The sequence below is a fragment of the Panthera onca genome, chromosome B2 (assembly GCF_046562875.1).
Source record: "Panthera onca isolate mPanOnc1 chromosome B2, mPanOnc1 haplotype 2, whole genome shotgun sequence".
Lineage (NCBI taxonomy): Eukaryota > Metazoa > Chordata > Mammalia > Carnivora > Felidae > Panthera > Panthera onca.
Window position 1 is genome coordinate 38,905,335 of NC_138343.1, and position 72,089 is coordinate 38,977,423.

The following is a 72,089-nucleotide window of genomic DNA, read 5'->3' on the forward strand; positions in this document are numbered from 1 at the left end:
AGATTCTGTGTCTCCCTCTCTCTCTCTGCCCCTCCCCCACTCATGCTCTGTCTCTCTCTGACTCAAAAAATGAATAAATGTTTAAAAAATTAAAAAAAAAAAACAACAAAGAAGATATGATCCCTGACTTTGAGAGCTTATAACCTAGATCATTCATTCAAAAACTGTTATTTGGGTACCTACTATGCGAGGTGCTGGGTTAGGTCCTGGGAATTACAGCTGAGTTAGACCAAGTCACTACCTTCGAGGGACTCACCTTCTCCTATGCAGCTTGAATAGCCCTTGCTGGGTTCTGAGGTGGGACTTTGGTATCCTGGAACCCTAGAGGTCATCTGGTCTACTCTTCCATTCATTGTGGGGCTGGAGGTGGCCATGGGCATCTTCTGGCCAATGAGGTAAAATTGGAAGCTGGAGGGTACCTCCCTGGGAAAGCTTGTGTGAAAGGCTTGGGCCCAGCAGGCATGCCCCTGTCTGGCTTTAGGCCCTCTTTCTGCTTAGTATGCAGATGTGACATCTGGATACACAGCAGCTATCTTGTAACCATGAGGATGAAGGCCTCATGCTACGGAGGGAGAATAGACAGACAGAGGGGCCTGGGTCCCTGATGGCAACACTGAGACACCGCACAAACCCCAGATGGCCTTTCTAATGAGTTATCTATGGCTGCATAATAAAGTACCCCAACTTTACATTTTTTAATGTCTATTTATTTTTGAGAGAGAGACAGACAGACAGAGCATGAGTGGGGGAGGGACAGAGACAGAGGGAGACACAGAATCCAAAGCAGGCTCCAGGCTCTGAGCTGTCAGCACAGAGCCCGACGTGGGGCTCGAACCCACGGACCGTGAGATCATGACCTGAGCCAAAGTTGGATGCTCAACCCACTGAGCCACCCAGGTGCCCCAGCACCCCCAGCTTTACAAAAACAAACACTCATGGTTTCTGTGGTTTATAAATCAGAGCACAGTTTATCTGGGTGCTTTGGGTCAGGGTCTCTCACGAGGCTGTAGTCAATCTGTCAGGGCTGCAGCCACCTTAAGGCTCCGCCAAGCTGAAGAAGCAGCTTCCCAACTCACTCGTGTGGGGTCTTTCTGGAAACCTGTTCCTCATGATGTGGGCCTCTCTCAGGCTGCCTGGGTGTCCTCACAGCTGGTGGCAGCTGGTGATTTGAAGGTGGGCCGGAGAGCACCCAGGAAGGAAGTCACAGCCCTTTCCTAGCTTAACCCCAGAATGACGTCGTGGCGTGAATCAGGAGTGGGGTCACCGGAAGCTGAGAGGTTTCCAGTCCCAGAGTACAAATAACCGGCCCCCTTACTCCTGTATGTCACTATTAGTTGGGTTTTCTGTATTTACAGTTAAACCTTCCACCTGAGGCAGCAAGCACAGCAGATGGGGAGGTGCTGTCCACCTTGAGCCCCAGGACACGCCAGCAGAGACTTTAGGGGCGGTGGGGGGGAGGAGGGGAGGAGCAGGTTGCATGCGCTGGGGTGGCCCAGGGGCCTGATGTGTCACTGCGTGGCCCCCGTGCAGGCTGTGGAGGAGACGATCTGTGGTTCTCTTGAGGCCCCCTGAGTGCAGAAATGTTTAAAGGCCTTAAATAAATTCCCATCTAATTTCAACTCGCTCCCGTCTCCAGCTTCAGCCCTCAGCCAGAGCATGAAATGAGAAGGCGGGCTTTCTCCTGCAGCCACATCTTCCCCATGGGCCCCGGGGGACCCGCTCCATGCCCTAGTTGGTCTTTTCTATATCAAGTTATCCGGGGCTGCAGCCTATCTCCCTGCCTCTCGCCCCACTGCTGGCCTCCTTACGAGGGGGAGGGGGGGTCTCAGCTCTCTGTCCCAGCCTCCTCCTCCATCCACAAGTGTTGAAGAAGAGTGAGGCAGTTTTCAAAACTGTACCCTGTTTCCTAAGGCAGATGACCTCCCAGAAGTAGACTAAGGCTGGCTTTTCATCCTTCCTGGGCTCAGCTCTTGTCTGACTCATGCAGACGCCTCTCCACCACTCCTCTCCAGCCAGGCCTTTAGCTCTGTCTATCCCCTAAGGGAATGGCCCTTCCCCTGGGCTCTCCCCCATTGCAAACCACAGACTAGTCCCCATACGCACCAGCCTCGGGGTGTTCCGGGGTTTCCTCACACTCCATGTGTGCCAGCTCCTGGGCCTTGGCACTTAGTGTCCCCTCTACCTGCCAGGCTCCCTCCCAAATCTCAGGGCCTCCCTGCCTCATTTCACGCAAATTCCCACTCACTTATCACCTCCTCAGACGGGCCTTCCCTGGCCATCATGGACACTCGCCATCTCCTCCAGCTGCCTTATCTCTAATTTCACTTCTAACATCTTGACATAATTCAGCTTTCATTGAACACATACCACATATAACACATAGTATGTGTAATGTGTTTATTGTTGTCTGTCTACCTTACCAAAATATAATCCCCTAGGGCATGAACGCGTCCACTCCCTCAGCACCCAGAGCACTGACAGGTGCATGAGTAAATGAAAGTGTGGACAGATGTGTGAGTGAGCCCAGGGAGACTGAGCCACGTGACAGGGAAAGCTGTTTAGGGACCATCTAGCTTAGAGCTGGTTCTCTGAGCCAGACAGGTTCTTGGAGATCAGCATAGTATAGCGTAAGTAAAGCCAGAATGCAGAATCCAGATGGCCTGGCTGCCAGTCCCCACTCTGCCACCTACTGGCTCTGTGTCCATGGGCAAGTCACTGAACCTCTCTGTGCCTCAGTTTCCTCATCTGCACCATGGGGAGGAGAGCACTCCTCATGTAGGTGGTGGTGAGATGAAATGAGGAATATTTGTAAAGTGCTTACAACAGTGCCCGGCATGTGGTAAGGACTCTAAAAGTGTTCAATACATACCATAGCCCTGTCTAAAAGAGGCAGGTGAGACCCAGGGGCAAGTGAGTTGCTCCAAGGTGGGGGTCACAGCATGGCTCGGTGCTGTAGCAGACTTTAAGGTTTTCGGTGTCAGGGGCAGCGGGAAGGTGGATGCTGGTGATGGGTGAAAATGTTGGCTGAGGGCCACAGTGCCCACCCAGGAGAAACAGTGCAGAAGCTTGTCTTGGGCTCCCCATCCCCACCAGCCTCCACCACCTCAAGGCTACATCCCCTCATCCATGATGCCATCAGAACAAACGTCCCCACCCCTGGGGCCACACTCCTTGCTTCATGCTTCTGCCACCTGCCCCCCCCCCCCACGCTTCACTCTCCACGTTTCCCACTCTCTGCAAGAAGACAAGCTGTTTGTCTAGCAAAGGAAACCCCCGGGCGTGTCTGTGGCACTAAGGCAATGTATTTGCATTTTCGGAGGCAATGAAGGCTCTGACTGATGGTTTAACAATGTCGTCAATGAATGTGTCGTCAATAACATGTGGGCTTGTACTCTAGGCACGGGGTGCAATGGAGCCACAGATGTTCAGGAGCCCCCAGTGGAGGTGGCAGGGAACAGCAGCACTCCATGCACTTGGCATCAAACCAGGCAGAAGGTTCCTACCCTCCGGGTGAGACACAGAGGTGGCAACATGCGGAGCAAGATTGATGTGTACAGAGTCCAGGGCTTTATGAGGCAGGGAAAGGAGGCTTGTGAAGCTTTGGATCCCTGAAAGACAGACTCCTGGGGACCTGGGGTTGAGTGGCGAGGGTGGGGGGCGGGGAGGGGCGTCTGGATGGGTCGCAGGTCGATGACCAGGCTTGGGAATGAGAAGCGGGGCTCTGACAGCAGGCTGTCCAGGCAGAACACATCTGCTCAAGAGATCAATATGTAATTCAAACCAGTGTCCCTTCCTTCCTGCCTCCCTCCCACTTCCCTTTGGAGAATTTGAAGAGGGGGAAAAGCAAAAAATCTTCAATGTGAAGGATAGAAAGGTCAGGATTGTGCTGTTTCTCTGAAGATGTTCCTGGAGAAGAAAGACAAGAGCAAGGGGGTGTGGAGGCAGCAGAGTCCAGAGAGGTGAGCCCAGGGCCTGGGGAAGAGGGAGAGGAACACACTCCCTGACCCTTGGTGCCCTGTGCAGAGACAGGTCAGGGACAGAAACCATTGTCATAAGTGTTAGGAACCCACAGGGGTGTTTTACAGGGTCAATTATTGATGGGCTTGCAGGGCATTTATAAAGAAGTACAGCTGTGGACGAAGACAAGCTAAACCCACATTTATCTAAGGGTGAAAGTAGAGGAATAAAAACCTGGAACTGGTTGAATTCTTTGCAAAGGCAGCAGGAAGCTTGCTGGAAAGGCAAGAGAGCCAGGAGGACTAGAAGAATCTAGGAAGCACCTACATTCCTGTGTGGGACATCCTCCACTCTGGCTACAAGTGCAAAAGGAAATCAGACATGGGTCCCTGGCCTTGGAGAGACTTCACACTAGTGGGACACCACTAGACCCTACAATGGGTCCTTTTAATCCCACCAAGAGGGTTGATCCAGAGACAAAAGACCAAAACGTGAACAGCTAACTTGAGGGAGTCAGGGGAGTTTCAAATGGAAAGTGACCACTGACCTCAGTCCTCAAGGATGGATGGATTGGAGTGAAAATGGTTTACTTGGGAAGTGGTCCCCAAAATGAGTAGGGAATGGGGAAGTGAGACAGGGAAGGGAAGGCAGTCAATAAAACGTGTGTTCTCAAAAAGCGTAGGAGAATCATACTCAGTCCTGTGGAAGAACACTGGCCCCAGAATTACCCCCCAAAGGGCAGATATTGGGGCTACTCATTAATCAACTCCTATCAATCACCAAAGAGAGCAATTCCTTCCCCATCGTGGCAATGCAGACACCAACAGTGACAGAGGAGATTAAGCGACAGCCCTGAGGCACAGAGGCACAAGTGTCACAGTGCTTTGTACTGTGTGCACAGAAAGGCTAGGATTGGAGGCAGGCGGGCAGACACCAGCAGCCTCTGCTACCGAATCCAGCAGAGCAAGGAAGGGTGGGTGTTGAGGACAAAGGGACCAGCAGGTACAAAAAAAAGGGGAGATCTGACAGGGGACAGGGACAGAAAACCAGGAGAGAGAACATCCTGGAAAAGGACCCAGAGGGAGATGTCACCTAAATTAGAAGAGATGATGGCAGAGACCCAGATTTATGGGAAATCCCCAAGTCTGATTTATTTCCTGATCTGTTCAAATCTGGGTTCTGTAGTCAAGTTGTAGACCAATAGAATCATAAACTATTAGGGCTTGAAGGTCCCTAAGAAATGCAGAAACCAAGACCCAGAGAAGGAAATGATTTGTCCAAAGCCACATAGATGGTTCATGGACAGGCCATTAGAACCCAGGATTCTAACTCATTAGGATATGAGTGGCCTGAGCTGAAACCATGCAGAGAAGCCTGTATCAGGATTTAACCTTCCTATAGATGGTATACTTTCTGCAGGTGACCCCCGCACCCAAAGTGGGTTGGCATTCTCAATGTCTGTGAAGCTTCTGTGGCTATAGAAGGAAAAGACTAGCCTGGGTCCCTGACCATCAGAGAAAGTGGGAGCTTTCCGCAGTGGTTCCTAGGGTTCCTCACAGGGGGTGAGATCTTTCTTAACAGGTATTAGACATTTGTGCCTGGCTTGGGGACACAACTGTAGCTCCTAGAGCAGAAGCACAAAGTAGGGCTAAATAAGGCACTTACAGAGATTAAACATCCCGCAAAGCCCCTCAGTTCCCAAGGCTTCCTGAGACATACAGGGACAGGGACAGGGGTGCAGGGGTGGGGTGGGCAGGAAGAAAAGCCTGTGTCTGGCTGTAAGCACAGCTCTGGCTGAAGCCACCTGAAGTGGCTGACACATACAGGTCACCCGTCATGCCATGCTGACCCTGGAAGGGGACAGTTGTGTCCTGAATGCTGGTGGATGTTCGGGACAGCCGTCTTGTGCAATTCTGACTTCCCAAGGTGACCATAAGAGAACATTCGTTCATTCACTAAACAAAACTTCAGTGAGTGCCTTCTCGGTGCTGGGGATACAGTGACGAGCAAAACAGACGCAAAGCCTGCCCTGTGGAGTTTATAAACAGCTAAGGTATCTGTTGGTGTTGAGGTCTGTTAACATAAACACGGCAGGGGGGGAGAGGGCTATGTTATCTAGGATAGTCAGGACAATGGGATGAAGGTGATATGTGACCAGAGATCTGAAGGCAGGGAGGGGTAGACAAGCCCTCTGGGTATCCAGAGTCAACCAGAGGGAAGGGAAGACATGTACCTGGTGTTAAAGAAATAGCAGGGAGGAGCCAGCATGGCTGGAGCCAGGGACAGAGAGGTGTGATGGACTGGTCAACAGTCCCGGGGGCGTCCCTACTCCAAGACCTTCCAGAGGGTCTCACTTTCAGAAAGAGTAAGGCACAGAGGGTGGATAACTCTAGCATCCGCTGCCAGTGCCCCCTCAGCCGGGACAGGACACACAGGTCACAGTGAGGGGAAGAGAGCACATTGTCGACTGAAACACCCTCCCAGTGTGGGCCTTCCTGCCAAGCTGTGGCCCCTTCTCTGCTTGCAGAGTGGGAGGAGACAAATGTTTAGAAATGAAATTAGCTCCCACAGCTTCTCAAGTCCTCAAGTGCACGTGGGGAGTGAAGAAAACGAAAATGGAATCACTGAAAATTCAGAATCAAACAGGTGATTGCAGGAAGGGAAGGGGGGGGCAGCGACCTACCTCAGTTTGTTTCCTTCCAGTCTTTTCTCAGGCGCGCTAAATAAGCTTGAGATCAGATGGCTCATGCAAACTGGGTGATTTGAAGAGTAAGGCCCTGTTTAAAAAGGTGCAGGCAGGGCTTAAGGACAGAACCCAGGCAAGGCAACCGACCCCCTGGGCTGGCCACAGCAGGCGCTGCTTATACCCCCAGACAGGAAGGAGGGGGCTGGGCAGGGGCAGCTACCAGAACCTGGAAAGAAAAGGTCTGTTGGGGGGCCACCCTGGGAGAGCATGAGCCCATGTCATTGTCCCACTGCTCTCCTATCCCTTACTGGGGCTTCCCGTTGGCTGGATCCCCCAGAAACCAGAGGCAGGGAGCTGGGTGATCCCATCCAGACAGGGCAGCCCCCTGGGCTGGTAGAGAAGGGTGCAGTGTGGGTCTGAAGCGGTAAAGGGAAGGGGTCTGCACACAGATTATAGAGCTTTTATAGAGGAACATTGTAAATGCTGTTTCATGGCCTGGTTTCCTTTGTGAATAAACACCAGACCGGATGAAAAGGGAGCTTCTAACTCTAAGGAGGGCTCCCCATTAGCCAGCCCACCCTGTCTCACAAGGGAGGCTCTTTCAGGGAGCTGTTGTGGCTCATTACGCTAACAACCTTCTTACTTTTCCAGAATCCCCAGCCCTTTCCTTCTCCTGCCTCCTAATGAGTAAATAGATGGTCCCTGCAGATGATGCAGAGATGGGCAGACATAGAGCTGGGCTGCCAGTGGTGTCCTTCTTGGGGACCAAGGGGGGATTGCAGCCCAGTGGTCCTCAGACCCTGGGTGCATGCAATCACTGGGGATCCTGTCCAGCTGAAGAATCTGGTTCTGCAGCTCTGGGAGGGGCTGAGACCCTGCATTTCTAACAAGTTTCTAGATGGTGCTGATGCAGTGGCTTCTGACTGCACCTTGAATGGCAAGGTTCTCGAGAGGCTTTGACACCAGTGTGCTTAGACCCCAGGACAGGAGAGGCTGGAGTCATCACCGGCAACTGACTCTAGGAGGCAAGACTTCCTACCTTTTCTCCCCAAACCTAACTTGTCAGTGGCCCAAAATTCTACCATTAGGGTTACTTCTGTGGGACTTTTGTGGCAAGTAAATTCAACTTCTTATTTGGGGAAGGTAAGTCATAAGTTCCTTAACCTTCTTGGTTCTGCTTTCTCTACTGATATTAATCCCACAACACAAAAGCAAGGCACTGAAGGGAAGGAATACAGAGTCAGTATGTTCTCATGAGATGGGCAGATGGGGTAAGACAGGCTTCCAGGCTGGGGCAGAACTGGAGAGAACATGGACAGACCAGGCTGGATTTCCCAGGAACCAGGCCCAAACAGCCACAACAGGGGTGCTGAAACTCTGGTTCACACAGTCCATTATTTTTACTAGAGCCGGTACCTTCTCTGGAGGCGCTATTCCCATAGATAGGCCCCGTCTTCCTATTATTAGAAGTCTTCTTGTTTGATGACTCTGAGCCTAGATAATTTTCTTCCTCTAGAACATGGCCGTTCCCACCTTTAGGACTGAAGAGAGAAGACCCAGGATGTCTTACCTTTGCCCACTAAACTGTGAAGGCCAAGCAAGGCCAGCATATGCTCTGGGCTCGGCCTGCACCATACTCTCAGCACTGAGAGTTGAGCCTCATGCAAAGTTCTTCCTTCCAGGAATGTTCGTTCAATGAATCCATGCTTGCCTGCCAAGGTCTTCCTCCATCAGTTTGCAGCTGGTCCTTGAGGGGCAAATAAACCATGATAGGGGAGCGATTGAATTGATCGAATCCTGGGACTTGAGATCTGTGAGGGGAGGATTTACTGTCTGGAGTCTCTAAGACACTTGATCATGGAACCCAAACATCTCATTTTAAGGGTGAGGGAAGCACAGCCCAGAGAGGGGAAGAGGTTTCCCCAAAATCACACAGCATGTTTGGGGCAGAGACGGAGAGACCTTAGATCTCTGATTTCCGGTCTAGGGCTTTGTCTACATTACCATTCATGTATACATTCATTCAGCAGCTATTTATTGAGCAACCACTATATTCCAGGGAGTGTTCTAAACCAAGGACTCAGAATTAACAAGAAAACAGAGTCCGTGCCCTCGTGAGCATACATTCCAGGAGGTAGAGGCAGAAATGAGCAATAGCAGCTGTGAAGAAAATAAACAGGGGGTGCCTGGGGGGACTCAGCAGGTTAAGCAGCCAACTTCGGCTCAGGTCATAATCTCATGGTTCACGAGTTCAAGCCCTGTGTCGGGCTCTGTGCTAACAGCTCAGAGCCTGGAGCCTGCTTTGGATTCTGTGTCTCCCTCTCTCTCTGCCCCTCCTTGCTCACGCTCTGTCTCTGTCTCTCTCTCTCTCAAAAATAAATAAATATTAAAAAAATTTAAGATAATAAACAGGCTGACAAGGTATGAACTGTGTAATTGGGGAGAGTCTGGAGGGGGGCACAAAGAAAAGATGTCTCAGCTAGAGCTTTCAACTGAGAATTATGCCCAGGGAGACACCTATAAATGTCTGATTCTTTGCCCCCCACATTCTGTTCTGTATCTTCCAACATCCTCTTGTCCCCTCCTCACCCAGCTCTGAAACCATCAGTTAGACCACTGCTGTCCAGTCCTCCTGGACCACCTGTGACCCTCTCCCCAGCCTCCAGCTTTGCGGGAACCAGAGTCTGAGCCACAGATGGCTTCAGCTCCCAAAGTGCCTCCTTCAATGAGAGAACTGGAAGACTGCAATATTGTGCTTTAGACCCAAACCCCCATCTTACAGCGGAGGAGCCTGAGGCCCAGAGAGGACAAGAAACTGGCCTATGGTCACACAGTAATTGGCAGAATTTCCATATTCTTGTTTCCTCCTGCGTTTTCTCCTTTACTCCCTGCCAACCTTTCAGGAGCCACCCTCGGTCCCAAGGTATGTTAAGCAAACTTTCAACCTTGGTCCCCTTCCCCCAGCCCCCAAGGAAACCAGAGAGGAGCTGTGTGCAGTCCCTCTGCCATCTTGTGGCTGCTCCTAAGAACGTCGTCTGTCCCACTGCTTTGGAAAAGCTGCCACAGAATTCTCACTGGGATCTTTGTGCCCCTCCCTGTACCCATTTACCTTCTGACAGCAGAGCTTCAAGCTTCACTCATGCAAATGCTCATCCCTGAGAAAGACGCCTGGGGGTCAGGGTCAGGCCCGCCTCTAGGCGGTGGGGGATGGGCCCTGGCAAAGTCCCCTCTCCTTCCACATGCTTTCCTCATCTCTAAAATGAGGGCAATGGGTTCCTCCCACCCACCTCCCTGAACAGTTACCAGGTGGGAACAGAGATGCTCAGAGAGTGCTCTGAGAGGTGCAGCCTGTGCAAATGGCCTTCATCATCTGCCCAACGTCCCCTCTGTCATTTAGCAGAGATCTTAACCCACCTGGGGTGTCACCCGGAACAAGTGGGAGTGACAGGTGGGCTCTCCTGACCTGATTCCCAGCACAGGTACCAGACCCTCTTTGCCGCTGGAGGTGGGATTCATCCTTCAGTCTTCACCATGGCCGTCGGTCTGGCCTCTGTCAGGATGTCTGTCTGTGGTATGGTACAGTGTCTGGGTAATTCTTGCAGTGCCCAGGGCCAGATTCTGTGGGGGTAACAGGTGTCTCTGGTGTGCCGGGTGCTGTCTGTGCTCTGCTCGTGTTCCCTGACTTTACCCCCCAGAGCATATCCTTCACCTGAGGGCCTTTTCTGCCTGCTGGAGCCCACTTTGCCAGCTGCTGTTAGGCCAGAAGTTCCTGGGAATGTCACCTGAAAGCAGCTGTCAGCCCATGACTAAGGGGCATGGGTGGATAAATACGCTGGCTCCTCCCCCGCACCCCCTCCCCCTGCCCCGCAGGCTGGGAGACTCCAAGGCGGGGCTCCCAGAACACAACAATGGAACTAAGCCCCTCTCACCCCTGGGGGAGCTGACTTGACGACAGCCCCCTTATTAGTATTTCCCACCTCTATTAGTATTTCTCACCCCCTATTCTCCTGGAGAGTCCTTCACCTCGAAATAAACTACATTCACTCAAATCTACATCTCAGCATTAGCTTTTAGGGGACCTCAAACCAAGACCCAAAGATAACTCCAAACATCAGAAGCCAGCACTGTGGCCTGGCTGCCACTGGTCTTGTTCTTCACCAGCTCCTCCTTTCTACCACCAGAGGGACAAGGGCAGAGAAAATTCTTCCCCCAAAACTGCAAAGAACTGGAATTCATGCCTTTCCACCTCTCTCTTCTTTGCATACAAGCTTACTTCCCCCAACCCGGGCACTTTTCATTTTTATTGAGCATTTTTATTGAGCATTTACTGTGTCCCAACCCCTGTGCTAGAAGCTAAACTGTGAGTGAGATTTACTACTGACCTTGTAGAATTTGCAAGCTGGTGGTAAAGGCAGATCCTTAATAAGTGTGCAGAAACATGAAGGGCCCAGAAGTGTGGGAGCTCGGGGGCTCTATTAGCAGAGAGAGGCCCCGGGCAGTTTTCACCAAGGAAGAGCTGCTCAGAAGGGGACCTGGAAAAAGAGCAGCCAGCCACGCAAGCACTGAGAGGGAATGTTCCAGACAGAGGCCCACAGCTGGCACGGAGGCCCCAGTGAGGGAGATCGGTTTTCCAGAGGGACCAAGAAGCCAGAGTGATGAGCCAGAAGAAGAGATGCATTCAGAAGGAATCAGCACACCAGAAAGGGGGAAGGTAAAAAGATGCAGGAGAACATATAAAGTAAAAGATTTAGGGGCACCTGGGTGGCTCAATCCATTAAGCATCAGACTTCAACTCAGGTCATGATCTTGCGGTTTGTGAGTTCGAGCCCTGCATCGGGCTGTCAGCATGGAGCCCGATTCAGATCCTCTGTTCCCCTCTCTTTTTCCCTCCCCTGCTCACTCTGTCTCTCTGTCTCTTCAAAAATAAACATTTGAAAAAGAGACTTAAAAGGCATGTCAGCCAATCACAACCTATGGATCTTACTTGAATCCCAATTCAAACCATGTATAAGAATTTTTTTTTGTCCCTGCAGTTATGGAAATATACATGCTGACTGGATATTTTAATGGATTATTGAAAAAATTAGATGTGATACTGGTAAGATGGTCATAGTTTTTAAAAGGAGTCCTTATCTTTTATAGAAATATACTGATATCTAGGTAAAACTATATGATATCTGGGCTTTGTTTCAAAACAATCTGGAATGGGGGAGTGGGTAAACCATAGATGAATTAACAGTCATCATGTGCTGACAATTGTTGAGGCTGCTAGTGGGTACATTGGTTTCTTTTTTTTTTTTTTCCTCTCTTGTTCTAGATCTTTAAAAATTCCATAATAACGGTGCCTCATGGAAACAAGGGAAGTGAGATTTGAGAAATGTCTTAGAGGTAGAATTGATAAAATATGGTATTGGATGATGTGGGACCAGGAGTATCTAGAAGTATCTAGAAAAACACCCAGGGCTCTGGCTTGTGTAGCAATTCTCCACATTGGTCAGCTTGGAATGCGAAACAAAATACCATACATTGTTTAAACAGCAGGGATTTGTTTCTCACAGTCCTGGAGGCTGGGAAGTCTCAAATCAAGATCCAGCAGGATAGGTTTCTTTCTTTCTTTTTTTTTTTTTTTTAATATAATTTATTGTCAAGTTGGCTAACATACAGTGTATACAGTATGCTCTTCGTTTTGGAGGTAGATTCCTGTGATGCATCGCTTACATGCAACACCCAGTGCTCATCCCAACGAGTGCCCTCCTCAATGCCCATCACCCATTTTCTCCTCTCTCCCACCCCCCCATCCACCCTCAGTTTGTTCTCTGTATTTAAGTGTCTCCTATGGTTTGCCTCCCTCCCTCTCTGTAACTTTTTTCCCCTTTCCCTTCCCCTATGGTGTTCTGTTAAGTTTCTCAAATCATACATATGAGTGAAACATGTGATATCTGTCTAACTTATTTCACTTAGCATAATACCCTCCAGTTTCATCCACATTGCTACAAATGGCAGGATTTGATTCTTTCTCATTGCCAAGTAGTATTCCATTGTATATATAAACCATATCTTCTTTATCCATTCATCAGTTGATGGACATTTAGGCTCTTCCCATTTGGCTATTGTTGAAAGTGCTGCTGTAAACATTGGGGTACCTGTGCCCCTATGAATCAGCACTCCTGTATCCTTTGGATAAATTCCTAGTAGTGCTATTCCTGGTTCGTAGGGTAGTTCTATTATTATTATTTTTTTTTTTTTGAGGAACCTCCACACTGTTTTCCAAAGTGGCTGTACCAGTTTGCATTCCCACCAACAGTGCAAGAGCGGTCCCATTCAGAATGATAGGTTTCTGATGAGAGTTCTCTTCCTGGTTTGGAGACAGCTACCTACTCACAATGTCCTCATGTGGTAGAGAGAGCTCTGGTATCTCTTTCACTTTTTTAAGGCCACCAATCCCATTGGATTAGGGCCCCCACTCTTAGAACATCATTTACTCTTAATTAGCTCCTACAAACTCTATCTCCAACTACAGCCACATTGGGGGTTCAGGCTTCAAGTTAAAAATGTAGAGGGGACACAATTCAGTCCATAGCAGTGGTACTGTTTGATGAGAGGGGAGGACTGGGGAAGTCCACTGGGGAAAGAGAGATCTATCCTTGCCACCGGTGAGGACATACAGATTTTCAGATAACACATGGTTGACCAAAGCCACAGATGCCTAGTATAATAAAGGTTTAGAAATAAGAGTAGGGATGCCTGGGTGGCTTAGTCAGTTAAGCATCCGACTCTTGATCTTGGCTCAGGTCATGATCACATAGGTTCCTGAGTTCAAGCCCCACATTGGACTATGAGCTCTCAGTGTGGAGCCTGCTTGGGATTCTCTCGTTCCCTCTTTCTCTGTCCCTCCCCAACTCACACACATGATCTCTCTCTTTCTCTCAGAATAAATAAATAAACTTAAAAAAAAATAGAAACAAGAGTAACAGCAGCATGGATTCATTGCACACCTACGTGTGTAATAAAATCAACCAGGACCTATACTCAGTGCTTTTTAAGCCTTGTCTCACTTAATCTTCTTATAATTCTCATTTTACAGAAGACAGAACGGAAGCACAGAAAGTCACCTGCGCAAGGTCACATGGCTGGCATACAGTAATTAGGACCTGTCATATAAAAATCTATGCTTTGTTTTTACTCTACCACAGTGGAAAAACTATAACTTGGAGGGGACATGGAGGTCTGTGTTGGAACCCTGGTCTTGCCATCCACTTGCTGAGAGGCCTCAAGTCAGTGACAGCCTCTCTGAACATTAGTATCTTCATCTATAAAATGGGGGTGATGACATCAAACTCACAAGGTTTTAATGAGGATCCAATAAGACAGCACATGGTCAGTGGTCACCATAGAAGGCAGCTGATATTGTTATTATTATTATTATTGACTGCTATTTTTGTTGTATACCCACATTTCTCCTATATGCCTTCCTGAAATTTCCCAGAACCGTTACTTTTCTGACATCACCGACATCTCTCAACCCCCTTGTTCACATTTATCCTCCCTCTAACAGACCAACAGTCTGGGGACCCTTTGGGTAGGGATGCGGACGGGATGGGTAGGGCAGGACATCTGTGACTCATGATTCCCTTCTATCACACCTGGCCTCCTGGAGATGCCAAACCGGATAAGATGACCTTGCAGATACAACTTCTCAGAGGCCTGGTTTCACATGTTGGTCCAACAATCAGGACTCGTTTCCCCATTTGAGAGCTCATAAAATGTTCTTAGTATGTATAAATAACCTCAGTTTCTACCCCTGCCTTTGCAAAGAAGCTCCATGGATGTCCTGCCCTATCCTTCCACCTTCTAATCCATACTGACCATTATTCTAAGAAAGAGTGGGTGTTTCTCAGCCACGAGGCAGCATTAAGAGCCCTAGGTGGTTAACATTCCAGGTCAGCTTGACCCAGCTTTATGTCATTGAGCTGAACATGGCTCGCCTCTAGACCACAGCCTACTCACAGAGGCTGCATGGACACAACTCTGACAGCCACTGCAGCCCTAGGCTCTGAGCATCTGTTGGGGAGAAGCTTAGGTAAGTACCATCTTGATTTTTGAGTGAGTTGAGGAAAGTGTAGAGCCCAGCTGTGTAGTCTGTCTACCCCCTGCGCCCCACCCCCCGCCCCGTCCACCATCCTAAAATCATGGCCGCTTCTCTGTCAAAATGAAAGCCTAGTGAGGTGAAAGGAGATGTATAATTCCTTGTAATTCCCCTTGCAGCATGAATTTTCTGTGCAATTACCTGCAGGGAACACAGGAGATTAGAAATGCAAGAAGTTTTCTGGGTGTTGTGTCAAAGGCCTGACATGTGAGCAGTGAGATTTAGAAGGCTACATCCCTCGGGACAAAAGAAGGTTTATTTACCCAGAGCTTGTTAGGTGCCTAACACCCTGCCCCCAAGTTGCTGGGAAGTAAGATTTTCAATGTGCAGGCATTGTCCCTGCCTTAGTCAGTCTGGGCTGTAATGACAAGATACCATAGAGTAGGTGGCCTAACCAGCAAGCATGTTTCTCACAGTTCTGGAAGACTGTGAGTCTGAGATCAGGATGCCAGCATGGGTGGGTTCTGGTGAAGACCCTCTTCCTGGTTTACCGATGGCCGCCTTCGGTAGGCGTGTTCTCAGAGTGTGGAGAGAGAGCTCTAGTCTCTTCCTCTTCGTTTATTTAAAAACAATTTTTTAATGTTTATTTATTTTTGAGAGAGAGACAAAGACAGAGTGTGAGCAGGGGAGGGGCAGAGAGAGAAAGAAGGAGACTCAGAATCTGAAGCAGGCTCCAGGCTCTGAGCTGGCAGCACAGAGCCTGACACAGGGCTTAAACTCACGGACTATGAGATCATGACCTGAGTTGAAGTCGGACGCTTAACCGACTGAGCCACCCAGGCGCCCCTCTTCCTCTTCTTGTAAGGACACTAACTAACCCTACCATGGGACCCCACACTTGACCACATCTGAACCTAATTCTCTCCGTGAGACCCACCACCTAATGCCATCACACTGGGGATTAGGGTTTCAGCGTATGGATTTTGGAAGAGCCATTCAGTCCATAGTAGTGTCCTTAGGGTTCTTACAATTTACCCCAAAAGATTGAAAAATGGCTTGGTTCCCAGGGCCCAGTTTTTTTCAACTTTCTGGTGGCTTATCCACTCAGAGTGAAGAGTCCCTGTGGCTCTGGGGACCTACACTCCAGGAAAAATTGGGGAGGCATGATCAGAGGGTCACAGAGCCCCAGGTGCATCCATGGGGAGGTAGCTGTCACCTGGTATTTATGGGATAGGTGGGGGCGGGATCTGGGAAGGTAGACAGGTATGGGACATGACTCTTCACACAGGATCACACAGTTAACTTGTCGGAGCAGGGCCCAGAAAGGGTCCCCATCCCAGAGCTCAGCCAATCCCTTGGACACTACCTGCCCCACCACCTGCTGGCTCTGGAGGCGAGGGCTGGAAACTGACATTGAGAGCTGGTTGTCTCAACCATAAAACTGTAAAAGTCAGTGTGTTTTTGCTGGGGTTCCAACAGTTCTGCTTTGTAAACTTCAGAATGCTTTAGATGTGTGACCCGTATATTTAGAAAAGACAAACCAAATTCTCATTATTGATATGCATCATTGATATTTTAATTTTTTTTTTTTTATTTTTTTTTATTTTTGGGACAGAGAGAGACAGAGCATGAACGGGGGAGGGGCAGGGAGAGAGGGAGACACAGAATCGGAAAGAGGCTCCAGGCTCCGAGCTGTCAGCCCAGAGCCTGACGCGGGGCTCGAACTCACGGACCATGAGATCGTGACCTGGCTGAAGTTGGACGCTTAACCGACTGCGCCACCCAGGCGCCCCGATATTTTAAATTACACATATTAACAATAATAACAGGATTAGGCTCATGGAATCCCAGAGCAAGCAAGGTTCTTCCGTGCAGCCTTCCTTATCTGCTGCTGGCATTCCCTGGTCCCTATCTGTGCCAAGTGGTATTAATTGCATTACAAATGACAAGTGCATTTAATTTCAGAATTCTCCTAGTGAAGGGAGCTACTCAAGAAGGAATTCTCATGCCTGTACACCACCCAGCACAGCATTCCCTGGCTCAAGCCCCAGGCCCAGAGGATCCATGGTGGGAAGTGACTGTCCATCACTCTGACCTTCTTGGAGAACACAGAGCTCTAGAGACCCAAGACAGACCAGAGTTGCCATACCCTGAACTGGGGTCCCTGTTGAAGTTTCCATGATGTTCACTATCCTCCTGTCAAGCTGGTCTTGTTCTTCATGGCTCTGAGAAGAAAAGGAAGTGGGGAGGTGCAAGGACAGCTGGCATCCTCTGTGGCCCCAGAGAATACTTTGTTCTAGATTGCACCAACAGAGGATCTCAGAAAGTTTTAGAAATTTCCAGATCTCTCTGCTACAGACCCCAGGCTGGCTGTAAGAAGTCAGCAACTAGCACCTACAACCATCATGGACAGTTTCAGTATCCCTTACCTAACTCTGTTTTCCCGCTACTGGTGTAAGAGCTCTGCAAATCCATCCATGGCCCCAGATCTCCCCCAGCACCAGTGTTCTGATACCTGGGTTCATTCCTTTCAGGGATAAAAATACCCCCTTATTAGAACTACAATAACTTATAGGGAGGTTTTCCCACTAGGCCACAGATACCAAGTCACTGGTGACGGAACAAGGCTCTGCTCAGAAAGGCAGACGGCCATCAGTCCCTCACACAGAAAGCAGAGGCCAGGGAGCCAGCACATGAATGACAGCACCCTCCTTCCGCATCTGCCCCGATATCTTGTGTCTGTCCCTCCAGTGCAGGCCCACCAAAAGTTCCTGGCTGAAAGGTGATCTTAACCTGCTCTTTTGAGCTCACACCACGAAGTCACAGTGCTAACACACAAAACACCATTAAATCTTTTAAAGGAGCCCAGTTGACTGGGCAAACTCCTTGGGCCAAAACAAAACATCCAGGGTCTTCTAAAGTCTACAGCCGAAGCTGAAGGATTCTTGCCTTTAAAGTGTTGGCTTCGATGCTGGTGGCAAATAGAAAACTCTTTAGATTACAGCTGAGATTTGGGACAAGGAGATTCAGGGCAGCGATAGAAGCAAAGGCATCTGGTTAGGTAGGGGTCTGTGCCAGGCATGAGAAAGTCAGGCAGAGGGCGCCACTCTAACTTCTATTCCCAAAGCAATTACAGATGGAGTTTAAAAATATGTCTTGAGAGGCACCTGGGGGGCTCAATCGGTTCTGCATCCGATTTCAGCTCAGGTAATGATCTCACAGTTCACGGGTTTAAGCTGTGTCGCTCTCAGTATGTACTGACAGCTCAGAGCCTAGAGCCTGCTTCGGATTCTGTGTCTCCCTCTCTCTCTCTGCCTCTCTCTCTCTCTCTCTCAGAAATAAAATAATACATTTTAGAAATGTGTCTTGAATTTGTAGGTGGTCTTCTCTCCCTCCTAGCACACAACCATTTCTTTGGGGCTGTCCTTGTTTCTACAACAGAACCAGAAGGCAAAAAGTGGACATGGAACCATAAGTATGTCAGAGAGCATTCTAAAATCTCCAGAGAACTTAGACAACATCCTCTTCCTCAAAAAAGCACAAACAGACACGCCATGTCATTTTTGGGAAGGAAACTGAGGCTGAAGGTTGAGGTAACTTTTCCACATCTGCATGGTGCTTTAGTGGCTGAGCTATGACCATTTTCCGTGAGAGGTTCAGTGCAGTACCCACTCTCCTGGTGCCCTCTCTCATTTAACATCAATAAATCACAGATTCAAAGGAGAAACTAGAAGTGAGACTGGAAAACCCCAAGCAATAAAAACAATTACCAAGAGTAGGGCAGAAAAACCAAGAAGTAGGCCATGCAAAGGCTTATGAGACCAACCAGCTTGGTCAGCTGGGCTAGGGGTTTATCTCTGGAGCCTGTGGTGGAGCCCACTGTTCACTAGCAGAGAAGTCAGGAGTGGGAAGGAAAGAAGGGCTCAACCAGAAACAAGTAGGAGACCCCTGGGATGGCCGCGACCCATGTGCAACCCCTTCCGAAGGCAGGCCCCGCCCTGCCTCCTCACCCATAAAGAAGGAGGTGTGCTGTATGAGCCACATACCTGGGGATCCAGAGTGACCTGGCCACCTGTCAAGGGTATAATGCACCATGAACCTAGCAGTGTAGGGGGAGACAGTTTAGACAGCCAGTTCACCATAAGGGGGACCAGGATAATACAGTGCCCACTGTCTAATGGCTTATGGGGCATACACTGCTGTGTAGTGGGGAATGTGAAGACCAGCCTACAATACACACTGAAGGCTTCAAAGGCAATGCCAAGACTAGGCCAACGGTTTTTGTAGCTCACACCAGTGGTCCAGGCTCCTCATCAAAAGGCTAAGGATTCATGTGACCTGGTAATGTGTGGCAAAATGGAGGTCATGTACGTTAAGAAGAATCAAGTCAGTGTAAAGGTTTTAGTGTTGACACAGTGAAATGGGGTCCATCAGATCAGCCAATGCACACAAAGGAAGAACAAAAACTCTAGGGTAGGCCCCAGAGTCCCAGAACCTCTGTGAAACGTCTGAAGTACTGGCATGGCCCCAGGGGCCAGGGCCCAGGCATCCGGGATACTCTTAAGATTTTCCAAGGCAATGTGGTGACTACTTTGTAAGGGCTTTTGTGACTGGAACCCACAATCCAAGCCCCTTTCCGAGGGCTGAGTCACCAGTGTGACCCCAGAGATGAGGAAGACACAGGGAAAATGTGGGGTTGGCAGATAACTGACTCATTGAGTTGACAGATAAAACACAGAATGCCACATTCGAATTCCAGATAAACAACAAATAAGGACCTGGAACGTGCTTATAATAAGATACTATTTGTTCTGTATTTGAAATTCAAATGTAACTGGGAATCTTGCATTTTTATTTCCTAATCTGGCAAGCTGAGGTCCAGCAGTCAACAAACTCTAAGAGCCAGAGCAATATAGAGATGTCTTTCATCACTGTGGGGCTGGCACCAAAGGGCAAGATCCCTGGCCAGGGTGGACTTCCTAATGTGGCCACAGTGATGTGCAAGAAGTTTCACAATGATAAGAGTGACGCAGGCCTGCCTGTGTGAGGTACATATAATTTTACATTGTCTAGTAACTACACCTTTAAAAAGTAAAAGGAATAAGGTGAAATTAATCGTAACATATTTTATTTAGCCCAATATATCCCAAATACTGTCCTTTCAACATGTGATCAAGATAACAATATCAGTGAGATATTTTACATCTCTTTTAGGACTAAGACTCTGAAATCTGGTGTGTAAATTAACAGCCCTTTTCAACTTGAATCCTTCAAGGGTGCTCAATAGCCATTTATACTGCAGTGAAGCTCTAATGGCTTGTCGAGGGGGGGGGGCTGGCTGCAGCCATCCGGGTCCCTTGCCAAGAGTCCAAGGCATTGGTGTGGTTCCAGTGATGTCAGGGAGGTGGGGTGAGTGGGGGGTCGGGCAACCAAGCACCTCTAAGAAGAACCAAGGCAATGTGGGGACCACTTTCTTAGGACTACTGGGCTTTTACTGGAGGCTAGTCCACTGCTAAGGTGGAGGCTTTGGGGTAACCCTGGGGATATAGTGGATAAAGTAGTCAGTCCACTCTAAAAAGAGCCAATGCAAGACTGTGATTTGCATCTTAGTGGTTTGGAGGTTGGCATGATGGGCCCAGGCCACCTGCCAAGGTCTGAAACAGGGGAGTGGGGAAAGGGGGCTGGGCAGCCTAGTGGTACCATGTGACAAAAGCCGGATGATGCCATAACTCTTCTCTGGCAACTTTTCTGATGCCTCTTCTCTGATGACTCCATAAATAAGATCCCAGGGCCCTGGAGCTGAGGCCCTGCTGTGTCACAGTGATGCAGGGAGCAGTGTGGGAAAAAACCAGGCCACCGTGGTGAGCTCTGGAGTGGGCGCCAGAGGTATGAGCTCCCCAGCCAAGGGTCTCAGGCACCGATAGTGTCCATGTGATGTGAGGAAAGGGAGCAGATGACAGTCAGTCCCCTTGAGTAAGTAAATCCAAGGTGATGTGAGCTGGCAGGTCTCCCTTTCCCTCTCTGCCCAGTGACACCCAGAATGCTGCCCACCAGAACCGTCAGCCCCTCCTGCTTGGACCTGTGCTTCCCTTCTTGAGAATGTCTCCAGCTGACTCCAGCTGGTGGCAGCTGGGCACGAGGTGTGCCCACTCCCAGATGGCCTGCCCCAGGCAGACAAGGCAGGGTGAGGTAGCAATTTCCCCTGCTTTGTAAGTTCCTGTATAATTTCCTCAATTTTGCTTCTGGAAGCCTAAAACATTTGCCAATCCCTGATCTAGGTACTGACTTGCAGGGGTTGTCCAAAGGTCAAGGTCCCTGCCAGGGATCTGAGGTCCCAGAGTGGCTCCTGTGATATGGGGGAAAGGGACCAGGCAGCCAACATGTTAAGGAAAGCCAAGGCAGCATGCACCTGCCCTGTAAATGCTTCCCAGAGTTGGAACTGGAAGCTGTGTTTCCTGCCAAGATTTGAGGCACCAGAGATGGGGGACGGGGCGTGGCCTCAGCCCCAGGTGACAGTGCAGTTCCTGATGATCTGCCACTGAAGGGCGACTGAGGATTTTTCACAGGAGCAGCCTCCCTCCCCTGTTTGTTGCCAAAACATTGAGTGGGGTAGGGCGGGCAGAACTATTTCAGCTCCTACTTGGGGCATCCTTAGGTCAAAGGTCTGTTGTAAAATATGGATCTGTAACAGACTTATGCCAACCGTAGTTACACAGGTGTGGGACCTATACCATGTTAGTCTGCAAAGTCAGTGAGTGACAGATGACAAAGTGGCCCCTACTTTTGTGACATAGTTCCAAGATGGAAGGAAGCTGCAGATATATGTTTTGAACCCAAGTTGGCTGGAAGGAAGGGGCTCTTTTTCTTGGAGACAGAGGGAGGGTGGAGGGGAGTACAGAGTCCTTAAAGTTGGAGAACTGGGAAGTCAAGATTATTAACTGGGAAACTTAAAAAGGCATTAAGTTGCCAACCGTGGAGAGGTTGGAGGTGATTTGATATTAGCTCTGATGGCAGAGTTGGCTTTGCAGCTCTGGATGGAGGGCAGGCTGACTAGGGGAGATTCTGGGCTTGAAGACAATTGAAGCAGGGATGGGCAAAGAAGAGTGAGGAATAGGTTAGTAAGCCGGCTCTAAGTGCCCAAAGCAAATTTGTAGCTCAGTATAATGACTGCAGCCTCATGCAGAGGGTTTAAAGGAATCAGACACCAGCAGCAAGATGGGGGTCTTCAGGCTGAAAGGGGAATGCTCAGAAAATATCAGGTATTGGGATTTCTAGCTAGGAAGGCATCCAGAAGATTGATGGCTCTCTTTGACCAGGGGTCAAGTTTGGCAAATCCGGGGCCAAACCCCTAAAAAGGTGAGAGAATTACTATATTGTCAAAAGTGAAGTGGCCCAATGGAGATGGGTTATTGGTGCAAGAAGAATAAGGGCTTCCTGAAGCTGGAAGAGGATTCTGGAAAGGGCCAAGTTGTGATGAGGGTAGCTCAGAGCTCAAGAGTGGCTCAGTGTCAAACTGAGATTGTGTGGAAGGAGAGGGCAGTGGGTCAGAAGAGGAGCTTAAGGTTTGCCATCTCGGAGGTGTGGAAGGCATCTGTCAAGGTCAGAGTCATGGCTTCACCTGTGGCAGCAGGGAAGACAGCTGCAGAAGATACTGAACAGATCATCAACAGGATATTGAAGCAACTGTGCACATCCCCTGACAGGATGGAGAGGCCACAGGACAGGTTCTATAGACCTTTTGCAAAATGAGAGCATCTTTCAAGGGGCATACGTGGTTGGGGACAAATTGTGCATGACAAGCTTGGCAATGAGGGCTCTGGAGTGGGGTTTGGACTCACAGGATCAGATGGAGTAATTTTCTGTTCTCCCTGTGGTGAAGACAGAGGTGGGAATAGAAAGACCGGGGAGCTTTCAGTTATCTGAGGCAATGAAAGGTGTGATCCAGAAAAGTCTCAGTGGGCAGGGGAGTGTGCCATTCCAAAGTCAAAAGCGTTCACGGGAGTGCAGGAGTCCTTTGGCTTAGTGTTCACTATTCAAATTCACTCTCTTACCTTTGACCTTGATCAGAGAGGCAGCCTGGTTCCCGTGATGGAAAACAGAGTAGAAGGGTTATGGACGCATCTATTGTCGCTGAGTAAACATGACTGAGCCAGAAGTCCAAGAGGAGGAATGAATTACACCATTTGGATATAATTCTTGAATTATTGCAAATCTGGTCTGTCTACAAGTAAAATGTCCTGTGTTTCAAGTGGCTGCAGATAAATTTGCCTCTGTGCGCTTGAGCTTTTTTGGAACTCTAGAGGCACCATACCTCATGCTTCAAACAACTATGAAATTCTCACATCTGATGACCACATGTACCCCTTCCCTTTTTTTAACCATGAACTTTTTTGAGTACAGCATCTGCTGTCTGTGTAAGACCTATTTAACATTGGAGTTCCCCCTGTTCTATTCTGGTTTGTTCTTTCTTCAATACAGAAACTTGCAGTCTCTAAGAATCTACCAGTGGTTGTCATATAGGCTCAATCCAAGTTTATGTGTGATTTATTGTTCACGTTTATAGGGTTTGTTTTGGGGTGACCAGGTGGCTCAATTGGTTAAGCATCCAATTTCAGCTTAGGTCATGATCTCATGGTTCATGAGTTCAGTTAGGCTCTCTGCTGTCAGCGCAGAGTCTGCTTTGGATCTTCTGTCTCCCTCTCTCTCTGCCCTTCCCCCATTCTCTGTCTCAAAAATAAATGAATAAATAAATAAATAAATAAATAAATAAATAAATAAACATTAACACCCCCCAAAAAAGACAGAATTAAATGTATGTGTATATATATATATATATATATATTTTTTTTTTTTTTTTTAAAGATTTGTTTTGATTCAAGCTCCCAGAGCTGACATGAGTTCTTTCTGTGAGTAAAAACTTCCTACTCAAATAGCTCACTGGCTGTCTCACATGCATCTGTATGAGGGCGTGTGGGTGCTGAATTTGCATCTTACAAGTCACTAGAAGAGGCTCCTAAGGTGTTCTTGCTTCAAAGCTTCCTATACTCTATCTGGTTTTCCTTTCTGGGTTAAATCACAGAATAGTCTGGCTATCGCTAAATGAGGAGTAAATCTCCCACAGCGTCATGTTTATTCAAGGACTGATCTACCCTGGTTATCGGTTAGCAAAGCACCTTTTCTTTGATCGTGGAAGTTTTTCCCCAATCTAGATTAATATGTCCACTTCCTTTGTGTCTCAAATATTTAACTGCAGCTATGTCAAGATAACAATTCATTGAGTTTTGGAATGGGCAGCCAAGTTATCAAAGATAGTCTATGTGCTTCAAAGCCATAATCTTAAAAGTGGCTGTGCCATTGAGGCAGACAATGTGATCATGTAATGACTGGGCTAATGACTGACGGACAGCCTAGGAGGAGGTCTCAGGTCAGGCGGTATCTGAACAGTCTAAAGTATTATCTCAGGTGAGAGATCTGACACACAGGCTAAGCAGCCTGGCTGATGATGCATTTAAGCTCCAAGCAAACCCTGATGTATACATCTATTTCTTTTTTAAAAAATTTTTTAATGTTTGTTTTTGAGAGAGAGAGACAGAGACAAAGTGCAAGTGTGGGGGTGGGGAGGGACAGAGAGAGGGAGACACAGAATCCTAAACAGGTTCCAGGCTCCGAGCTGTCAGCACAGATCCCGATGCAGGGCTCAAACTCATGAATTGCATGATCATGACCTGAGCCAAAGTCAGACGTTTAACCACCTGAGCCACCTGGGAGCTCCTTCATACATCTATTTCTTATAACTATACACACCAGTAAATGACCTACAGACACATCAAATACAGTAAAACCTTGGATTGTGAGTAACTTGTTCTGCGAGTGTTCTGCAAGACAAGCAAACATTTCTAATAAATTTTAACTTGGTAAACAAGCCACATCTTGCAACACGAGTAGTGTGTGACACTGAATGTCACGTGATCATAACTGAGCCAATAGTTATTGGAATTTGCTTTGATATATGAGTGCTTCGGATTACAAGCATGTTTCCAGAATGAATTATGATCACAAACCAAGGTTTTACTGTATAATGGTTAAGTAAACAGTATAGAGAGAAATTGCATTAACATATAGGTGCCTTTTAGTCAAGGTCTGGTCAGGAAAAGACAGCACCAGTTTATTAGCAGAAAGAACTGAGCTTAAGGAATTGGCCGGCAGATACCGGAGAGCAGGAAAGGCAAAGGGGGTGTACCACAATGGCACCCTTTGGGCTGGGGAATGTTATTGGGGTTACTAGAAGCTCAGACGGGGTGCCGGTCCCTCTGCAGCTCTGAGCAGGGACTGCTGCCCGTTGGCTGCTGGTACTTGATCACTTGGATGAGGACTTGGACATCTGAAGAAAGGGCACCGGCTGTCTGGGCTGGTGGCTCTGAGAGAGTGTGGTGAGGCTAGTTCTGACAGTACAGAAAGACCTGGAACCAACTACCACTGGCTGGGGTGAACACAGTTACTGGGATCACAGTCCAAAGAACCAGACTCTAATTAGGAGACAAGCTCTAGCTTTCCAGTCTCCCTCGAGTGCCCCCTAGTGGCAGAGCCTAGGAAAGAGCCAGCGGCAAAGGAGAAAGGTGATTTGCAGGGTCCCAGACCCGCATCACACAGCCAAACAGGAAGTGTGGTCAAGAGGTGAGAGACAAGGGCTTAGCAACCCAAGCAAGATGCACGCATCTGTGCACCATCTGCATGCGGAGGAGGGAAGTGAAGCGGGAAATCAGGTTACTTAAATTCACAATGATCCTAGGAGCTTTCTTAAATCGAGGGATCGAATTTGTTCTGCCCACCTACTGTTCCCAAGTCAGATTTTTTTAATTATTCTTCCAACCGTATACCAAAAAGTCTTACTACAAACTGATGTCAGAAATTTTCTGAGCCCTAAATCAATATAGTAAAATAACCATTCTGGGCACAGAGACAGAATTATCAGACTGAGTTCATTCGAACCTTCTACACAAAGCCTCACCCGGCTGTTGTGGATAGGTAGTTATACATTTGGAAATGACAACTAGCAAGAACCAGGTGCTGACAGGAGGCTAAATTGCCCTTTAGAATTATCTTTTCTGCCACCTCCCAGTACTTTACCACTTACCTAAAAGAAGGCAAAATAATAGGTTCCTTTGTTTCCAGTACCTATAATGTGCATTTCCAGGTTTGTTTGGGAGTACAGCTGTGAAATCTTTCAGCACTGACATAATTCCCTTCCTATCCGATTGTGAAGGGTTCTTTGAGCAATGTAATTGTTCCCCACTGCAATTCTTACAGCAGTGTGCCAGCATGCCAATCACTTATTCTTCTTCCAGTTCTGATTGTTCCCCGCTGTGTTAACACCCAGAATGAGTACTTCCAGCTGTTGAAAGATGTCAGCATATTTATATGAACTGCTTCATGGCTCCTAGGGAAATTTCCTGAAGCAAAGACCGCCAGGTTCCTGATTCTGTGGAGATATGACTGGGCTTGCATTTAATTTTCTCTGGGGTCAGTAATAGTATTAAGTATTTCAAATGGCACACGTGAGCACATAGTGTCATTTTTGTCTTAACTGGGCTTTGGTCATATTCCTTGCTAACAGTAGAGTGTACGTATTCAAAATCTTTTCTGGAAATGAGAAACTTTGTCTTATGATTGGTTCCACTAAGAGCTCTGAAGAGATTATTCTATTGAAATGCTTCTGGCCGACACAAATTCACCAAACTTTTTTTTCTGATATTTCAAATTTCTCTTTGTATTGAGTTTACATGCCTGCTTCTCTACAGCTTCTCAAGTTTCCCATAATCTGAGTGTAACACTTTTTTTTTCCCTTCACTGACTATGTCTCTTCAAAACCCTTGACTAGAGTTGTTAACACCCCTGTTCTGAATTGAATTCTGTCCCCCAAAAAGGTATGCTGGAGTATCAACCCCTGGTACCTGTGAATGTGACCTTATTCGAATATTGGTCTTTGTAGATTTAATTAAGATGTATCTTAAGATGAAGTCATCCTGGAGTAGGGTGGGCCCTTAATTCAATATGACTGGTGTCCCTATAAGAAGGAAAGGAGACAGAGGGAAGAAGGCTGTGTGAAATTAGAAGCAGTGGTTCGCCATAAGCTAAGGAATGTTAGGAACTTCTGGGCACCAGAAAAGGCAAGGAAGGCCCCTCCTCCTGAAGAGGCTTCGTAGAAGACACAGCCCTGTGAATGCTCTGTCTTTGGACTTTGGGCCTCCAGAACTGTGAGAGAGTACATTTCTGCTGTGTTAAACCACCCAGTTTGTGGTCCTTTCATACAGCAGCCCCAGGAAACCGATGCACCTTCCTAGTCTACTAAATAGAATTCGAGTAATCGGGTTTTTTTGTTTCAACATCCCTGTGTCTATTTTCCTCTAAGCTAGTGCCTTCAGTGCAAGTGGCATCTGCCCTATCCTCGCTTTGGTTAGACACAGGGACAGAGGATTCTTAAATACATTCTTGGAAGAACACTCCCGGGCTGATAGCTGGTGGCCCCATCTTTGTATACAATGGCTAACAATCATGGGGCATCAAGGGAGCTGGTCAGCATCAGATTTTTCTTCCCTGGAGGTGCACTGGGGAAGCATACATAACCACTTAGTCGGTCACCACTGTTACTAAAGAGAAAAGCCCAGAAACCGATTTGGGGACACTCTCCCCACCCCCAGCATCTTCACCCAATCCAATGAACTTGTTTCCCATTGCCTTTAGAGTTGTAATCTTGGATCACAGTTCTGCACAAGGCTGCTTCTCCCTAACCAACAGCGCTATTGTGTTGCCATAGCATACCTCTCTGTGACAAGTGCCGAAGGTTTCAGCTCTTCAGAGCACAACCCCCAGGCCTGATCCCTCTGATGTGTGTGGCCCTTAATTTCTCCTCACTGGGACTACCCTGGCCATCCATCCCACTTTCTCACCAGATAATCCTTTACCCTTGTACCTGTATTAGCAGTGCTATGTTAGAATGTCAAAATGCTGAAAGTATCTGTAATTTCAAAGTTGAGTCATACTAAAGGTAGTCACTGAAATGTAATGTCCACTTCAGCACTCTTTTTTAGAGTAAGAGGGGATGTCAAAAATAGTTAAATTTCTGTAACTTTTTGAAATATATATTGACCAATGTTGACTTCTATTAAATTGGTGGGCCTAAAATTGTTCTACTGAAACTTGTTAAAATGACGTCTTTTCTAAAAAAAAAAAACAAACCCATTTACATGAAAGCAGAATAAAAACTTTATATTGACAATTGAAAGTTGAAAAATAACAAAGAGAATAATTGTTTGTTATATATTCACAGCTGTTAACCAGTTTCTTAACTGTTATCTGTCTCTGTATTTTTCAGGAAAAAAATGTATTTATTTCAATATGATATTATTTCCAATATTTAGCCTGCAATCAAAGTCGTATATTATGATAACGAACTTGGAATGGATAGCTCAATTGACTCCTCTGCTGGTCATCATAGTTTTAATTGTGAAAATAAACTCTCTAGAGGTGCTGAAATATTGGGGAAGATTAGAGCGCATCTGCTAAATGCTGGAATTTTATTTTTTGAAATTAAAATGCATAATATCACCCACAAATATTTTCAAATATGTTTTGTTTTATCTCTAATGCTTACCTGTCTTCAACAAATATTTTTCTGAGACAAATTGATTAAATAAATTATCTCTGAAGCTTTCAAATATTTCACTAAATTTAAATGCTTCAAAACTGTAGGCCTTCACATAGGCCTATGTTTCTAACATAGACAGTAAATGTATCCATATAAAAACAGGAGTTGCAGGACGCTAGGTGGCTCAGTTGGCTGAGTGTCCAAATCTTGATTTCGGCTCACGGTTCATGAGATCAAGCCCCACCTCAGGCTCTGGGCTGACAGTGCAGAGCCTGTTTGGGATTCTCTCTCTCTCTCTTCTCTCTGCCCTTCCCCTGATCATTCTCTCTCTCTCTCTCTCTCTCTGTCTCTCTCTCTCTCTCTCAAAATAAATAAATAAATAAATAAATAAATATTTTTTGAAGATAAAATAAAAACAGGAGTTGCATCCAGTGATTCTTCAAACAAGTCAACATATTTGCAAACACAATTATAGAACTTTCAAATTAAATCTTGACAAAGAAATAAAAGACATGTACATTGGAATAGAAATGATAAGACCATCCTTATCTGCAAGTGACATGAGTCCACATAGACAATCCAAAGACATTTTTTATACCTTGAATAAGTGGGTTCAGTAAGGTTGCAGAGTATAAGGGGGAACACACAAAAATCAATAGCATTTTTTATTTATAAACAATAAGCATGTGAAAACCAAACTTGAAAACACAGTACCATTTATAATCTCTCCAAAGAAAATGAGATACCTCAGTATAAATCCAACAAAACAGGTAAAGGATCTGTATGCTGAAAATTACAAAATGCTGATGATGGAAATCACAGAAGACCCAAGTAAATGGAGAGAGATCCCATATTTGTGCACTGGAAGACTCAACATAGTAAAGATGTCAATTCTCTCCAAAGTGATCTATCTATAGGTTTAATACAATTCTTATCAAATTCTCAGCAAGATGTTTTGTAGATACACACAAGCTTATCCTAAAATTTATATGGAAAGGAAAGGACCTAGGATAGCTAAAACAATTTTGAAAAAAAAAATGAAACAAACAAACAAAATAATAAAGTGGGAAGAATCACTCCACCTGTGAAGTCTGGCTACACAGATACAGTAATCAAGATTCTGTAGTATTAGTGGATAGCAAGACACAGACCAGTGATACAAAATAGAGAACCCAGAAATGGATCTACACAAATGTGCCTGATTGATTTTTGACCAAAGTGTGAAGGTAATCCAGTAGAGGAAAAATGGTCTTTTCAACACATGATGTTGGAGCACGTGGTATACATAAACAAAAATAAAACTAACTTTGGTTTAAATTTCACACCTTTTACAAAAATTAACTCAAAATGTACCATGACTTTCAACGTAAAACATGAAACCATAAAACTTTTAGAAAATAAAAAAAACACAGAATGGCTTTGAGACCTGAGGGAGACAAAGAGTTCTCAGACTTGACACTAAAAGCATAATCTATAAAGGGAAAAATTTATTAATTGGACCTCAAAAGTATTGAAAACATTTTTTCTGCCTTTATAGAAAATGAAAAGGTAAGAAACGGGGTGGGGGAAAATACTTGCAAACCACATATTCAACAAAGTTTTTGTAGGAAGAATATATAAATAACTCTCAGTACCCAACAGTAGAAGAAAAATATCACTCCAATTAGTAAATGGACAAAATACATGGACAGATATTTCATTGAAGGTGATACATGGATGGTAAACACATGAAAAGATATGCACCCTCATTAGCCATTAGATGTGTGCTAGTTAAAACCACAATAGGTTATTACTACAAACCTGTCAGAATGATTAAAATTAAAAACAGTGACACCACCATGTGCTGGTTGGGATGAAGAGAAACTAGGTTTTCATACATTGCTGCCAGGAATGCAAAATGGTACAACTACTCTGGAACTGAGTCTGGCAATTTCTTTTGAAAGGAAATATGCAGTTACCGTATGACCCAGTCATTGTATGCTAGGGAATTTATCTTTTAGGAAAATAAAAATTATGTTCATACAAAAACCTGTTCACAAATGTTCATAGCAGCTTTATTTAAATTCACCAAACCCTGGAAACAACCCAGGTGTCCTTCAATGGGTAAAAAGTTAAACAAATTGCAATACATATAGGACTACTACCCAGTAATAAAAAGGAGCTAACTACTGATACACACAAGAGGGGAATTATACTGAGTGAGAAAAGCCAATTTCAAAAGATTACACATTGTAAAATGGTTACATAACATTCTAGAATATTCTTGAAATCACAAAATTATAATGCTTGCCGGGGATTAGGAATGGGGGTGACAGAACAGGTGTGACTATAAAGGAGTGGCACTAGCCAGCCTCCTGGTGAGGCAATAGGTTTGCATCTTGATTATGGTGGTGGTTCCATGAACTATGGTTCACTGAACTATGTGATACAGTTGCATAAAACTAGACAGACACGCAAATGAACAGATGTAAAACTGCAGAAATCGGAGTACTGTTCTTCATACCAAGGATGATTTCCTGGTTTTGATATTGTGCTATAGGTATTTAACATGTTGCCATTGAGGGACAATGGCTGGCAGATGCACAGAACATCACTGTGTGTGTTTATTGCAACTTTCTCTGAATCTATAGTTATTTTCAAATAAAAGGGATGAAGAAATGGAATCTTGTGCACTGAACTCTCATTCCCTCTAGCAATATATGAGCAATTCAATTTCTCCACATCTTCATCAGTATTTGGTGTTGTCACTATTTTTTTTTTATTGTAGCCATGCTGATAGGTTCATTTCTTCTCTTACTTTTGTAAGGATGAATTTCAATTTCATCCTGTGTACAAGCTTTATTTTAAATCATTGTGGGTTTTTTCTTTCTTTTTTTTTTTTTTTTTTTTTGCTAAAACTTGAAGTGTTCTGGCCCTTTGTTGAATATGTTCACTAAAGTTTCCTAACTGATTTTTTCAAATAACTGAAATGTGGAAAATTTGATTACAAGTTTTCAATACCACTCCAGGACAGGTAGGTTGATCCACAAAGTATTTTTTCAAAGGTTCAAACATTTTTAAAAGCCAGTTCACACACAGGGCAGTGAAAGGAAAGGTATACTGCCATGCTGAAATGTTTTATTGTATGCAACAAAATCTTCATTACAGATTTTAATAGTTAACTTTGGCTGAGTGACTATAAATTGAAATTTCTGAAAATCACAATGTCTGTGTCAATTTGCAGGATGTCATGTCTTGTTTGGGCCCCTGGTGTACCCAAAGCCTGATGGAGAGAGATCAGGTTTTACTTCTGGATCCCACAAATCAGTGGTTGTTTCTAAATCCACGCCGATACCAAAGGCCACTGGGATGACTTCAGCATTTGTCATTAAAGAAGCAGATAGGCACATTATCTGACAAAACTTTCCCAAGAGGCCAACCTTCAGAAAACGTCAGTGCATTCAACTAAAGAGCCAAGTTGACTGGTGAAAAATCCTGCATTAAAAAAAAATTTTTTTTAATGTTTACTCAATTTTAACAGACAGAGACAGAGCATGAGTGGGGGAGGGGTAGAAAGAGAGGAAGACACAGAATCTGAAGCAGGCTTCAGGCTCTGAGCTGTCAGTGCAAAGCCTGACATGGGGCTTGAACCCATGAACTGTGAGATCGTGACCTGAGCAGAAGTTGGACACCCACCCAACTGAGCCACCCAGACGCCCCCCAAATCCTGCATTTTGTGTGCTTACAAATACAATGACTCAAGGGAAGGGAAATGACCTAGTGTCTGTCATCACCTTTATATACTGTTGATAAAATTGGAACATTTGAATATTTGGAACATTGCCTGCCTGGTTAACTGAATATGGCAGCCATGCTCACTTCCCCTCAATCTCATTAGTGAGGTTGATGAGGGAACATGATGTATTCATGAGGCTGACGCAAAGTGCACCTTTCCAACTAAGAAGGTTAAATTTGCCACAGAAACTGCCCCAGCCCAGGCAGCCAAACATATGCAAAAAGAACTTTGTATTCTCTCCCTCCCCACTGGAACCTGACAGGATCAACATTCAGTGTCACCAGCCTCCACCGAGATGACTATGAAGCAGCTAAGGACTCTTCTGGGAGGGAATTGGAGGAATTTTAAGGTGTCTATCAATGGAGAACAGCTTGATGCAGTTCTAACCTTGATACTAGTGAGGTTGGAAGAACCATCCTTATCATTTGAAAGATGATGGACATCAACTAGCAGTCATGGAACCCACATAAAACTACCTTCTGAAAACCCCAGACCACCTGAGAAGGGAACGGTATGTGGGACTGTTGGAGGATGTTTTTTCTTATAGTTAAAAAAAAAAGCAGGTTAAAAACTCCAGGTCGGTTCAGCTATGATGCTGGTGGGGAAGTCCCTGCTATCAAAATTCACAACTGAAAAAAAAAAAAACAGGGTACTTAAGTAGATGCAAAGAAGAATGGGTAAATTATACAAAAGTCCCCTCACTTAGTTCTCAAGAACTTCAAGGATGAAGAATTAGCTCATGCAATATTGAAGCCAAGGTCATGGAATAACTTTGGCTGCAATAGTCTGTACTGTGCTAACAAGATCATAATACAGCTTCATAATTAGTATCTCTTCCATGAATAAATATTTGTCTGCCCTTTTCACGTTAGTCCAGAGTTAGGCAGTGCTTGGTACCACCAGTAAATAGCCCTGTTGGAAACATGCCATTACTCTCTGAATCAGCAGCAAGCTCTATAATTTCTCTTTTAAGCCTGCCCTGGAACCACCCCCCACCCATATGAGATGGTTTAACAAGACTCCAGTGAGCACTAATGCAGAAATTGACATAGTCCAAGAAATGGCAGATTAATGAGGGTTTGATTCAACTACACACTTTCCACACCTAGAAGAAAACTCCCTTGGTTTAAGATCTATGAAGTTCAATGTAGACTAATTAGTGAATATGTTATTTTTAAGAAAAAGAGAGCATTTTCCCCAGACTGGTTTTCTCTGACCCTCTGCAAGTCAGGTACTCCACTTCTCTCCACCAGGACATTTGTCTTGCTGGGCCCAGATCCCTTGGCTGGGTTCCTGTTCCAAGTCAAGACCATTTCTGGCTTCAAGATTTACTTTCAGAAATGCTCTCTTTAATGCCAGCCAGTGTCTTCAATGATTCTTATTTCTGGTTAGTAGTCCTTTATTTCCTTTCTTTTAGCTATGATGGAGAGTCTAGAAATCTTCTTTCCCCCAAGGTGACTTCTTATGCTTTGGGTACAAGTTACCCTAGCCCAGTAAATTTCTTGAAAAACTTGAGCCTCAGCTAGAACCCATTTCCATTCTGGTGCATACCTGCCCAGGAGTCCTAAAACGGACAGACTCCCCTGCAAAAGTATCTTATTTGTGAAGTCTCACTAAGCCAGCACAAATTTCTTCTGTTAAATATCCACCTGAGTGCTTACACATTTTGTGTGTGTGTTCTGGATTCTAGTGCTATTGTTGTTAGCATTTTGGCTCAGGTTGGAAGGTTGGCCCCTGACCCATACTGCCCATGTTGGCATTTAGCTTAACATACTATTTCTATATTCCAGCCAGAGCTTCAAGCATCACTTTCTCCTACCTTGTCCAGTCTGCCTATAAGAGTCTAGATAGTTAAAGTTTCTGCGTGTGTGTTTGTATATGTATGTATAAATATCTAAGCTCTCTTGTGTTTCTATTCACTATTACCTATCTCCTCTATTCCTAGTATTTCCGTAGAAAGATTCCCAGGGACTTGTATGAGCCAGTGTCTGCTTTCAGTAGTCCATTAAAAAAAAAAAAAAAAAAAAAAAAGGAAATACCGAAGATCTCCTACATGGCTATATTAGTTGGAAAGAAACAGAAGCATAATTGATTAGAAGGCCTGATATGGCCACTTTGTTTATTTGGGGCAAATGGGGAAGAAGGGGCTCCTTCCCCCAAATCTGTAAGGGGTAATGGGTGTCTCCTATGAACCTAGTTCTTGGTCCTCTGTACCACATTCCTCATTTCTAATCCTTTTGCGGGGTTCCTTCTGGTTTTCCATCTAAAAACATTATCGACAGAGCTGCTGAACAGCACAGGGTTATGATAATGACGACATTAAGAAGGAAAGATAGTTATCATGGGATTGACCACAAGTAAAGCTTGAGCCTTGGGGAAGATAAATTATACCCTTTGAAATGGGTATTCTTAATCATTTTTGAAAAAGTATCCCAGGGCTGGGGGCGCCTGGGTGGCTCAGTCAGTTAAATGTCCAACTTCAGCTCAGGTCATGATCTCGCAGTTTAAGCCCCACATCAGTTTGTGCTGACAGCTTAGAGCCTGTTTTGGATTCTGTATCTCTCTCTCTCTCTCTCTCTCTCTCTCTCTCTTTCTCTCTCTCTCTCTGCCCTTCCCTCACTTGTACGCACGCTCTCTCGCTCTCTCTCTCAAAAATAAATAAACATTAAAAAAAAAAAAAGAAGGGAAAAGCATCCCAGGATGAATTATCATCTGGGATTTTCTTTAAAAAGATCCAGTAAGGGATAACAGAAACTTTCTACTTTTATGTATGATTAAGAGTTTCATAATAAAAATGTTTTAAATCTCCCCAGGAGATATCACCTGGAAGGAGTTTTGTTAAGTGGGTTTTGGATAATACAGGGACAGCCAACATCCCAGGAAGGAGAGTAGGACTTCTTCTCAGAGGAAAGTATTGATTTAACATGTAGATTTTGAACGACATGTTATAACCTTCTTGGCTATCGCCTGTATGCTCCAGAGGAGTATACTAATGACAGACATTGGGAAAATTGATATAAGAATACTACGATACTGTTGCATGTGCTTTGGGTTAGGTATATACTTGCTTATATATGCATGGGGTGTTTCTGGAAGGATTTCACTAAAAATTTGGTGATATTTGCTTCTAGACAGGGGAGCCAGGCATCTTGAAGAAAGAGATGGAGAAGTTTCATTAGTAAATAAATGAGACTTAAGTAACCAAACAAATAAAGAAAACTATGTTATCACTGGAGGATTAGAGTTGTCACTACCTCTGACACTTCCCCATGTGAAAGGGACCTGATCAGTCAGCAGATTCATCCCAGATTGTGCACCTAGCCCCATTGTTTAGCAGCTGAGTGAGCATCCAGACTCCACTGATGAATTAGTACATGGGGTCAGAGCTAAGATAACACCATCTAAACAGCTTATCCCCAGCCTTAGGACCATCAAGGGCACTATGGTTTTGCTTACATCCTTAAAATGCAGCAGGAATATGTCCACAGCACGTTAGAAAGTACAAGCTTATCAAAGCTTATAACCCGCCATCAGGCTTCTTAGAACAATGACTTATGGGTGATGTAGAAGATATACAAGCTGTACCAAATGGGCTCAGAACAAAGGTATCCCTGCAGTAATGGCACATACAAGGCTACAGCTTAGATGATGTCGCTCCTGAAATGAGGATGGCTACTGCACTTGTTTGCGGATTCACTAGTAAGCTATTGTTACACCTCAAAAATGTGAATTCTTCTGTAGTAGCTGGACATGTATGGCATCTGTTAGAGAGCTCATGATGTTACCACACAAAAACAACGTTTCTCTAAGAGGACAAGCAAGCACAGTTATTGCTAGTTGTTGCCACAACATCCTTGTTTCAGATGAAAACAGATGAACTGAAAGGCAGGAGTGTCTGCTTAAGATTTTTGGCCTTGAGACATGCATGTTGAAGTTCGTCATCCCAGATTTGGGAGTATTTTAAATACTGATATGTGGATAGAACATTTAGAACTGCAGCTGAGGTTGGATCAACTGTATACCGACTGAGCATTTGGGTTAAACAAACCCATTATCTTTTGCAAAATGAAATAACCGCGAGACGCATTTACCTTTTGAGAGGAGGGAGCTGGAATCCACTGCCTTTTGTGAATGAACTTTGAAAGGCGCCATAATTGAAGAAAATATAATGCAAATTTCCAGACATGCTTAAGATTCATGCTTATGTCTCTGCTGAAGCATTACTAAAAGTATTTAGGCTGTCAGATTGAATCAGAGAAGTAGAGTTAAGTTCTAGTTAGAATATCAACTTCAGTCCTTCCAGGTCGCTGTCCAAAGACTGGAGCTATATCCTGTATTCCCTCGTTCGATTTGGTCAGTTTTCAATTCTGCTCACTTCTCTGTGGACTATTCTTGAGGACATGAGGATTCTCAGATGTGTAACAAAATGTGCCACGATGCATTAAATTGTATGATGAAGTTTGTCATGGACGACCTCTAAACCAAAGCATTCTGGGCTGTTGAGAATCAGCAAAGACTGAAAGCCTGACATCAACACACACTTGACAAGGGAAGAAACTTGGCAGTATCTATCACAATGACAAACATACAAATGGAGTCCTGCTTCTGAGAATTTCCCCTAAAGATATATATGTTCCAAGGTGATGTATGTAAGAGGCAATTAATCACGGTATTGTTTATCATAGCAAAAATTTTAAAACAATGCCTTGTGTAGGGTACTGGTTAAATTGGGTACATCCATACAATGGAATACTATATAGTCATGAGTGGAGGAATTCCTTTAGGATCTTTGAAATGTTGAAGCTACGTTAAGTAAAAAAAAAAAAAAAAAATGTTAATACTCTGTTAGGGGGGCCTGGGAGGCATAGTCAGTTAAGCATCTGACTTTGGCTCAGGTTATGATCTCATGGCTCATGAGTTCGAGCCCCGTGTTGGGCTCTGTGCTGACAACTCAGAACCTGGAACCTGATTCAGATTCTGTGTCTCCCTCTCTCTCTCTCTGCCTCTCTGCTCTCTCTATCCCTCTCTCTCTCAAAAATAAGTGAACATTAAAAAAAATAGGTTATATATTTTCTTTCACTTTTCCACACTATGCAAAACATACTGGTGTTCATTTGTTTGTAATTTTTTAAAGTTTATTTATTTATTTTGAGAGAAAGAGAGAAAGACAGAGGGAGAGAGAGAATGCCAAGCAGGCTCTGCACTGGCAGCACAGAGCCCTATGCAGGGCCTGAAACTACAACCCCAGGATCAAGACTGGAGCTGAGATCAAGGGCCAGATGCTCAACCAACTGAGCCAGCAGGTGCCCCCAAAACATACTGTTAATGCTAGAGTCCTCTGGGGCAAAAAACCGAATGTCAGGAAGATATTTCCCTGGACGCTTTAAATTTTTCAGTCATGGGTTATCCATTCAAAATTTTTAATTTTTAACTATGAACATTTCATTCCAAAGGAAATATTTTAGGGGGCCTTTGGAATGACTGCAGACTAGTGCCCAATATATAGTCAGCATACTTTTTTATGGAATGATAACTTCCCGGATATGCAATTGAACAGGAACTTGGAATTTCTGCTGATAGCATTGTGGCTATTATAGCCTTTTTTTCCTACTCGAAAGTTAACAAAGGAATTGTAGAACTTTGGTTTTTAACTAACCACCCCCTCTGCCCCTCTGACTTTTGTGATTATTCAGAAGACTGCTGAGCAGTAAATGTTGGGTGTAGGAGAAGCGCTGTGTCCTTGGGCTCCCTAGGATTAAATGGGGGTGCCAGGAGCACTAAGCAATCGCCTGGGGCTATTTTACTTCTGCCCACCCAGCTCCAGGCTTTGTACTAAAAGCATTTTTCCTCTCAATTTTCTCTGCTCTCCATTGACTCTAAAACTACAAAAAAAAAAAAAAGAAAATGAAAAAGAAAAGAAAAAAGAAAGAAAGAAAGAAAGAAAGGAAAAAAGGAAAGAAAGAAAGGAAAAAAAAGAAAAGCTACATATTTTTGAGGCAAAAATCACTGAGCACAATTTTATCAGTTAGAAAGTCTTACTGATGAGTTATTTGGTGCTATTGAGTGAAATGATAGGAAGTAAATTTGGGAATAAGTGATTTTCATGATTTATCAAATGAAAGCTATATATAAACAAAACTCTTTAAAAATGGATAGCTCTTGGTTTAGCATTGTGCCATATTTCCTTAAGAAATAAATACGGGGGCACCTGGGTGGCTCAGTTAAGCATCTGACTTTGGCTCAGGTCATGCTCTCGCAGTTCGTGAGTTCAAGCCCCGCTTCAGGCTCTGTGCTGACAGCTCGGAGCCTGGAGCCTGCTTCAGATTCTGTGTCTCCCTCCCTCTCTGCCCCTCCCCCTTCACTGTCTGTCTGTCTCTCTCTCGAAAATACATAAACATTAAAAAAATATTTAAGAAATAAATACAGAGTGTTTGCTCTCTGGCAGGGACGGAAGAGGGGGCTGAAAAGGTCCACGCTTGCTCTAAGCCAGTGAAGCCTGCATATGCTAATGAACATGGTTCTTATGCTTAGGGCCCTGTCCTGCCTCCTTCACATGCATGGTTGAGACCAAATGAGCGTGGTATGTGTGAACGTTCCTCATAAACTCTAGAGTGTGTTTTATGTCGAAGTGCTGGTCCTTACACTGCTGAATTTGCCCAGGCTCAGGATTTTGAGGCCAAACATGTGCAGATAAGCTGAAAATGCTGTAAGAGAATTGATGCCTCATAGTTGTGATATTTGCAAGTCACATACTAGATGTTTCTGGAAAAACTCTTAAGATGCTGGTCTTTTAGCCCTATTCTTGGGAGTTGGAGTTTCCTTACTGAGCCTTGCAAATGCCTTGCTTCAGACTGGCTTCAGCTGCTTCGGGGCATCAGTACTTTGCAGGTTTTAAGTTTGGTTCTCCAGGCTCTGTGCAAGCCCATTCCCTGAGCTGCAAATCAAGTCTTAAGCTTCTCGTGAGGTGAGGAGGTGGAGAACTTGAATACTGGTCACTGAGATGAGTCTAACTTGTAATGAGGTTGCTGACGGGAGTCAATGTGCTGGACAAAAAGGACCAAGTCGTCCAGGGATACTTAGGCGTAGATGGTGATGGAACAGCCCAGTTTTAGCAGCCAATAAAGCCGATCGTACATGTGCCCCTCTTTCGCCTGCGAGGGAGCTCCGTGCTAGGCTCCGAGGGTTGGAGGAGGGCTGACCACAGGACTCCAGTGTGGAGACAAGCTTTGAGGTATAGCAGAAAAGAAAGCCCTAGACTGAATTAGGATATGAAAGACTTATCTTGGCATATAATTAGCTTGACTTTAAGAAGCGATTTTAGTAGAAATATACAACAAATGGCCCTTCCTCTTGGTCAAATGCAGCACAAGGAGAGAATCAGCTTCGGGGGAATAATGATTCCAAAGGTCAACCTTTGTGAGTCCACTACGAATTCCTTTTTCCCCCGTCCCCCTCCCCCCAAACCACTCAGGCATGGTCAGAATGCTTGCAGTAGTCGAGGGTGGTGGGGGGGAAATCTTTGTTTATACTGTCCCCAAAGCTCATAACAGTTTCCTCATGTGATCGGCCTTGGCCTTGGTCACTTACCCATTAACTATTAACTCTTGACTACCAGTTAACTATTAACTCTACCCCAGTGACTTAGTACACGTAGGAGGACTCACGTGCACTCATACCTGTGCAAACACTGCGTTACCCTGCATACATGTAAATGGTTCAAGGGTGGCTGTTAAGAATAAATGAGATTACCTTGCAGGAGCCTGCCACTTTCAGTATTCCATCCTTAGAGCAATTAGGGACCCGATAAGAAGATTGATTACAGAAGTAATTGGGTTTTGATCTGCACCTGGTGTTCCTGGTCTCTTGTCTGCCTCAGCCCCATCTCCGGTCTGTAGCTTTGACACTCACTTTGGGCTCCCGGTATCTGCTCTCCAGCCAGCAACATCGGCTTTTCTTCACCTTCCAAACACCCAGCTGAGACGCCAGACCTGACCATGTGAACTCTGGCTGGAGATCTGGAATGTCTCTAGGAGAAGGGCTTACGGATGCCACCTCATCCAGGCCTGATGCTACCAAGACATCTTTCTTCGCCACCACCTTTCTAGCCTCAACTTCCCAGATAGTAAAGCAGAGACCAAAGAGGGAAAGGAAAGACATTAACTTTGTGAGCTAAGGACAAAATGATGGCTTCATTGGTACCTTGGTGCAGAGTTCTAATTTATTAAGGGGAAGGAACAGCTGTGGATATTAAGACTTGAGAAAATGTTTTGTGGGACCTGACACTCTCTAGGACATTGAAGCAGCAATGGGGTGGAGACGGGAACCTGGCCAGAGGTACAGCAAGGCTTGGCATGATGCATCTGTTGGCTGAGATATGGACAAGGTGATTTTTAAGCCCTTTATTTTGAAATAATCATAGATAGGAAGTTGCAAAGAGGGTACAGAGTAACATGTACCCTTCCCCTGGTTTCCCCTAATGGTTACATCTTATAAAACATGGTGTCAAAACCAGGAAGCATATCAGTACAATGTGGGTGTAATTTTATGCCATTTTCTCATGTGTGTAGATTTGTGTCACCATCACCTTAGTCAAGATACAGAACTATCCCATTGCCACAAAGATGTCCCCCATGCTGCCCACTGATAGTCACACCCCCCTCACCATTACTGCATCCCTAACCCTTGGCAATCACAAACTTGTTCTCCATCTCTATAATTTTGTCATTCTGAAAATGTTATGCAAATGAAGTCATATAGTATATGACCTTTTAAGCTTAGCTTTTTATATATCGGTGAATTCTACTTGCCGATAAATTAAGAATTTGCATCTGTATTCATGAAGGATTCTGATCTCTAGTTTTCTTTTTTTGTACTGTCTTTGTCTGATATTATTATCAGGTAATATAGTCTTCTTAAATGAATTGAGAAGTGTTCCCTCCTTCTCTGTTTCCTGGAAGAGATTCTGTAGAGTTGATATTAAATCTTTAAATGTTTGGGGGCACCTCAGCATCTGGCTTTTGACTTTGGTTCAGGTCATGATTTCAGGGTAGTGAGATCGAGCCCTTGTCAGGCTCTGCACTAATTGTGGAGCCTGCTTGGGATTCTCTCTCCCCCCTCCCCCATCCTCTCTGCCCTTCTAACATTCTCTTTCTCCCTCTCTCTAAAAATAAATTATATATATATATATATATATTTATTTATTTATATATATATATAAATTATATACATATATATTTATATATGTGTGTATATATGTATATATATACATATATATACATAATTTATACATAATTTATATTTTCTTCACCTTCCAAACACCCAGCTGAGATGCCAGACCCAACCATGTGAACTCAACCATGTAATATATCTCTCTCTATATATATATCTAGATATATATCTAGATATAGATAGATATAGATATAGATATAGATATAGATATAGATATAGATATAGATACAGATATCTTTAAATGTCAAATAAAACTATCTGGACCTGGAGAGTTCTTTCTCAGGAGTTTTTAACTTACAAAATCTATTTCCTTTATGGCGACAGGGCTATTCAAATTATCTCTTTTAAATTGAGTAAGTTGTGGTAGTTTGTGCTCTGTAAGGAATTGGTCCATTTCACCTGAGTTGTTAAGTTTGCATGTGTGAGCTGTTCAAAGTATTCTCATATTAACCCCTGATGTCTGCAGGGTCTGCAGTGATATCTGCTGCTCCATTCTTGGTGCAGGTAACTTGAGTCTTCTTTTTCCCTTTGTTAGTGTTGCTAGAGGTTTGTCAATCGCATTAATCTTTACAAAAAAAAAAAAAAACCAGCTTTTTTATTGGTTTCCTCTGTTGATTTTCTGTTTCCAATTTCAAAGATTTTTTCTGTTCTTTTCTTTATTATTTCCTTCATCCTGCCTGTGATGATTTTGCTCTTTGTTTCCCTACGTTTTTTAAAGTGGGAGCTTAGGGGCGCCTGGGTGGCGCAGTCGGTTAAGCGTCCGACTTCAGCCAGGTCATGATCTCGCACTCCGTGAGTTCGAGCCCCGCGTCAGGCTCTGGGCTGATGGCTCGGAGCCTGGAGCCTGTTTCCGATTCTGTGTCTCCCTCTCTCTCTGCCCCTTCCCCCGTTCATGCTCTGTCTCTCTCTGTCCCAAAAATAAATTAAAAACGTTGAAAAAAAATAAAAATAAAAAATAAATAAATAAAGTGGGAGCTTAGATGATTGATTTAAGACTTTTCTTCTTTTATAAGGTAAAGTTTAAGTTCTATAAATTTCCTTTTCAGCACTGCTTGTGTGTGTGAGAGTGTGTGTGTGTGACTGTGTGTGAGTGTGTATACTGTATGTTCTTTTTTTCTTTTTGCCTTGAGACTTCTTCTTTTGAACCGTGGATTATTTTTTAGGCATGTTTGTTTAGTTTACAAGTGTTAAGAGACTTTCAGTTTATCTTCTTGTTTCGATTGTTAGTTTAATCCCGTTGTGGTTGGAGAACACAATCTGGATGATATCAATTTTTAAAAATGTGTGGAGGTCACTTTTGTGCCCTAGCATGTAGTGTATCTTGGTGTGCATTCCATGGGCACTTAAAAATGTGTATTCTGCTGGGGCGCCTGGGTGGCTCAGTTAGTTAAGTGTCTAACTTCAGCTCAGGTCATGATCTCGCAGTTCTTGAGTTCAAGCCTTACATCGGGCTCTTTGCTGACAGCTCAGAGCCTGGAGCCTGCTTTGCATTCTGTGTCTCCCTCTCTCTCTCTGCCCCTCCCCCACTCACTCTGTCTCTCTCTCTCTCTCTCTCTCTCTCTCTCTCTCTCTCAAAAATAAAAACAAACATTAAAAAAATGTATATGCTGCTGTTGTTGAGTAAAGTGTTCTGTCAATGTCTACCCCTGTTGATTGACAGCGTTGTTGAGTTTTTCCATATCCTTGCTGGTCTGCTGGTATGATTTCTTGTCTGGTTGTTCAGTCAGCTGGGGGGAGCAGAAATTATCAACAGTAATTGTGCCTTTGTCGATTTCTCCTTTCAGTTCTATCTGTTTTTCACACATTTTCCAGTTCTGTTCTTTGGACTTGCACACAGGATTGCAATGTCTTCTTGATAGGTTGACCCTTTTATCATCATGCAACGTCCTTGGTAAATTGCTTTACCTGAAGTCTACTTATTCTGATATTAAAAGAGCTACCTTGCTTTTATTTGATTAATGTTTGCACGGCATATCTTTTTTCATCCTTTTACTTTCAGCCTACCTGTATTATTATTTTTGAAGTGAGTTTCTTATAGATAGCATATAGTTGGGTCACATATTTTTATCTACTTGACCAATCTCTTTCTTAATTGATACATTTAGAATATCTACATTTAATGAAATTATTGATATCTTCAGGCTTAAGTCTACCATTTTATTTTTTGTTTTCTGTTTCTCTGTTTTCTTTTTCCTGCCTTCTTGAGAGGTACTTTAACATTTTTAAGAATTCATTTTATCTATAGTGTCTTTTAATGTATCTTTGTATATTTTTTATTGATTGCCCTAGGTATTACATAATATAAACATAACATCACAATCTCCTGATGTCATCATCTTATCCATTTGAGCAAAGTTTAGAAATTCTACTTCTCCTTATCTTCTCCTGTATATAATTTTCCTAAATGTTTCCTGTACATATATTGAGACTCTCATCAAACAGTGTTATATTTTTTGTTTCCACCATTAAATGTAACATAGAAAACCAAGAGGAGAAGACAAGTGTATTTACCCTAGTTTTACTCTTTCCTTTATTCTTTCCCCCCGCCTTCCTGAGGTTCCAACATTTCTTCTCTTTTAGGGTAGGTCTGATGAAAGTAAGTTTCCTTCATCTTTCTCCATTTAAAAGGGCCTTGATTCCGCCTTCACTCCTGGATATGTTTACTGGATGTGGACTTCTGGGTTGACAGCACTTTCTCAGCACTTGTGCCTTCCTTATAGCCTCTTGTGAGAAATCTGTTGTCATTCAAATTGTTTTTATTCTGTAGGTAAGATACCATGTATCTCTTGATGCTCTCAAGATTTCTTCTTTGCAGGTTTTCGGAAGTTTGATTATGATGTGTCTTGGTAAGGATTCTCTAGGCTTATCCTGTTTGGGGCCACTCAGTTTCCTGAATCTGTATGTTTATTATTTATTTATTTATTTATTTACCAAATTGAGGGATTTTTTCAGCCATTATTTCTTCAAAAACTTTTCCATTGCACCCTCTTTCTCCTCTCCTGGGATGTTAGACGTTTGTTATACACCCAGAGGTCTCTGAGGTTCTATTCATTCTTTTTCAGTTTATTTTCTTCTCTTTTGCTCAGATTGGGTCATTTCTATTGTTCTGCCTGCAAATTCATTGATCATTTTCTCTGTCTCCTCCATCCTGTTATTTATTGAGTTCATCCAATGAGTTCTTAATTACAGTTGTATTGAGTTTTCCACTTGGTCCTTCTTTATATCTTCCATTTCTCTGTTTTTCATTAGTTTCAGACACATCTCTAATTGCTCATTGAATTATTTCTGTGGTGACTGTGTCATCTCAGCGTGGTTGTGTGCTGAGTGTCTTTCCTCACTCAAATTGAAATTTTCCTGGTTCTTGACATGATGAGTGATTTTCTTTATTAAACTTTGGAATTTAGGCTACTATGAAACTCTGGATCTGATTTAAATCTCCTGTTTTAGCAAACCTCTTTGACATCATGCTAGTGGGTAAAGGAGGGCACTGTCTCATTATTACTACTCAACTTTCATTGACATGGGGAGGGAAGACAGAAGAGAGCTCCTTCCTTGTTAGTGTTAAGTAGAGCTGGGAGTTCAGCCTCCCTCTTAGGCCTCCCAGTAGATGCCATCCATCCTGGCTGCGAGAGGAAGGGAAGCCTCATCACTACTCTCCATGTGGCCTACACCATCACCATGGGATGGACGTACTCTTTACTGCCTGGGTGGGAAAGCAAATCCTAGTTCCCCACTTGGCCTCCTCTGACACCATCCAGTAGAGATATTGAAGCCCATTATTACTGTGGGGGAGAAGAAAAATCTAACCTGCTCACCCAGCCTCTGCCATGGAGTAGGGCTGCAGTTTTTCTGTTGTGTTTGGCTAAAGTTGGGTACTTAATATTTAAAAGTTTGCTGTCTTGCTGATCTTCCTCTTTCCTGGTTCTTTAGCTAGCAAGAGCAAGCTTTTCTTGGGGCTTTTTGTTGTCTATGCTCATTGGCACTTCCACATTGATGGCTTGTCCCAGTCCAAGTGTGGGATTTAGAGGGCAAAAAGAAAACCCAGGGAACTCACCGCCATGTTGTTTCTCTGGCCCTGTGTTCCCTACTGGGCTGGCTATAGGCTCTCTTCCTTTCAGAAACTTCTTATGTATGTTTTATAGGTAAAGCCAGGCTTTTGGTTGTACTTACTGGGAGGAAGAGAGAAGAATATGTCTACTCCAACTTGTCCAGAAGTGGAAATGACTTAAGTGAATTTTAATTGCTCTTTGCACTTTACAGTAATTAGCTTAAGAGTTTTACCTCCACTCTCTTGCTTAGAATAAAGGTTAAATTTATCCTTAAATAATATGAACCTCTTATAGGAGGCTTAACTTTTGGGAAGGGGAGGAAACAGAGATGAAGCCATCAGAAAGCTATCAAAGAGAACAGCAAACGGCAGCAAGTGGACTAAATAGATGTGTAGACTTGTGTTGACACCTGCCATTTCTTTCCACAGTGAGCTAAGTTAATCTTTTTGATCAGTACCTGATCATTCTTCCATATTCTGTACCCCGCTGCCTTATGAAATAAGAAAGAGTACTAGGTCCGGAGTCAGGAGACATAAGTTACGTTTGACATATGACCTTGAACAAGTGATCTAACCTTCTTCAGCTGTTTTATTCATCCTTAAAATGTTCTTATTGGTGCATTAGTTCCTAAGTTCTTTTGCTTGGTAATTACTCTTCAAAGACAGCTTCCCCACCACCTCCGTACATGCAGATGAATGCTATCGCAAGCAACTACTCACCATCTACTTTGTCCTACAGAAGTCTTTAAGGAGAACTTGGCAAGTTGCTTCTTTGAGACATTTAAAACCTCACTCATCAGTTTTTGGAAATCTTGCTCATTTACATTGTCACAGCTCACGAGCCCTGGGATTTAAACCTCGGAAAGGGTAAGGCTTGTCAGCAGAATTTGTGTGTTAATTTGTAAAGAGATGAAGGATATTAAAACTTTATACTTTGCAGAAGAGTGGTAGAGAGACCACAGACAAGGATCCCAGAAGGGTAGGAGAGGGAAAGCCACAGACAAATGTCAAAACTCTTGAGGCCCTGGTTTTTCTCCTGTCCCCTTAGGGTCTCCTGTCCTACCGGGATAAGAGGGACACGAATCTGAGGGAAAGAGAAAATCATAGCTAAGAGAGGCAAGCTCAGAAGGACTAGGCACAAGAACAGGATCTGAATGTAAACAGAGACAACCTTGATTTATGAAATGTCAAAGAGATATCTACCCTCAAGGTACAACTGCACTCCATGAAAGCTTTTCCCATATTTTTCATCTTTGTCCTTTATCACTTAAGCTATCAGAGATGATACCATTGGTTAAAATATTTCCAGGAAATGCTTGTTCAAACATAAATCTCTCTATGTACAGTGACTGGACAAATTGTTCAGATCTGCTAGGAGGAATTAGCTTTTTCAAATTATTTATGCTTCCCACCCACTTATAGAAAAATAATAACAGCCAATAGATGGTTTTTTTCTCCCCCCAACTCAAGCAGTCATTGAGAATCCCTGCATGTGATGAGAATTATGTTTGATGTGCTTTTTAAATATACAAGCCGGATGGAGGCAGAAGAGAAGAGTCATTACAGGATGGGCCACATGAAATACAAGATCCATGAGAGATGTTTCGGTAATTGAAATATTGGAACACTACCTCTGGAGGGCTCTTCTGGCTGGAAAAGAAAGACGGAATGGAGCTCACAGAGAGATATGGGAAAGGACTGGCTAGTCCCAGATCTTTTGTTTCTACCAAAATTTCACAAAATTCTTTCCAGGAAACATTTTGATGTTGTCCTGGGTCACACAGGAAGCTTTGTAGCCCAAAGGATTATACTATCTATAGAATGGGCAGTATTTTGAGTATTTTAGTAACATCTTTGCAAGTGCAAATGAACATGTTCTATTCTCCTGGAGCATCTTGAGAGAGAACTGAAGTCTGACCAGGAGGGTCATTTACATGGATCATTCTCTTGTTCCTTCTCATTTCCTTTCAGCTTTCCTTCTTTTCCCAACTGAAGGCCCACACTGTCAGACTTGGTCAGGAATACAGGACAAGAGTAAGCCCACAAGCCCCATGGGAAATGGCAAATGGGAAGGGAGACCTGCACCATATATATATATATATATATATATATATATATATATACACACACACACACAACATATATATATATATATATACACACACACACACACACAACATTTAATTGCCACATATACACAGTTCTATGTGTATAAAGCAACATTTAATGGCTACATATACACAGCTCTAAGTGTGTAAAGTCCTTGGAGTCCATAAGTCCTAAGATCATAAAAGAAGAGACCACAAAGAAATAGTGGATGATAACATGTGACTGTATGGTGTCATTTTTCAGAAAAGAGGAGTGACTAACAGACCAAATGAAGCAGGGTGAATTTGTTGGACTTTACCATTAGGAGATTAGTGGTAACCATAGCAAGAAGAGTTTCCATGAAGTTATGAGGGATCCAGAGCTTGATTAGACTGAAATATGACAGATTGAAGACATGAGCAGAGGCTGAGATGTGAAGGCCAAGTTTGAGAATAAAAATGTCTGTAGCCTTAGGGAGAGGCCCAAGGGAGGTTTTGGTGGGATTCATGAGAAAAATTTGCCAAGTTCACATGCTGAGGAGGGGAACATTTAATAGGGTGTTCTTCCCCCTGTTATCTTTAAAAAAAAGTGGGGGGATACCTGGATGGCTCAGTCAGTTGAGCATTTGACTCTTGACTTCAGCTCAGGTTGTGATTTCACAGCGGTGAAATCGAGCCCCATCTAGAGCTCTGTTCTGAGTGTGGAGCCTGCTTGGGATTCTCTCTCTCTGCCCCTTCCACACTCTCAAAAATAAAATAAAATAAAATAAAATAAAATAAAATAAAATAAGATACAATACAATACAATAAGATGGTATTGAAGCCATCAAGGAAACATGATTAATGGAGCAAGTTTCTAGAGGAGAAACAAGAAAGGGCACAGGTAAGGGCCTGGTCTCAAGTACAAAAGGAATGAGGAGGAAGTGTACTGAGCATGATGGAGGCATGAAAAGAAAGCTGACCGCCCTGTTCCCCTGGCACCTCTATGAGAGCACAGTCCACACACGAGGCTTGGAGGGCACTGGGGGGTTTGGGGCAGCACTTCCATGAAAGTATAGAAAGGAGGAGACTGACAACAGAATGAGGGTTTGGGAAAGCAGGTGGGGGGTGGATGGGTCCATTATAAGAGAAAACGAGGTAAGAAGCATCTGTGAGATGGGGCACTTGGATGGCTCAGTCGGTTAAGCATCCAACTCTTGGTTTCAGCTCAGATCATGATCTCACAGTTTGTGAATTTGAGCCCTGTGTCAGACTCTGTGCTTGACAGCAAGGAGCCTGCTTGGGATTCTCTTTCTCTCCCTCTCTTCCCGCCCCTCCCCCCCTGCTCATACTCTAAATAAATAAATTAATTAATAAACAAAGTTAAAAATTGTTTTTAAAAAAGAAGCTATCTATGAGGAAAAAAAGCATGTAATAAAGGGATGAACTGCTACATTTTTGTGTGGAAACTGATGTTTATAAAAATAAAATCAGAAGTCACCGACCTACAAAGTCAACTGTGGTAGGAGTCCCTCTGGTGACAGAACCTCTAAGGTAGTGATTACCATGGACATGATAAGGTGGTAGTTTATCTCACAGAATTAAACACAGATATCTTGGGTACATGAAGCAACAGAGACGGGTCTGATCCCTCAGTGGAGAGACATCTTGAGACGTGTGAAATGCTGAAGGCCCTGGTCTGGTCCCGGCAGTAAACAGAAGCACTAGATATTAAAGTAGGTCCTGGAAAGGTGAGGGGAAGGTCAGGGAAGTTTGGAGGAGGAGGACCCAAGGGGAGACTGCATGGCAAAGAGATACAGTAGCTTTGGAGGGCAGCTTTCAGACCTAAGTGTGGAGGCTGGGGAGGCACACGAGAACATCCTGTCCTCTGTCGAGGGTAATTGTAGGAGACAGGGTGTTGTAGTCCAGGGGGCCTCATCATTCTTAAGTCCCACATCTCCTGTGCTTCCTCATGGTCAGCTATTTCTACTCCCTGCTCAGCTTCGGGCTTGCTGGTTTCTGCCTACATGCCTCCAATGTGGTCTGTGAGGTTCTCAAAGGGTCCCCTTGCTAATGGCTCCCTTCCTGTAGTGATCACGCCCATATGACCTGGACTTGGTAGATAATCTTACCATCTCCTAACCTGATTTGTCCCTGTGGTCACCAGGGCCACTTAGCAAACCTTCTCTTTTTCCTTTCCAGCCTTCCCAGAAGGATGCCACTCCATGCTCCCCAAGTCACCATATGCTAGATGACAGCTTGCACTTATGTTGTCTCCAAAACATGGCTTCTAAGTCGGATTTGGCTACTTAGCAGCTGCGTGATCTAGGTAAGTTACTTAACTCACTGATCATCTGGGAGAAAGGACAGAGGGGCCTCAGCACTATCCCGCACACACGGGCCACTATCCCATGGAGACCATTTTCATTCTGCTCTTCCCGCCAAATGCTTTTCTGTCAATTTTTATGGATGCAAGAGAAGTCTTTTTTTGCTTTTATTTGTTTATTTTTGTAAGCCTTAAAAAATCTACATCTATCTTCTACTTGAACTTCCACACTTAAAAAACAAAAAGAGGAAAACAAGAATAAACAAATAAATCTGTAAGGCAGTTTAAAAAAACAAAAAGAAAAAAAGAAAAAAGAAAAAGAAAAAAAGAAAAAGAAAAAAAGAAAAAAAAGAGAAAAAGAAAAAAAAGAGAAAAAGAAAAAAATAATAAAAAAATAAAAAAAACAAAAAGTGTGTCATGGAGTATGTGACACTCATAGTAAGTGCCCAGCCAGTGTTAGCTGCCCTTATGACAAATGTGCCTTTTGTCAGAGTCCAACTCCAGCAGAGTCAGGAGAAACTGACAGTGAACTGGAGTCCCAATCATCATTACCAAGCTACCAAGTTAGCCACCTTTATGCTTTTGCCAGATGGACCCCTTGTCTGTATCCACTGCTTGCACTTCAGACCTTTGCCAGAGTCCTCAGACTCAAATGTTCTCTCTAGAGCTGCAGGAAACTCGGTGGCCATCACTGAGAGAGGGGAAAGGGGTGCTCCAGCCAGCACCCACACAGATTGTGGGTACCTGGGAGGATGAAAAAGACATTCTAAACATTCATTCCTCCAGAATCCTGAATCTAGCTAGAATGCCGGAAAGCTATGTTCTAGAATGGTATTATTTTAGCCTCACGTGAAGATGCCTTTTCAAAACTAGTTTATCATTATGTCCTAATACCTTTGAAATGGAAATTAGGTAGAAGAACCATATTTACCTATGTCTTGACATTAGTCATTATTGTCCCATGTAAAGAGAGCCACAAGTGGCTTTAGAGGAATTGCCCTCTCTCCTGATACGCTGGTGTGCTTCTAACTATTAGATAATAAGAGGGAAGGAGAAAGAAAATAACATTTATTGAGATGCTTCCTTAGAGCACCTTTGAAAGCTACCTTATGACATCTGGCATAATGTAGGCATTCCTTTAAATAAGAATGTCCTTGCTCTCCTCTTCCTCCACCCCTACTTCCTCCCAGTGTATAAACTTAAAGGGATCAGTGTCATTATTTAAGACTATATCTATAGTGGGAGAAGATTTGGCCAGAAAAAGAATTGGAAGGAAAAAGAACAGAAGGCATTTTGAATGAGTCAGGTGCTAAGATCTTGTGGTCACCCCAGCACTCTTACTTCTGACTGAGACAAGAGCATCTTGAGCTGCGGGACTGAAGTGTCCCTTTCACCCTTGATATTTCTATCTGCACGTCACAGGGGCCCCTTCAGAAGGCTATGGGTCAAATTCATAGGACAATAACTTTCCCTGATTCTCTGTACAGCACAACTTCACAAATCCTTCTGGTTAATTATCAACAGGTTGGTATGAAGCAGTGGTTCCCAAACTTGAGCACACATCTGAATCACCCATGGGTCTTGATAAATAAAGCACTGATGGGGGCCCCACCCCCAGGGTTACTGATTTAGTGGATTTGGGGTGAAGCCAGAAAGTGTGCATTTCCAACAGGTTCCCAGGTGCTCTTGATGCTCTTGGTCTGAGACTCTCCTGAGAACCACCTAGACTCGAGTATGTATGTAGTATAGACTATGTATATAGCATAGCTCAAGATTGCACGATTGCTAATCACAGGCTCTTAACACTGGTTCATTTTCCCTCTTAAGCCTGGTGCAGAGCTTCTCAGTGCACACTAGCCCTGGGCTCCCCAGGTATGCCCCATCTTGGTTTGCAGCCCAGAACCCATCTTGTAGCACCCATCCTTCCTTGACCACAGGGCTTGCCACCTTTTATGAATTTGCTCAGGCCGCCATAGCACAATACCACAGGCTGGGTGGCTTAACCAACAGAAATTTCTTTCTCACAGCTCTGGAGACCAGAAGCCTGAGATCAAAGTGTCTGTGGGATGTGTTTCTTCGGAGCCCTCTCCTTGGCTTGTAGATGGCTGATTCTCCCTGAGCCTTTGTGCAGTCTTCCCTCTGTGTCTGGGTCCAAATTTCCTCTTCTTGGAAGGACACCAGTCATATTGGATTAGGGCCCATCCTAATGACCCATTTTAATTTTTCTTTTTTTAAATTGAGCTTCTTTCTCAATTTTTTTTAACATTTATTTATTTTTGAGAGACAGAGCACAAGTAAGGGAGGGGCAAAGAGAGAGGGAGACACAGGATCCAAAGCAGGATCCCAGCTCCGAGCTGTCAGCACAGAGCCTGAAGCCGAGCTCAAACCCATGAACTGTGAGATCATGACCTGAGCTGAAGTCAGACACTTAACCAACTGAGCCACCCAGAAGCCCCCAGTTTTAACTTAATTGCCTCTTTAAAGATCCCATCTCCAGGGGCGCCCGGGTGGCTCAGTCAGTTAAGCGTCCCACTCTTGGTTTCGGCTCAGGTCATGAACTCACAGTTTGTGAGTTCGAGCCCGAATCAGGCTCTGTGCTGGTGGCCTGCACAGAGCCTACTTGGGGTTCTCTTTCTCTCCCTCTGTCTGCCCCTCCCCTGCTTCTCTCTCTTTCTGTCTCTATCTCAAAATTAATAAATAAACTTTAAAAGTAACTTTAAAAAAAACCCATCCCCAAATACAGGCACATTCTGAGATACTCGGGGTGAGGGCTTCCACACGAGAATTTGGGAGGACTCGGTTCAGCGGATAGCATCTTCTCAGCCTCCTGTGAGGAACAGGCCACTTGCACACCTCCCCCTCTCCACTTTGCCCATTCCCCTTTCTGTTCTGTTTTCTCTGTGCCTGGCTTCCTCAGCAACAGACAGCCCCACAGGTGATGACCCGGAGGCTGCTTATGCAGCAGGGACCACCATGGCATGGGTTTGGGAGTCTGTCCACCAGCACTTATCTCTGTGAGGGCCCTGCGGCCACCACCAGCGATAAGCAGGGCCCAGTCACACGGGAGAAGGGTGACAAATTACTGGTAGAGGAGCAGCCAGTTCAGCCCTGGTCATCATTCTTGTAACGTCCACATCTAAGGCATCAGGCCACACTGTGCTCTGTGGCACCTGCTGCTCAAGCTCCACATCCGCCCTTGAAAATGGTTCTGGAAGAATCGAGGAGGAAGTGGCTAATGGCCTGCTTGTCTGGAGGCTGCACTCTCTCTCTTATTGTCATGCAAACAGCTCCAAACATTTGCTCTGGTCTGTGCAGTAGAAACTCACCTCTCCTTGTTGACAGCATTAATTCCTGATGCCCTTTATGTGGATCCTGAGAAACTTAACAGAAGACCATGGGGGAGGGGAAGGGGAAAAAAACATTACAGAGAGGGAAGGAGGCGAACCATAAAAGACTCTTAAAAACTGAGAATAAACTGAGGGTTGATGGGAGGTGGAAGGAAGGGGAAAGTGGGTGATGGGCATTGAGGAGGGCACCTGTTGGGATGAGCACTGGGTATTGTATGGAAACCAATTTGACAATAAATTTCATATTAAAAAAAATAATAATTCCTGATGCTTTTCACACTCTCCATGGCTTTCCTCGACATGATCCAATTTGGTCAGGAAGCCAGCCACCATGGGGTCAAACAGCCTGGTGTCATTGTCCCCATTGGAGAGATCAGTACACTAGTTTAAATAAGTGAGGCAAGGGCATAGGTTGTGTTCTGTCCACTCTCAGTCCTGCCCTCTCCATTCTGTCTATTTACTTCATGCCTTCTCCTCTCACAGGGTTCCCCACAAGGAGGTCATTCCCTCATTGTGTTTGGGGTTATCTTCACCCAAGTGCCACCCGCTCACTGTTGAGCTCTGTGCCAGGTGAGGGCCCAAACGGGGCATAGTTTTGAGCCTCATACAGGATTCCCATGACTTTGGTATGCTCATTTTCCTCATAAAAGTCATTAAAATAATGTTTAAGTCCTTGAATTCAATTATTACATTAGCATACACTCTCTTCCCATTGCTATGATTTGTCTGTGGGCTGCAGAAGCATCTTGACAGCACTGTTTTTCAAACTCCTGGCTGTGATCTGCAGTGAGGAACAAATCACATTGCTCCCAGCACTCGTACACATATACGTGTATAAACCAAAACCCAGTCTTGGTAGAGAATACTTCACTTGGGGGGTGACGCATGTGATTTCTTATTCTATATTTCAAAGCTTGTTGTGATCCACTAAAGCGATTATATGACTCAGTAATAAGTTGCTACCTGCAACAGGGAAAATAATCCTGTACAGAATGTTCCAGCAAATTTTGGAAGCTTGGCCTTTCTGTTTTGTTTGCATTTCCAGTGAGGGGAGACGATGGGGTCAGCTGGAGGAGAGCTCCCAGGCAGCTCAGGGGTCAGTGGGCTACAGCCACCCAGAGGAGGAGAGGGCTTCCTGGACAATGAGGGTGTCCAAGTCCCAAGGTTGCTGGACTCAAGGTGAAATCCAGGGTCCCCACCACACCAGTCCATGAAAGAGAAGTGTGAGGCACACACACTGGGGAACTTCACAGATGCTCTCCCCTCATTGCGCAGTGGGGTGATTTGAAGGTCTGTCCTGGTTGATTCCTTCCATATGCATCCTTCTTCGTTCACCCTTCTGACCCCATCTGAACTGAGACAGAACTTTGGGTGCCCTACAGACTGGGTATTTGCCTGTGCTGTATTTTTACAGGGGCATGTTAAAGGCCTCCACCAAAAGGTCTTTCCCCAGGGCCTGAGATGCCACCATTCAAATTTTACTACTTTGGTTTAAGCATCGCCTTCCCAAGATTCTTCTTAGGAAGAGAAGAGTCTTCTTAGAAAGGATCTAGAAACCTAAGCTGGATTTCCAAGGCCTTTCCTTTCAGTCTGGCCTTAACTATAAGTTCCAGAAGTTGATTCTCCTTTTAAAGGAAATTCTAGACCCTTCCTGGAGACATGGACCCCTTTACACTGTGGTGATACCCGTGGGTCCTCTCCTTAGAATAATATTTTCAAATGTACAGGTGAAATGGATAGGATTATGAAAGAAACTAGCATGTGTATAGATATAAAATCAAAAAATATATCAAATATATATTAATATATATTACATACAACATCAAAAGTTTTAATTTAGAATATAGGAATATCTGTGCTTAACCCACTGAATAAAATCTAAAGGCAGTTTTAATAAGTAATTTAGAATTTAGGGCTAAGTAGAAATACTATTTTGAAGTATCTGTAAAAATGGTATCGTGATGAAAATAGCTGATTTCCATTGGTGGCAATGCTTCCATTCCCACTAACACTACTGTGGTTTCTCTACATTCATAATTGAAGCAAATGCTTGACTACAGTTAGAAGTTAGCCAAATGAAAGATGTGATTTTTTTTCCCCACCCAAGTTCAGTGGGCCCCATTTAGGTCCAGAGAGCTGGTCTAGAGAGCTGTCTACTACATTTAGCATTTCCTCTCCTGTCTCATCCTTCCAGATTCTGAGGCTTGGTTTACTGAGCCCCGTTCTGTGGATTTTGTACATCCCACCTCCCAAACCTTGCTGCGCCCCTCCACCCATCACTCTCACCCAACCTTGTGGCCAGGCCAGTTGGAGGAATCCAGCAAGGGCCCATGCCCGTCAAAGTCTGGAGGACAGCCTCAGACACAATGCTCCCCAAGTTCCTGGGGACATTATATCAAGGGGAAGCTTTACTTGGACTCCAAGCAGTCCCTAAATCAATTATTCTTCTCCTGGATTTGTGTCAGGAGACCTGTAATTATCTCAGTGTATTAATAACGTGACTGAGAACCTGTTCCTATTTAAAGCAGAAACTTTTTTAGCATCCGACCCTGCATATGAATAATATCTTGTGTCTCAGACCTTGGCTCCAAATGATGTATCTTTATTCAGCAAGCAGGAGTCTACCAAGCTCGGTAAAGGAATGGGTTCACAGCAGGGCTGAGACATACTGCCACTGGCCAGAGTCACCAGTCCTTGTTCCAGAGGGTGCAGACAAGAATGCCTCTGCAGGTCAAGGAGGTCACTTAGTGACATCACACAGTGTGAAAAGACAAGGTGGCACAGTGAGACTATAGCAAAAAAAAAAAAAAAGTGTGCGTGTTCTGCCTAAAAGCAGTCAATTTCAAATGGTTTTGAAGTATATATTTGTGTGCTATAGCTTTGAGCGTCCAACACTAGCTCTGAAGCCACCAGGCGGGGTCCTCTCAAAAGATGGCCGGCACCATCTCCACAGGCTCTCGAGACGCGGGAACTGCCAGGATAAGTCACTTGATGGGCAAGGAAGAGACATGTGTTTGCCTTGCTTCTGAGGAATGGTTAGGAATTGGGTACACTAATATATTAGGGGTCACAACAATTTAAGATCTTGGTGGGAGAGCTTTTAAAAATTACATTCAATATTCAGCAAGTTAACTATGACAAAATACTTAATTTGAAGGGTGGGGGGAAGAGGGGTTAAGGTCAATAGCCCAGGGAAATCCTGGAAATGACCTAGGGAAAATTAGGGGTCCCGGGAGACTATCCTTAACATGTGGGGATAAATAAGGTCGATGATTCCTCTATCTTTGTACACCCCATTTTTTTTTTTTTTTTGCCAGGCAGGGGGAGTCTGGAGGTTGGCCAAGAGAACCAAGTTTTCTGTTCTTAGGTTACTATTTCCATCATTTCTTTTGACACAAGCCCCACACCTACCTCTAGATCTGACTCAGTGGGGGTGGGGTCTGGAGGCCTCTGAAGGACTAATTGAGTTAAGGAGGACAGTTACCATGTGGAAAGGGCCTGAGGAACACCAGAAAAGGAGGAACATCTGGGGAAGTCAAGCAGGGAACGTCTCATGGTGTGGATGGGATGAGAAAGGCTAACGCACATAAGAAACCACACTGAACCATTCTGCTTTCTCTCACCAAGGCCAAGTGGCTGAGGGACATGAAGTTGTCCGATCTAACTAACCCCCCTACCCCCTCCCAAATCAAGCTGGCCCCAGGCATTTGGACAAGATGACAGGATGCAGTCTGCGCTCAGAGATGTGAAGGAAGCAGGCTGGGTAGAGTTACTATAGCAACAGCAAGACTTGTTGGAATCAGTGGGGGCTGCATGGAGGGTAAAAGCCCTCCCTGGCTGAGGGACAAATGGTGTCTGTTATACTGACAGCTGGCCAGCAGGGGCAGCAGAGGAGACAGACCAGGGGCAGTCCCAGTGGTGACCCTCACTATTCATTCTGTGAAGAGGTGTACTTTTTTTCTCGGAGGTGTGCCTTTTTCTTGGAGGGATTGTTTGGTGTTTCATCCCATTTAACCTCAAAGAATTCCTCCAGCCATTGGCAGGCCAGACACATCACACCAGCATGGGTGCAAAAAGAGGAGCTAGTACCAGGGCTCTTGAAGGACTGCCATGGAGCTGTCTGACCTTCTTCTGGGACACAGTGTGCTGAACCCAGCCAGAGGTCAGTCTTAGAAATTGAATGATCTGAAAATTGTCTTGTTAACCTCCTTGGTCACCTCAGATGTAAGGGTTTGGGTAGATAGTTATCAGATTATTCCCCCACTTATGTTTTACTGTGGAGTCAAATAATTTTTTGCAATGGTTTATGCTCTTACTCTATAAAAATGCAGAACCCATCCTTCTTCCTCAATAAGGGGCAGTGGCGAATGGTGAACACAGTGATTGCTGCATACCAAAAGTGTCTTCCTGGCTGACCAGGGACAACCTCCCACAATGTCTGCCTCAGTGGGTATTGGAGCCCCAGATTCTCAGCTCTTCAGGTTCAGGAACTCAGTGCAGTCACACTGTGACGCATGCATGGTAGTCACAGGCAGAGACTGACCTGGAGACCATTAGACAATGAATTAAAATAATTTCCCAAGTCACAAAATGGGATAACAGAAAGGTATATTTTGAACCCAGACACCTTGAATGGTAGGTATGAGGATGAAATGAGTTGACATATATGTAAATACTTAGAACAGTATAGGACACTGGAGAAGTCTTGTCTTATTGTGATTAAGCCAGTACAGTAGTACAGGATGTGTACTGCACAACTCCAGAAGATACCATTTACCTGTGAATGGTGTTCCCAGAGTTGTGCAATGCACAATCTGCAGGACTGGACATGGTAGCCCTGAAACGTTACTACCCACCTTGCAGGGTTACTATAAAAATTATAGTTAAATGCGTGTGAAATGCCTTTAAATAGGAAGTACTGTGACCCATTACTTATGTTGGGGCATATATCTGGCAGTTTAGCAGCAATATTTACACAGAGCACTTCTTCCTTTCAGGCAGGTTTGCACAGAAGCTAAATCTTATTAAAAAGCTATTGAGGAATTTGGAATAAGTGAAAGGAAGTTGAATGTCATCTCAAGGATATTCTCATTCCACCAGTATGGAGAAGTCTCGAGTCCAAGGGCATCCCTTTTTGGACTACTGGGACTCACGTGGAAAGAGAACCTTCTACCTTGAACAGAGGCTGCAGAAGCACTGATGATTCTTCCCTCTCTGGCTCCCCTCTTTTGGGTCTCTATCAGCTGCCAGGAACCTCTCTCTCAACGTTACCTCATGAGCCCGCCTCAATTAATTAGATAAACCACATCTCTTTCATTAGTTAATCTTTAAATTGGTCTCTTCCTAATGAAATTTTAGGGAAGCCCCACAGGCTCCTTGATGAAATTTGAAAGGCCCTTAGTCTCATCAGCCACAATTTTTAGAAATTATTAACTTAACCAACATTACAGCCAAAAAAGAATCGATTGAGTATGAAATAAGCAGCTAATATCTGATTTCCTTCTCGAGCGCTGTTAGACACGCATCCCCCACACCCCAACCATTGCATGCATCCTCCCTGCCTTTCTCATGCCATGCTACTTCCCAAATAAAATGTCAGTATTAACCGTATTTTAATAGCAGGTTATTCCACCAAAATTTCATCCAGCCCAGTATGCTGAGATATGTGTCCTTCTGGCAGGGTGTTCAAAGCAGCTTAACATCCCAACCAGCAGATACAAGGTACACAAGTCATGGGAGATGTGAGGGCACCCGGAGGGATTTGAAAAAACCCTACAACGTTTGAGTTGCGAGTATTTTATGGGACAGTCTGGTCCAATCGTCCCATTTTACAAATGTGAAAACTGAGGTCCAGGGAGGAGACGCGACATGGTCAAGTCTGCGTAATCAACTGGCTTCCTCTGTTGTGTGGGGACCGGCTCTGGCAAAGGGCGTGTTTCCTCTGGCCTTTGGGGGCCAGGGAAGAATGGTCCACATAGCAGTGGCAATGGATGTCTGCACTAGCAGCTCACAAGGGGTCAGAATAGAGGCAGCGCTCCCCAGGTCCTGTGCTGCAAGCATCCCACAGAAGGGAAGGAAGGTGTCTCCTCAGAGCCAAACATGTGGGATGTCCACTCCCACCCAGCACTCAGAGGTGTGAAGAAACATCCTGAACGGGAGAACCCAAAAGGGACAGGCAGCTAGGCACTCCTACACAGCTCGCTGGGCTGCAAAACAGAGCCAGCAGGGGGAGCGACACCCAGAAAGGAGGAGCCTTAGGAAAATCACCAGCAGCGGCTGTGACATGAGGATCTGCCCTCCCTCCCCCCTGCTCCAGCCAAGGACTGTTTTTCACGGAACGATTGGGCTGGGATGGACTTCTGAAGCCAGCTGGTCCCTCTGCCTGCTGTCCCCCTGACAAATGTAGGAGTCCCGGGGTCAGGAAGGGGCTTGCCCAGAATCACACACAGAATGAAGGGCTGAGCTGGCTGCAGAATGGAGCATCCTCATTCCAGTCCAGCACTTGGCTCCGGGGTTCCTCTTTTGCTGGGTCTAGGAAAGTACTAGCAACTAGTAAAGAGAAGTAGAAAAGACTATATCAACTAGATGCAACTGACTTCAGCAAGCCATTCATACATTCTCCTAGATGTCAGCATTTGTTACTTGGGTGACTCTATCTGGCTATACTGGCTTTGGCAAATTGCGTTGCATGCTTCCATATATTCACCTGCAAAATGGGGCTCATAACAGGACTCACATCATGGGGATTAAATGTGTGGATTAAATGTGAAACTCTTAGCACAGCACCTGCTATTACAGTAAATGGTAGTTATGTTATCATTATATCCCACCAACAACTGCTTTTTCCCACCATGTTGCAAAGTCTCCTTCCGCGGGCAGGAAAGTTTCCATTCCTCTGGTGGGTTTACGTTATCTGCTGTTTTCTGCAAATGCTGTCCATGCACCTGTGCCTTCACCAACAAAGAACTTTCTCCCCACAGGGTCCAGACCAGTGTTTCCCAAAAGTAATATTTTCAGAGAGTTATGAATTCAGAGGTTATTTTTTTCATCTCGTGAATAATGGATTTAGGAAAATCGACCTCGTCCCTGGAGGAGAGATGTCTCCAAAGTGCCTGGCTCCTCTCTCACCTCTGCAGAAAGTCTCTTTCTTTCTGATTTTCATCTGGGTCTGTCACTCGGGAAGAGAGGGCCACCAGGGACTAAGTTAGAACCGGAAGGAAGGTGAGCCAGAATGAATGACAGACTGTCAGAAAGGGCAGGCCGCAGCTGTCCCCGTGTTCTCCGGGAGCCACCTCTGCTCTGAAGGATCCAGGCAAAGCTGAGGGCCTTTGTGGGGACAAGAAGGTGGGAGAGTGGGAACAGAGCAATGCACATGGGGATTTAAGTTTTCTCTTTAGTCTCCAAGCATAGCAGGTAGAGGAAATTGTCTCTAACCCGGTTTTCTTTGCCCCAGATCCTTCCAAGAGGTCAGCACTGCCCCCTGAAGGTCAGTCTCACACCTGCACCTTACGGTCGCTCAGACTCACTGTGCCACCACTGTGATTACCAACACCCTCTCGGAGATGCTTCCCAGTCAGTGCATGCAGAGGTGACTGGTGGCCCTGTGTGCTTCTGGACTGCAGAGCACTGTCAGAGAGCTCGCAGGTTGCCCAGAGGGGCAGATGGGAACACTCCTGTGTTGGGGAAACTGGAAACGCTTGTCTTTAACCCTACAGTGTGAGAAAGAAATGTAGTTAGTCCTGGAGGAAACAACGAGATAGCGTCTCTACTGGATAAGTTATAGGCACCCCCATTTTGTAGATGATACACTTGAGGCCCAGGAAGATGACGGACTGACCCGGAGCACGGAGAGTTTGTTAAGTGTGGGAAGAAGACCAGAACCCCGGCCTCCAGCAGCCCCTCTTCCTCCACATGCATCCCCTGCCTGCATCCTGGGGACTCTTCTCTAGGGTATTTTGTGACTGTGGAGTCCTGAGTGCCGCGCCTTTTCAACCACTCTCCTGTTCCTGCCTCTTTCTCGTGGGCCACCAGCTCTTCCAGAAAGTCTCCCCTGCAGAACCAGCTCTGTCTGTACAATGTTTACACTACTGATCAGCGCCAGTATTTATCATTTGTAGTAAAGAAATGGGCCTGTTGCATATGTTTATCTGCACAGCTTGTGACTTTAAGTTTTTATTAGGAAATTTTCACCGTGTAAAAGATTATAAAGAAAAGGCAACAAATATCATTGAAATGACAACTCCAACTTAAGAAACAAAATACTGGGGCACCTGGGTGGCTCAGTCGGTTGAGCATCCAACTTCGGCTCAGGTCATGATCTTGCGGTTCATGAGTTTGAGCCCCACATAGGGTTCTGTGCTGACAGCTCGGAGCCTGGAGCCTGGAGCCTGCTTCGGATTCTGTGTCTCCCTCTCTCTCTTTGCCCCTCTCCCACTATCTCTCAAAAATAAACACTTAAAAAAAAAAAGAAATAATATATTCTAAATATAGTCAAAGCCCCCCACATTCACCTCCCCAGTCACACTCTGTCCCTCCCCCTGTAGATCCAATCCTAGACACTGACTTACATATTCATCATTTCCATGCATTTCTTTATACTTGAGACAGTATTTCTTATGTGAATAATATATAGGCGGCCCTCACTGTGCCTAGAGATTCAGGGCCGTAAAAATGACCACATACACTGAAACCATGCAAAATGATCTTAAAACTCAATGGGAAAAATGACAGTTGCTTCGTGAGCTTTAAAACGTATTAGAGGGGTGCCTGGGTGGCTCAGTCGGTTAAGCGGCCGACTTTGGCTCAGGTCATGATCTCGCGGTCCGTGAGTTCAAGCCCCGCGTCAGACTCTGTGCTGACATCTCAGAGCCTGGAGCCTGCTTCAGATTCTGTGTCTCCCTCTCTCTGACCCTCCCCCATTCATGCTCTGTCTCTCTCTGTCTCAAAAATAAATAAACGTTAAAAAAAAATTTTAAAATTAAAAAAAAAAACGTATTAGAATATTGAAAACTCTTACTGTAGACTATATGTACATAGGGGAATTCTTTTCACAATAGTAAAAACAATGTTTAAAATATTAATTTTATCCCAATTATTCAATTTAAAACATGAGAAGCCTTGAGAATTAAAGGGTTTCATTTCTTTGTAAAAAAGGCTCTCAAGAGTAGTTTGAGCAGTGCTTGGCGTTTTCTTCCCATCTTATCAATAGTGCACATCTTCTAGGTCTAGCATTTTTCTCATCTCACAATAAAGAGCAAGTTGCTTTTCCATCTTTTCCATAAGTTGGGATCAACTTTCCACATTTTTATCCTTTGCACTTTCAATGTTGTGACACATCTCCAAGAACTTCTTCAATGGGAAGTTTTCACAGCACCCTGAGCTGGCTTCATCCTTTTCGTCACAACCACGTCCTCATTAATGTGAATTAACTGTCCTTCTCCACAGTCTCCCCAGACACAGCAGTGCTGCACATCCACAGTAGACGATTCCTTCCATAATTTTTTAATGTTTTTATTTTATTTTTGAGAGAGAGAGAGAGAGAGAGAGCGTGAGTGGGGGAGTGGCAGAGAGAGAGGGAGACAGAGAGAGAGGGAGAACCTGAAGCAGGCACCAGGCTCTGAGCTGTCAGCACAGAGCCTGTCACAGGGCTCGAACCTATGAACTGTGAGATCGTGATCTGAGCCAAAGTTGGACGCTCAACCAACTGAGCCACCGAGGCGCCCCCAGACTATTCTCTCCATGGCTCCATTTATGGTGGATTTGAATAGTACTGCTGCATTAGCAACTTTTTGTTTCTTTGTTGTGCCACTTCTGTTTCTGTTGGCCGATTTCCTCTTTCGATTATCCATTTTGGTGACATGTCACGTAGGTGCACCTCTGGGAGACACCGAAGCAACACAAGTGCATGCTTTGCTGTCTGCGCAGGAACCGAATCCCAGATGCCTGCTGACTGGTCCCTGTGGCCTGTGAAAGCCATGACATGACAGGTCGCTGTTCATGATACACCTGCTATTTATGGAGTGATTTGTGGAATGAAGGCTTCGCATCAGAGCTCGTACCTTGGGCATCCACTCCTGGTCAACGCAGTGTGGTCGCAAGTTTGAGCCATATTGTCAGGGGACTGGCTGAAATAAACGGTAGTGATGGAAATCCTTGTATAACGGGGATTGTGCAAAAGCAGGGGCTGCTTGGACTTTACACCATAAGTCTATGTCTCCCAAAACAATGTATGGAATTGTTTTTCATGCTTTTAAACTTAAATTTCAATGCTAATCCTACTGCACGAATATTTCTTTCCCTTCTGACTCCTTTTCCTCCCTTGCTTGTTAGCACATTTGTGTGGCTCTCCCCTTAATGAGGCCAGGAGGTTCCTGAAGGCAGGAGCTGTTTCTCCCATCGGCGGAGGAACTCACCAGGGATGGGGTGATCCCCCTGTCACCTGGGTTTACCTGAGAGCCCCAAGAGCGTCGGCTGAGCAGAGGATGGATGTAACTAGCTGCAGGAGGTTTGGATTAGAGTCATACTCCAGTTGCTGAGAAATCACGCAGGGACAGCCGGAAAGATCCTCCTGTGCAGGGACCTATCCCAAATGGCATCTTGCTGTGCTCCAGAGAGCCCTCAGGGCTGCTACCGCAGGCTTTCCCATCTCTACTATTCATGCCCTTTAGAGTTAAATTGATTTTAATAGCATCCAATTTTCTCAAGTGCTGCAGAGACAGACAGGTTACCAGGGGAGGGTTATTCCTGACTCCTTTTCCTTCTTGAGTCCCAAATGGACATTTAAAGTCATTTCAGCTGATGCTTGGCCCCTGGCCCCAGGGGAGGTAACTAGGAAAACAGTGTTGGGCCTGGAGCTGGCCATTAAAACTATAAGCTTCCCAGTTTGCTATTCTCTGAGGGTTAGGTCAGGAAGTGTCTGTGTGGGTATCTGTGGATGGACGAGCAAGTGTGTGTGTGAGTGTATCCACGCATGTGCATGCATTTGCGGTACGAGTGCACATTTAAACATGCCTTTTGCGGGGGGCGGGGGGGGCAGTTTGCTGCAGAAAAGACGATTATGGGGATGTGTGCTATGTAGGTGTATGTGTGTCTTATTCCTATCTGTATCCTCAGTGTTTGGCACATTGTGGGTCTACTATGTGCTGAACAGATGTAACCAACCGCTCTATACTCAGGGAGGCTGCGCCTCCGTGTACGTGCCCTGCACTCCACTGGCGCACCCCTTGCCTGTGTTTATTTTCCTATCCCGAGAAACCAACTGGAGCCCCTACTGTAGCAGTGTGTGAGCAGGGTGTGTTAGCAGATTACACACTCACTGCCTCTGGGGTGTGGTGTGTGATATGAATGGGTGTCCATGAGTGTGTCAGTGTATTTTCACCCGTAGTCAAAACCTACCACCAGACGTCAGCCCGCAGCCTCAGGCTGGGATCCCTGTACACCCGCCCCCTCTCGTCCCTGCACCTCCTAGGCTCAGCAGTGTCCCCAGCTAGGACACTGCACAACTTTGTCCCCTCCCTCTCTCCCCTGTGTATCCACCTCAGCAGTGGCACGGCAGTCACATCACACTCAATCAGCCCCAGAACATACAAGAATCTTCTTCACGTCACGTGGGCCACCTCCAAACCTAGGCCTGAATGCCTCCGAACTGGGAAGCAGCTCAGGGAAGTTTTAAAGGAAAGCAAAGACTGTCCCTTCCCCGATGTGCACTGGCACGTGCAAATGTGCATATATATGTGCATGTGCACCCCCGTGCCCTGCCAATGCCTGGACTGCATCCCAAGTCCCAAATCAGCATCTCAGGATCCTGTTACAATGTGATTAATCTAGGATTTCTTTCTGGCGACTGATTCCGGGACCCACTGGCCAGTCTGCCTGTCTTTGGGACACATGTATTGAGCAAGCACAGAAATAACAAATAGCACCATGAAGGGCTTAGAACTTGGTTGGGCGATGCCAAGCCCGCACACATCCCAGACCCTGAGGAACTGACTGGAAGGCAGACATCCTCCAAGTGAGGAAGCCACACGGGCCAAGGGCAGCCGAAGAAAGCTGTGCAAGGAAGGTGGGACTCTGCCAGGGCCCAGGAGTGAGGCAGATGTGTGCTCTTGAGTGTGGACAAGGGCTTTGCAAACGAGGAGCCCAGCAGGATGCCAGGAGGAGGTGGTTTGATATAACCAACATCGGCACGCCAGCTTCCACTTCACCACACACTCATCCAGCCAGCGATGTGAATCTACATGCGGGTGGTGGCCAGAGGAAGCACACATCCATGCATCTACTCAGCACCTGCGGAGCACGAATAGGAGCCAGGCACTATGCCTGGCCTAGGGGAGAACATACAAGGACAGAAACCTTGTACAGGGGAAAAAGCGAGGCTCTGAGAGGCCGGCTGTGCAAAAGGTCAGAGTCTAAGTAGCCGGGAGACCAGGTCTGTCACCACAAAACATTATGGTGGAGGGGGAGGGACAAGCTGAGGGTGCTGGGCTCATTGGGGGCATCGTGTACATGAGGCTGAATGGGCCGGGTGTCTGGGGTTGAGGGGACACAGACAACCCGGGTGAGGACCTGGGGTCTCCCTGAAAGGCATCTTAGAGCTTTGAATAGATACTGAGACTTTGGGGTTCGCCCCACAGCAGCAGGGAGAGGGGGACTTGAGAAGGCAGGACAAGGAGGTGTGGTTACTGAGCGGTGGTCTTACTCCTGATACCATCCCCAAGGCATTTGCAGCCAGCCTGTAAAACGCGCCCTGGGTCTGAATCCATGACTACATTTATAGGTCATTGCTGCTCTCTTAAGTGCCTGTTAATGGTCCCATAAAACACGTCTCGTTGTGGCCAGCAGGGCTTCCCAACTCTGAAACTCCTTTTTATTTTAAAAACAAATTCTTAAAATCATCAATCAATCATGAGAAAAGTATTCATGCTGACATTTCAAAGGACAGATAAAGGAGGAAGGAGATCCCAGGTGCTCTGCCCAGCCAAGCAGGGGTCTGAGCCCAATAGAGCACAGAAGGCCTTTCTCTCTCGGTCCCGTAGTGGGAAAATGCACCTGCTGGTCCTGTTTCCAAGGCTGCTGAGGATCTCTGGCTTATCTGAAGCCATCTCTGTGCTCCCTCCCCACCAGGCGTCTGCTATTATCTCTAAAGTTATTGTTGTGACAAATCTCCCAGAGCCCGAAGTCTGCTTAAAGCCTTGGGTGTTTCTGGGCTTTAAACCTGTATGTGGCTTTGTTTTCACTTTGCTGCTATTGGCTGCCAAGTTTACATCTTCACACTACTCCTGTCCCCTTTGCATTTATTTCCAGCAGCCTTCTGGACAGTTCCACGTGTTTGCCTCATGGTGTCCTAAGCTTAATTAACATCCCTCTGAACCTGCTGCTCCTCCTTTGGTCCCTTCCCCACCACCAACACCAAATGCATTCAACAAACTTTCATTGACCACCACCTCATGCAGGCTTGAGGGTGCTCCCATTACGGTCCTTCCAGGTAATTCTATCGAGAAACCAAGGAATACATATTAAACGTCCCTCCCTCTGAACCCATCCAGTTAGTTCCATGATTGTTGAATCTGCCCCTCCTGCTTCACCTCCACATCCTGGTTCAGACCCTCTTTGTCACTGGAGTGGATTGCTGAGCCCTGGCTGGTCTTCCTGGCTCCAAGCTGACTTCCTCTAGCTTTTGGAGGCCACTGGTATTATTCTAACTTCCACAGGGGCCACCGTCTTCCAAATCAAGACCTGACTCCTTCCCCTGAAGTGAGAGCGACTCCAGTCCTGAGAGTCACTTCTCGCCACACACAGAAGGCTGCCTACACCTGGCACTACTCTGTTTGCTGCACCTGTCGGATCCCTTGCGTCCACCCATGCTGTTTCTTCCAGGACAAAGCCCTTTATCCCTCCCCCTCCAACACATGCTGTGGACACACGTGCACTTACCATCACCCTTTCTCCACTGGTGAAGTCTGCTCAGGCTTCCAGACTCTGCTCACACGTTACCACTCTGAAAGAGCCTTCCCGGTCCCTGGGTAGGTAGTCCACCTCTCTCTCTGTCTTCTCAAGATGCTTCACTTTCAGCTCCGTGCCGGTACTTATCACACTTTCTCCTGGATTATACCTCGTTCTGCCATGCTGTTTCCCTAGCACTACTAACAACAGTCATGATAATAATTAGCACTGATTGATTGCCTGGGCTAATCACTTGACATATACTATCTAATTTAATTCTCAAAAGGTCCCTGTGAAGTAGGTGAGGTTTGTCCCTATTTTACAGAGAAGGAAGCAGGCTCTGGCTGGCTTAGTCATATGTCCAAGGTCACACAGCCAGATGTGTTGCCCTGGGCTCTGTACTGAGCGCTCTAACCCTGGACTCCCACACTTTGCCACTCCCCCACGTGCCTGCCAGAGCCCGGGTACTGAGGAGGACTTCCATCTGATGCTGCTGTGTCCTTCTCAGCCTCCAGCACAAAGCTAGGTGCACCAACATTTATGGATTAATGATGAATGGATCCACAGGTTATAGAGCTGAAGGGACAGAGAAGAGAGGAGGGCATCCTAGGTAGAGAGAAGAGACTCTAGGGTCCCTAAAATAGGGCACCCACCTTCCTTGCAAGCCCAGCTGCCTCCACTTAAATATTGCATGTTTTCCTTGGGGCTGCTGTAACCAAGTACCACAAACAGGATGGGCGAAAACACCATGGATTATTCTCTTGCAGTTCTGGAGGCCAGAAGTCTGAAATTAAGGTGTTGGCAGGGTCATGCTTCCTCTGAAATGTCTAGGGAAGGATTCTTCTTCCTTGTGTCTTACAGCCTGGCGACTCCATCTGCTCCCTGGCTTGTGGCTGCATCCAATCCCTGCCTCCGTCCTCACGTGGCTGTCTCCTCTCTGTCTCTCCAGCTGCTCCTCTTCCTATAGAGACGCCAGTCACCCTGGACTGGGAACCCTCCTAACAACCTCATCAGAGCTTGATTACACCTGCAGAAACCCTATTTCCCACAAGATCACATTCACAGGTCCCAGGGGGTTAGGACTCCAATATGATTTGGGGGGTGGGGTGTACTGCCCCCGTGTGTACTGCCTACACATCAGACCAGAACACATGAGCGCATAGGTCCTTACTAGCACCGAGGACCCTGTAGTCATCCATTACTGAGATAAAAATCCCTGGGTTTGTGACAGGCTCCAAGAAGCACTGTTTTTCGAGTTTATGTTGCCACATGATGAATCCCCGGTTCTTTAAGACATTTAACTCATGTCATTTTGAGATACACGGACTGGCAGCTAGAGATGAAGACAGAGAGAGTGAGCGACAAGAAAGGAGTGAGTGAAGGTACCTCGGGGCTGGGTGAGTGTGGCCCAGGGGTGCGGGTGTGATAGCTGCTAATTGGACTCACCCAGGTGTTCCATGCTGCCTGGTCCCCTCGAGGTTCCTGCCCCCTCGGGTCCTAGCCCTTGCCAATTTGGGGATCCTCTCCAAGCAGGGAAACCGTGTTTTCCAAAGTTATATTTGCCCACCCTGTGTCATCTGTCACTTCTCCACTGACTGCCTCAGTTTATCCTCCTACCCGGTTAGGAAACTAGGAACACATGGATGTAAAAGTGAGAAGCTGTGTGCATCTGTGTTAGGATCCTAGGGGTCCCCCATGTGTCTGTGGGGTCCTTCTACACCCCCAGGAGCTCTAGCTGCTGCACAGAGCTTTAAGGGCTCAGCCTGTCTGTCTGATGGTCTTCTGCCGTGTCTAGGGTTCTGTGGGGTCTAGAAGCCTCAGTACCTTCTCATGGGGAATGGGGAAGCCTGGACGGAATGCTGACTGGAGTGCAGGAGCAGGGCCGGAAGGTGTTGCTAAACAGCAACAGGTCTGCAAGGTTATTACTTCACTTTACAGATGCGGAAACTGAGGCCAGGCCGTTAAAGTGCCTTCCTACCATGACAGGGCTCACAGGTGCCAAGTCGGGGCCCGCTCTGGCAGCCTTATTTCCTCCAGCCTCAGATGTGCTTTGTGTGGTCCAGACTGAGAGTTGGTGAAGGTCTGGGTGGGCAGCGTTCAAGATCAAAGCTTCTCTGCTTCTACCATGTGGGGTGAAATGGTTTAGCCTCTATTCACTGTTCAGCAGGCTGGCAGGAAGCAGCTATTGCCCACTGTCCCAGTCCAGTCCTGGTTTACTCACACTCAGGGCTGCAAAGTTCAGGACTAACACCATGCTTTCACTTAACTGCCTCTCGGTGTCTCCTTTGCTGACCAGGGACTGGGACTCCAGTACTCTGGCACCAGAGCAAACTTGGGTTTGCCCAGGCTGGTCTCGAGCTTGGGGAGACAGTGAGAATGGGAGTTCTGCCCACTCACTCTGGCCAAGCCAGTTACCAGACAGAGTTTTGGGTGCAGCAAGGAAGGTCCAGCATGGCCTAGAAGGAGCACCATCGTGGGCTTGGTGCACACCATGGAGCTGGGCTCCATGGATGGGTGGCAGGGATGGGGTGTGGGGAGAGAGCTGGCCTGGGAGGGTTTTGAGGGTGGGCGCTGCTCCCTCTTGTCTGCCAGGCACTCGCCACTCTGTGCATCGCTCTTCCTTATCTTCCTCCTCACTTTCTCCATCCCATGTCTGCTTTTCTTTCTTCACCTTTCCTGGTCTGTTTTATAAGGTCTGTCTGGGCCCAGAGGTCTTTGTCCCTGTCTTTCCCTGGTCTTTCTCCATCTATCTCCCAAAATTGCTTTCCTCCAAAACAAAACTTAGCACCCTTGGGCTCTGAGACTGGGTCGCCCTCACCCCCACACAGGATGAGGACAGAGTCAGGTTCTAGTGGGAGCCCAGACTTGCGTGTGCACATGCACATGCAAGCATGCCTGCACACACACACACACACACACACACACACACACACACATACACATAGTCATGCAGTGGTGAGTAGGGAGGGGCAGGGGGCCCAGCTTCCTGTCTTCCTGGCCATCAATGCCCACTGGTGCATGTCTGGAGGAGTGTCTTCCCTTCCTGCTTCCCATCTGGATGTCGGGGCTGTTGGCTGGACAGATGGTCTTACATTGTGTCCCTGCACTCACACTCTGTAATTCTACAGGAATGGGCTTAAGCGGCAGCACAAAGGACTCAAAGCTACAAGTCCACCAACTCCTTTTCAGTCCTTCCATCACTAGGGATCCTGGCAGGGGCTCCAAGTGCTCCAAGCCTTGCAGCCTGGAGGAGGCTCTTTAGTGTCTCACATTTGACACCCCATTTTTGTGCTGCCTTAACTGCTTTCTCCAGCTGGACCTTCACACATAGGCCCGCAAGACGAATGCCTCAGCCATGCATGTGTTCATGTAAGTGAGGATCCCCCTTGGTCCTGTCCTCTGCCCCAGGATAAGAAGGGGCCTGAGCGGAGGCCTTGCTGAAGGATGGTGAGGGAGGTGAGGGTGGGCAGGACTGACAGAGTGGCACCTGGAGGGAGGGACATGACATGGCAGGAGGTACAAGCTATTTCCTTCACAACACAGGCTTCTGCTTGCAGACTGGAGGTATAAGACTCCCAGCTTTGGCATTTCTCTGGAGAAGGGAACCCAGCCCACCTACTTAAAGAAATGAGCCCCAGAAAAGAAAATAAAGCCCAGAGGGTCTTTTGCCCAGGACCTAGTACAAATCTCAATAGACTCCAAAGGACAGAGGAGAAACCTCATTCATAACCTTGATGAATCAGAAACTTAATAAAGCCCAGCCAGCCCAGTGAGGGCTCATTAGTAGGAGGAACAGAGCACTACTCACTCCTTTCCCATTGGGCAGCTCAGCCCTCCCTGCCCCTATAGCAGACCCTGGGAAATGGCAATGGCTTGAAAACCTCTAGACTGGCTGTCTGCAACTCAGTGTACATCCTCGAGCAAGTCAGAGAATGAATGGTCTTTCTCTCTCTCCCTCCCTCCTTTCTCAGGCAGGGTTTTCATCCTTCCCACATCAGCCACAGCACCCTCACCTTCAGCCCCACAGAGCCCCTCTCTCAGCCACATTGCCCACCCTCACCCCCACAGGTGACCACTCTGTCCTTTGGGGTGTGCCCTGGAGTTGCATGTCCTTGTTTACGTCCTTTTCATCTGCACATGTGGTGTGCACTGTAGACCCTGTTGTCTTATTCTTTCGCCCTCAGCACCATTTCCAAAGATCTAGCTGAGAAGTTGTATGTGCATCTAGTTCATTGTTTCTGATTGCTGCTCAGAATTCACAGGGCCCGCCACCACACGCCATCTCTCCATTCCTCTGATGGACCCCCGTGTTCCCTCCGATATCAGCTGCCACAGCATCACTGCACAGAACGTCCACATCCATCTCCCCGGTGATCTTCATGAGATCAGCCTGTGGTTCATATGCAGAGTGGAGTGTCTGGGTCGGAAGAGATATGCAATCTTAATTGGCCCAAGTACTGTGGGTTGGTAGGTCCTGTTTGGTGGCCTTGGCCCATTTCGTGGCATTAGGAAAATACTTGTTTTGTTTAGTGGTTTTACAAAGGCACAGCTAAGCCTAAGCAAATGCCAGAAACCTATTGGTTGTGCCCTGCCCATTAGTGACAAAGCCCACCCCACTCAGGGTCAGAGGCTCAGTGCCAGGGACACCATTCACAATGTATTCTTCCGTGTTGTGTCCCAGCAGACTCCTTCACATGGAACACAGGGTGAACAGTGTCCTGGAGCTGTGCATTGTGCTGTCCCTGTCCCCTTAAAGTTAGTGAAGGAGCAAATTCCCAGAGTGTCCAAGAGTGTGGGGCCAGGATGTCCCATGCCATCTACACTCACTGAATGATTAAAGTTCTTGGGAAAAGAGCACATTTTTGCTTTCTTCTTTGATTTACAGTGGCTTTATCTCCGCCATGGCTGCTCATTGGGGTGAGGCTAAGGAGAAGGAAGAACTTGGACTAGAAGACATCAGAGGACGCCTGAGCACTTGGCTGGG

General features: G+C 45.6%; 1 long non-coding RNA gene across 1 annotated transcript; it reads left to right on the forward strand.

Annotated features, from left to right (window-relative positions):
- The first annotated feature begins 18,234 nt into the window (after positions 1-18,234).
- LOC132666418 (uncharacterized) lies at positions 18,235-28,340 on the forward strand. The gene is made up of 3 exons (XR_009604657.3): positions 18,235-18,322; positions 19,601-19,777; positions 28,102-28,340. It is a non-coding gene; the product is annotated as an uncharacterized LOC132666418 (long non-coding RNA).
- The last annotated feature ends 43,749 nt before the right edge of the window (positions 28,341-72,089 follow it).